The following is a 72,089-nucleotide window of genomic DNA, read 5'->3' on the forward strand; positions in this document are numbered from 1 at the left end:
TGCATGACATGAAAGAACTTTTTGATAATATAAACATCACTCGTATTATCGAGTTCTTCAAAGCCGTAAATATTTACTCTAAACTCTGACTTTTATGCTATCACCTTGTGCAGTTTTATGCAATATATATACCGTCCCATTTTAATACCTATTCATCTTTTTTACATCTCCCGTTGATCGGGAAGCTTTACTTTGCACCGTTACCATCTTACCGTTTTTAATTTCAACCATTTGTTCTTTTATATCGCTGGTCGATATAGAACCTTTTATAAGTTTTAAAAGATTATAAAAGTAACACTTTGTTTGGCGCTAAATAGCCTAAAAGCGCTGATGCGCCGTAAAAAAACAAACAATCAATCAATCAATCTCTCTCCAATCATTTTTCTATATTGGTGTTTGCTCTCCCGAATCATTTTTCTATATTGGTGTTTGCTACACTGTCGACATGTTGAAATACATGAAGCATTTGTATCATAAAGGGAGAGGAATAAACAACTTGTTAAAACTTGTGCTCAGTCCCACAGTATCGTAGAGGCATTCGTCACAATCACTGCCAACTTGTTGTTGTGAGAGGTTTAAGTGCCCCATTGTGTTTAAATATGTTTAAGCTGAACAAAGGTTAAACATAATTAATGTATCAAACATACATACGTCACTTTGCTTTTCTTTGGCTGGTGGAAATAACCAGTTTTCTCTTACCATTAAGTTTTGCAATCACTTATAATTAAACTTTCATGGCCACATCGCCAAGAACAGACTTCAAGACAGAAAAAGAAACAATTTCCCTAAATTGTTTCAACGTATCTAATTATAAATGTAGAACATTCCATGAAATTATATATATATATAATTTTATGTTATGTATATCGTTAGTTTGTACTTGACAATTGTTCAAAATCAAGGTAATATTGTGTACTTAGCCAGTGACCTGATCAGTGACATTTATTTTGTAGACAACACAATACATAGATAATATTTCTTAAAGATTATTGATTAAATATTCAAACTATTATTAATAGAGGTGAACATGTTTATTTCAATCTGAGTCTAGGAGATGAATTTTTCCATTTGGAAATTCATGCAGTTTTGATTGCTTTGAATGTTATTGTGAATAGACTAACATAATTCCTGACTATTATTTTGTCTTATATATATATAAATATATATATATATATATATATATATATATATATATATATATATATATATATATATATATATATATATAGAAAGAGAGAGAGAGAGAAAGAGAGAGATTCTACAAGGGTAAAAAAGAAAGGATAACTAGATGAATTTACAACTTTAACAATTATTTTGGTTTAAATTCGTAAATAAATTAATTTTTCAAGTAAACAAAGTCAAATCATCATGTGTAATTTCTGTGAAACGTATTCATCTGTTGTTTGATTTTAAATTGAAGATTACGAAAGCACTTGTCAGCTATGATCAATCAAAACTTCCTGTATGATATTTACGGGAATAAATTTTTACTTTCCTTTTTCTCTAAGTTACTAAAATTAGAACATTACAATAAACATTATGATAAATATGCAGCTTACGTAACTGTATTTCATATCACAACGTCTTCTTAGAATGTTTGCCTGCTTGAAACAGGCTTGCATGAATGGAAAATTAATTGTGTCGATTAGAAGTAAAAAATTAATAATTTAACTCAGCTATTGAATGATCTACGTGTAAAAGCTAAGAGAGTAGTTTCTGTATATTTTCTATACAGATTTGGTTGATGGCTACTGTTTAACAAGACTAAAATTGAATTCGACTGTTTTTGGGTATATTGAACAGATTTTGAACAGATTTGGTTGATGGCTACTGTTTAACAAGACTAAAATTGAATTCGACTGTTTTTGGGTATATTGAACAGATTTTCTTACCCGGTTACTGTAAGAACAATAAGTGTGATCAGCTCATTTGAAATGAGGAGGAGTTACGTCTCCGTGCTGTGTACGTTGTTCCTTACTGATATCGGCATTTGCACAAGACGCTTTTGCTCCTTAATTTATTTGTTACTCTCCTTAGGTATTCTTTAAGGGAACCCTATCAGCTTTAGGATAGGCAGTACTGACAATTTTTTGACACACGAATTACTGTTTAATGTTAAACTTCGCTTTGAAGTGAACGATTTTACTTGTTTATACCCTGTCTGAAAGGTTGTTGTACCTACAAAACAAGTCTCCATAACAATTGTTAAATTTACTTTTCACTGTATTGCTAAATATAATTCAGCAGATAGTAACGCGTCATGTGTAACAAAGCAAATTGATACAACAGTGACACTTGCGCGAACTCAGCATGCTCCTATAAAACTACAGTTTATTCAACAGAATAGAAATCGAAATATAAGTTAATGTTGTTTTTTTTATTGTATATCAAACAAAAAGATTGGTCATTCCAAGTTCTGAGACTGCTTTTATAAAATGTTTGTGCAACATTGCGTTGTAGGAGATCAGAACCAGCCTAACTGCATAAATTCTGCTTTCTTTCTTAACACATTTTCATTCGCGGTCGTCTCCGGCTTTTTTCCAACATTAAATTTAGTTTATATGACCGCATGATTCGCTCTTTCGGCTGACGAACATATTTCCAGTCAGGCCTAATCGGAAAATATGGATATCGATTCTAGTTATCCAAAGATATTTATTCTGAACTCACTGTAAAATAATTTGTTAAGATTCTGGCAAGGTATATCAATTCATAACGTTCACGAAACTTTAATTCCAGAGTTGCCTATTTTGTAATGAATCATCATGCTTCCAATGGCAAATGCATTTTTCCTTCATATTTGCAGCACGCTTTCGTAATATCGAACTTCTTTTAAATAGCAATACAGAATCTTTCTTTTTAAATGTGCATCAACTAATGGAAGCTGAAGCTCATTAATATATTGTATATTTCAATTATCAAATCAAATTTCTTAATAAATATATAGATAATTAATTTGCCTTATCTTGTACAATTTAAAATTCCCTAACACGTGTATAGGCACTTAATTTGTCTTCTCTTGTTCACATTCAAATTCTTTAACAAAAGTGTAGGTAATATTAATTTGCCTTCTCTTGTACACGTTCGAATTCCTTAACAAAAGTGTAGGTAATATTAATTTGTCTTCTCTTGTACACGTTCAAATTCTTTAACAAAAGTGTATGTAATATTAATTTGCCTTCTCTTGTAAACATTCAACAAAATAGTAAATTTCGACGGGGGACAACATAGGTTTAGTGAACATGACGAAATGTGGTGATACTTATTTTCAATCATAAATTTAAATCGTGATACAAAGGCGCACAGTTCAAGGAAAATGTCTACCTTTTTACGCCCTTTGATACGAATCAGGTTAATCTCATAGTATGCCACTAAACCACTCCATCTTTTTTTCTGTCTCTAACAAATATTTCTAGAATTGTGTTTCTTAAGCTTACAGTTTAATTTGCAATGGCGATTGCTTTAGAATTTCTACCAGAACAACATAAAGCACAACATTTCTTACAGAAAGGAGAAGAAGAAAATAACTTTCAAATAATTTGCTCTAACAATAAGCTATTCGTATGGTGACATTTGGGTATTTGATTCAATTTTAGAATCGGTTTTGATGCAAAAAGAAAATAAATCTATTTTAAAAGCATCTAAAGAACTTATTAACCTTTATTATCTATAATCATGAATGATAATGCGCATTGTACATGTATACATAATGCTATGAAGTTGAAAAAATATCACAGAAACACTTCGAATAGCTTACTTACATATGAAAACTGACTACAACAGTCCAGCTCTTTTCTTCGATTGGTTGAAAGGGTGATCTTGGAAACTTTTTCATCACATTATTTATATCTTTTTCTTTCTTGATAACGTTAATTGTTACTGGGAATGTGTTTCGCATGAGCAGAATAATTCTCGCAAGTACTTAACATGGTTTTACTATAAGATATAAGACAGATTCGCTATAAGATATATGACAGATTCACTATATGATATATAACAGATTCACCATAAGATATATGTTAGATTCACCATAAGATATATGGCAGATATTAATAAAATTGAGAGAGATAGAAAAGATTTTGTTTTTCATCCAAAGAACGTTTCGAGAAGTATTTCGACAGAGAAAGATTTCTTTCACTTTGATGTTTATATTTCATGCCGTATTTTGTTACCCAAACGAGAAGTATTTTTCCACATGCTGCACAAGGACCAAAATTTCCGTTGGGGGGGGGGGGAGAAATGTATACCGTGTATTGGAAAAGATGTAATATGTCGTCATTTTTAGTTATGTATAAAAACAGAGTTCATGAAATTAATGAATTCAGTATAGACAGAAAATACTTTATTGTTTTAAATGAGTGTTCTTTACCGTATCCATTCACCGATTGGCTATTTTGTTCCTGTACAGTTTACACTAACCAACTCGCTAGCGTATTCCTTAACCGTATGCATTCACCGATTGGATAACGTGTTCCTTAACTGTACGCATTCACCAATTGGCTAGCGTGTTCCTTTACCGTACGCATTCACCGATTTTCTGCTTCGAGCGTGTACCTTTAACGTAAGTATTGACCGATTCTTTACTTTTCCTTGGTGCTTCTTGGGACTCATATCAAGCACATCTGAAGGATTGCTGAAAACATTCATAAATTTAAAGTGTTCTATGCACGGGTGATTCCTCTCATTAAGGACTGATGATTTAATTATAAAGGTCTTAACGTTTATAATGTGATATTACTTACTTCTTGTTTAAAAATGTATACCTTAATCATAAGGTCATGAATTTAAACAAAACATATAGAAAGGAATTTTTTTCAAGAAAAGATATCTGTAATCTTAATATAAGTTTCATATGTTGTAATGAAACATCATAGAAAAGATTGGAATTATAAACATAACTATGTCTTGTGATTCATTTAAAAATGGAAGGCCCTATACGCCTCTAGATTTTTATGATCTCTCATGTGCTTCTTCGTCGTCTTCTTCAAGTTGATGCAGTTGTGTTGTAATTGTCGGTGTTTGTTGTTGTTGTTGGTGTTATGCCTATTAATTTGGTTGTCGACTCATTTATTTGCGATGTAGTAAATTCTCTAATGTATGTGTACATGTAAAGTTTTTAACGTCACTTCAATACAATTCTTACCATATCAGACAGTTTTAATGCTAAGTTCAAAAAATGAAAAGATAAAAATTACATGACCTCGAAAGATAAAGCGTTGCAAAGAAAAGCCAACATGACAAATAATTACACATAAAGATTTACAATGTGTTAAAAGTACAGAGGATAATGGTAAAACTATAAACTGTCTTAAAGGTACAAAAGATAATGGACAAAATTAAAATATACGAAATCTGTTGAAGGTACAAAAGGTAATGGACAAAGGTAAAATATATCAAATGTGTAAAAATTACAAGCGATAAAGGATAAAGATAAAATATATACAAACTGTAAAATGTATAAAATATGGACCAAGCTAAAAGACAAAATCTTAAAAAATATGTCAAAATTTGAGATGTAAACCACAAAAGTTTTAAAGATTTTTATATCATTCTGCACAGTCATCTTTACTAGATTTTGACAGAGTATATCGCTTTTGCCTTTGAAGAAATATTTGTATGAATTGTCTCGTTTTGCTCCTAACATGTTAATTTATTCTCGCTCAGAAGGTAATCAATTTAAATGTATCGTCCTACGCATGTATACATTTTCCTTACCGTCTAAAATAATACAAGAACTAAAAATAGGGCAAAGACCAAAAAAAAAACACATGCACACACAAATACATATATAGGCAGCCGAATAACTGGTGCAGAAATGTAATTAGAGAAAATAATTTAGAGTAAAATTAATAGGGAGAAACAAATATGCGAGCACGATATGAGTTAACATGCTTATCATGATACGGTCGTACTGTGTACACGCGTCATAATTATAAAATTTATCCTTAACTATTCGTGAAATGTAAGAAAGTGGTCATTTAATGCTACTCTTAGGTCAGTTCTTAGGGCTTAGTAAGACACTTTTGTGCCCTGTTAAGACAATGGTAGTATAATTCGACCGTTGGATCATTTTTTGTGCCCTGTTAAGACAATGGTAGTATAATTCGACTCTTGGATCATTTTTTGTGCCCTATTAAGACAATGGTAGTATAATTCGACCCTTGGATCAGTTTTTGTGCACTGTTAAGACAATGGTAGTATAATTCGACCCTTGGATCAGTTTTTGTGCACTGTTAAGACAATGGTAGTATAATTCGACCCTTGGATCAGTTTTTGTGCCCTGTTAAGACAATGGTAGTATAATTCGCCCCTTGAATCAGTTTTTGTGCCCTGTTAAGACAGTGGTAGTATAATGCAATCCTTATGTCAGTTTTAGACACAGCACCGTGGTGTGGTTCTTCCATAAACACATTTGTAGTTGAATATCACGCTTTCATTATAAGTGTTAAACGATTTAGCAGCATTGTTTAAGTTGATGTATAAACTCGAGAAAGATCGAGATTCCATGATATTAGTAACTGCTATTTTTATGGTTTTCTAAACAAACAGTCAAAATAGTATTTCCTCAAGTTTAAGCCTGTCTATTTACTTAGTACTTAAATGAAAATCATTTCTACCCCTCAATGTAGTTTATTGCGTTAAATGGCCAGACATGGAGCATACCATAGGGCTTTCTAAATCACGCAAGATTTGTGCACATTTGTCAATATGATGCACGGAAGGCAAAACCATAATGCCCATTACATATGATCTGACAATACCTTGACAGATATTCATTAATTTATAATTCTAAGATTTTGTGTAAAATATATTTGAGCATGTGCAAGAATAACAACAACGTAAAATACATGTTCTTATGTTACGTATCTAGGCTCGAATAAACAGTAACACAAGAATGAGTGAAAACTTCAAGCTTTGAAATTTTTTTAAAAATTATTTACTTATCTGGAAAATTACTGTAAAAATGGGGAAAATAAGAACTTACGGTCTTAAGAATTAAATCCAAAAATAATCCAAGAATAATCCACGAATAACATTTTAGAAGTCCTAATATTGAAATGTTCTAATGATTTCAAGTTCGAGTCCCGACGAAGAATCCAAGATGGAAGGCAATGACGTATGCTGTTTCCTGTTCAATGTTTTTGTCTACAGTTCCTTGTAGAAACACAATAAATAATCCTCCGGTTTTGGAAATCCAAATAAATATGAATTAAATCTGATATACGTAACACTGTAAACACATTGTCTTGGAAATTAATTTTTTTATTTACTGGAGCATTCTCTTCAAGTCAGTAAGATTCCCATATCATACACAACTTTAGCTGAATATTCCGTTTGATTTATATCAAGTCAACAATCATTGTATGTGATATATCAAGTCGAAAATCATTCTATGCTACATATCAACTCAATAATCTTCGAATGATATGTATCAAGTTAATAATCCTTGCATAATATACATCAAGCCAATAATCATTGCATGCAATATATCAAGCCAATAATCCATGTATGCGATATATCAAGTCACTAATCCTTGTCTGCTGTATATCAAGTCAACAATCTTTGTATGCTATATATAAAAATTGAACAATCTTTGTAGGATATATATCAAGTCAACAATCTTTACATGATATATATCAAGTCAATAATCCTTGTATGCGATATATCAAGTCAATAATCCTTACATGCCATATTTCAAGTCAATAATCCTTGTATGCTCTATATCAAGTAAACAATCATTGTATGCTATATATCAAGTCAATAATCCTTGTATGATATATATCAAGTCAATAATCCTTGTATGCTATATATCAAGTCAATAATCCTTGTATGCTATATATCAAGTCAATAATCCTTGTATGCTATATATCAAGTCAATAATCCTTGTATGCTATATATCAAGTCAATAATCATTGTATGCTATATATCAAGTCAATAATCCTTGTATGATATATATCAATTCAATAATCCTTGTATGATATATATCAAGTCAATAATCCTTGTATGCGATATATATCAATTCAACAATCTTTGTAGAATATATATCAAGTCAATAATCCTTGTATGCTATATATCAAGTCAATAATCCTTGTATGCTATATATCAAGTCAATAATCCTTGTATGCTATATATCAAGTCAATAATCATTGTATGCTATATATCAAGTCAATAATCCTTGTATGATATATATCAATTCAATAATCCTTGTATGATATATATCAAGTCAATAATCCTTGTATGCGATATATATCAATTCAACAATCTTTGTAGAATATATATCAAGTCAATAATCCTTGTATGCGATATATCAAGTCAATTATCATTGTATGCTCTATATCAAGTCAACAGTCTTTGTAGGATATATATCAAGTCAATGATCCTTGCGTGCGATATATCAAGTCAATAATCCTTGCATGTTATATATCAAGTCAATAATCCCTGCATCCTATGTACCAAGTCAATAATCCCTGCATGTTATATATCAAGTCTATAATCAACTATACATATATATTTTTTATATCACATACAAATACACATATTTGCCCTTCTAATGAATTACGATATTCTCCGGGCAACTGTGTATTGACCGAGTGAATGAACTCCTCGCATCCCTGCGAGTGTGTCCGCTAAATGTATTTCTACGCCTTTTATTGTTGTTGACAATCACATATGTACATTAATAAGATGATTGTTTTCTTTTTGAGTTTCTATTTTTAATCACATTTATTAAATCAATATATGAGACGGTCATGATTTAAACATGAAATATGGTTTTTATGAAGAAAGTAGTGCACTACAAACACGGTTAGCTTCTGGTGCTCTGAACCTGAACTGTCAGGTATTCCCGCACTGGCGTATGAAAATTATCGTGAATAGAAACTAAGCAAAACGAAGAACCAACAAGAGGTAATTAACTTTTTAAATATATTTACAGTTCATCTAAGTCATTATTCTGCATTAACATTTATAAAGACAATATAATTCTCTCCCCCCCCACCTTGGATAGTTTGACTAAACTTTACCATCATTCCTAGGTCCAGAGACATCCTTGTATGACACAAGCAAAAATCCCCAACGCCCATATGTTCTTGCATTTTCGCAGAGAGAGACAGAGACAGAGCGAGACAGAGAGACAAACAGAAAGAGAGCGACCATTTGAACATTTTTAAAAAAATATTTAATAATTATTAATCGACTTTAGAACATTATAATAGGTTTAAGAAACGACAACAACAAAGCATTACATATGCTACAGTATGTATGCCTCATAGCCCACAAATTTAACATATAGTATCGACTGGCTATTTCAACTATGTATCATTGATATTATGAACACTGTAGACATATCCCAAGGAAAGAGTAAACTTACAGTTACGAAGAACCAGATTACTCTAGGGCACTTGGTACAAGCGCAATATACTTTTCTCTCACTCCAGATTTTTGCTTATTTTGTCCCTTACGCACGAGAGGTGAGAGGGGAATAGAGAAAAGAAAGGATTCCGATGAAATTGTGTACCATTAACACTTTTATCGTTATTTTCATATGTCATTTATGATTAATGAATGAGTAGTAATTATCATTGATCTATAGACATGCAGTTGTAAGAATGTTTATATATTCATATTATTGCGCCATGGACGGATCACAATTTAATATACCAATAGTTGTTTTTAATATATATATATATATATATATATATATATATATATATATATATATATATATATATATATATATATATATATATATATGTGTGTGTGTGTGTGTGTGTGCATTTTACTAATGACAGGATACAAATATCTCTATTAAGAGTGTACACATATCTCTAATAACAGAGTACATATATCTCTAATGACAGAGTACAAATATCTCTAATGACAGAGTACAAATATCTCTACTAAGAGTGTACACATATCTCTAATAACAGAGTACATATATCTCTAATGACAGAGTACAAATATCTCTAATGAAGGAATTATGTGTAGAATTATTACTATTACTCTTCTTTGGGATTCAATTAATTCGCGAAAAACTATTATTCCCATCCAATTTGTATTGCCTTACAAGATAGTGTCATTATTGCTAAATATTTTAGTCTATCACTGCATCATCTTTACGTAACCACACTGCAATATTGATTCCTTGAACTTAAGCAAAGATGAGCATAAAATAATATTTCGGGAGCGTCGAGCGAATGATGGGACACTTTATGAAGCTTTCATGCAAAAATATAACCTGTTAAGCATGAATAAGTATTGTTATGAATATTGATTTAAAGGAAAATAAACTGTTATTTTCAGTTATGGACTGCTGATCTATTAACATTGCATCGATATTATATATGAATAGATTACTGATTTCCTGTTGAAAATAAAAATGAAAATGTTTTCTATATATGGACCGAGGCATGGATTTACGACAGAACAGATCTTAACTTATAGTTTTCGCAGAAAGATAGGGTAAATACAGTGGTACATGTAGCACGCTAATTATACGGAACTCACTGGTGTGAAAATCACGGATGTGAATAGCATCTGAACTCAACATACTTATCCACCATCAAGTGATACTTGAAAACTCAATTTCTTAAAATAGAAATGACGTAAACTTCTCAAAGGCGGATGGGAACATGAATGGCGTTCTCATTCAATTCATCAATTGACTTGTACGCATCATACGATTGGTAGGTCATATTTGGAGCGAGTTTTAAGCATGTCAGTTAAGGATCTGGTTAATATCTATAGTATTATGACGCTTTAAAAGTCAATTTTTTAATAGCTAACATTTCATGAAGAAAAGAGAACACAATATACAGGCTATTTTAAGATGACTGGTTTTGGTGTATCTTTTACAACAACTATTTCTTTTATGTTGTCAAGCGAAGACCAGTCCATACATTTTATAATTGATTTAATTGTACTAAACACAATTTCAAATATTATATATGTGATTTCATCCGCCACTATGATGTGTCTTTATACAATGTACTTTACTTCCCTGGACAGACATGGCGTAATCTTCAGCGCTAATGTGCCGTAAAACGCGCCAGACCAAAGGAAACTCACGTAAAGTTAAATTTCGATGAACTCATTTGTTTTGTTCTCCTTGCAAAACCAATCTCATTTCATACTTTTCGCAGTAAAAACGACCCTACAAATTAATATATGAATACGTTACTCATTACCCTGCAAATAAATATACTGTTGTATACGTTACTCATTACCATACAAATAAATAATGTTGTATACGTTACTCATTACCCTAGAAATTATTATACTGTTGTATACGTTACTAATTACCCTGCAAAAAAATATAATGTTATATACGTTACTCATTACCCTGCAAAAAAAATATAATGTTGTATACGTTACTCATTACCCTACAAATTAATATACTGTTGTATACGTTACTCATTACCATAGAAATAAAAACTGTTGTATACGTTACTCATTACCCTACAAATTATTATACTGTTGTATACGTTATTCATTACCCTACAAATAAATATACTTTTGTATACGTTACTCATTACCTGCAATTAAATATACTGTTGTATACGTTACTCATTACCCTACAAATTAATATAATGTTGTATACGTTACTCATTACCCTACAAATAAATGTAATGTTGTATACGTTACTCATTACCTGCAATTAAATATACTGTTGCATACGTTACTCATTACCCTACAAATTAATATGCTGTTGTATACGTTACTCATTACCCTACAAATAAATGTAATGTTGTATACGTTACTCATTACCATACAAATAAATACTGTTGTATACGTTACTCATTACCCTACAGTTATTATACTGTTGTATACGTTACTCATTACCCTACAAATTAATATACTGTTGTATACGTTACTCATTACCATACAAATAAATACTATTGTATACGTTACTCATTACCCTACAAATTAATATACTGTTGTATACGTTACTCATTACCCTACAAATAAATGTAATGTTGTATACGTTACTCATTACCCTACAAATAAATATACTGTTGTATACGTTACTCATTACCCTACAAATAAATATACTGTAGTATACGTTGCTCATTACCCTACAAGTTAATATACTGTTGTATATGTTACTCATTACCATACAACTAAATATAATGTTCTATACCTTACTCATTACCCTGCAAATAAATATACTGTTGTATATGTTACTCATTACCCTGAAAAAAATACAATTTTGTAAACGTTACTATTACCCTGCAAAAAATATAATATTGTATACGTTACTCATTACCCTGCAAATAAATATACTGTTGTATACGTTACTCATTACCCTACAAATAGATATAATGTTGTATACGTTACTATTACCCGACAAATAAATATACCGTGGAATACGTTACTCATTACCCTACAGATTAATATACACGGTCGTACACGTTACTCATTATCTAGTGGAGCTCTCAAAATGGACTTTTTCGATGTAATATATATATATATATATATATATATATATATATATATATATATATATATATATATATATATATATATATATATATATATATATATATATTGCTAAACATAATTTCAAATATTATATCTGTGATTTCATTTGCAAATATGATGTGTCTTTGGACAAAGTAGCATATATATATCAAAGTTATCATGTGAAGATGATTTCTCCTGAAGTGTCAATTGGATATGTCATTTTCATTATTGTCAAGATAAGTCATGATTTCGTTGAGAACCCATACCTCGTGACAATTTTATGTGAAAGGAATATGGCAATAAAATGTTGGGCCTGGAAAATGGTTTTAGGAAATCGAGGACACATAGATATATGGACACAGAGACTGATTTCTCACAGGCTGCGAAGCATTCCAAATCCAATGTAAAGTTCATGTACACGATTGCTGTTACATGTTCTTAGATCTACTTCTTACATTTCTCTAGTAATAACTTCCTTAAATATGAACAAGATTCTACATTAAAAATGCCTGTCCAAATCTTTGAACTTAATTTTAAATTTATTATTGTTGTGGTTGCCGTCCTTATTCCCACACTCTTAGGAATTCTGACTATAAAATCTAACTAAGCTGAAAGTTGCAAAAAGCGAGTGTTACTAAACGCTACTTGGTTACAACTATATTAATTGCATGATAGACCTGCCAAACTGCGACTTGTGTAGACCCTGTTCGGCCGTGACACTTATGACGAGAGGATTACATTTGATGATATTCGATTTAAATCATGGACTGCAATTTGTTTATTCCAATGGAGCAGGGATTGTTACTCTGTTAGACTAACTGCGATCTTAGGAAGTAGTATATACTGTTTTATGCGACAATTACTTTTGGGAATTTCCTTACTCGTGCGGCATCCGGGTCCAATGAATCAGACAATGTCATTTCACTCTAAGTATAGTCACTATTTAAACATAGAAATTCCATGCTTTCAACGAGGAGGCTGAACACTATATATACTCGACGATAGCTGCAGTAGTGGCAGACGTATATCTTTCCTTCTAGCGAGGTGTGAAGCATCTAACATACGGTAAGTGTAATATACAACAACATATACATCTAAGTATTGCGATGTGCCACTCGTTTATTCCCGTAATATTCGACAAATTACCCGCTAGTACTTCGATCTTATTTATTAATGTTGTAGAATTTTGAAAAGGCATGTACCACTATATTAGCATAAAATGCTGTGATTGTAGTCTCGGGAGATTTCTTTTCACATGCCTGCCTACCAGCAATTTATATCTAGTCAGAAAATGCATTTCATCCATAAAATGATTCTATCAACATTATAATACGCAGTTAACCCAATTATCTATCTGTGAAGCAGATGGGATATGAAGTTGAGAGTCGTCTCAAGTTATTAAACATGTTCATTTGTTATTAATTAAAAACCTAGATGAGTGTTTCCTAGCTTTAACCGAAAGGACTTTCCAGCAGGATAGGGAATCGTCTATTTAGTTTGGAACTAGTACTAATTAAGCAGGGGCGGGAACAGTCATATAGCGGACATGTGGAATATAATCCTTGGTAAGATCCCAGTGCTGAGAGCCCCAGATGGACCTGCATTTTAATCGTTTCTAACGTATAACTGTAACCATCAATCTGTTATGTAAATTTACTCTAGTAAACGTTCCGTTGTTTCAGGCTGTTTCCGACTGTATCTCGCCCTCCATCCCAACCATTTCCTTTTGCTAAGCACTTCAGTTAATAACAAAAATCATTTTACTTTCGTAAATTTGTATGTGATCTAGATAACTCAAGAATAATTTTCTAAGTATAGGCGTATTGCATGATAGTTATTTTCTCTTCTTTTGTTTTTTTAAGAATTCCAAAACAAGAAAATGGAAGTGAAACAAATGAGCATATTCTGTATCATGATGATAGTGATCGTCGTCGGTGCGAGATCAAGGGAAGACGTGAGGAAGCAATGTGTCTTTTCCCCAAAAGAAGGACGGTGTGTTCCTTTCCCAGTGCGCAATGAAAATAAACCCTACTGGGTTCATAGGATCAAGCTTTGCTCAGAAACAGAGTTGAATTGTGTGGCCGAAATATGTGACTGCCATAGTAGAATACATACATAGGAAACATTCTAAGAAAACAGTTTATGACAGAGTACAGAATTTTCCTGACATCGAATTCTAAAGATCAAGTTTCAAAGCCTAATCTTCCTCAAAGATACACGTTAATACAGCAAATGCAAACGACTTCATACCAGTATGATCCGACACAGAATGAACAGGATATGTGTTGTGGGGACAATATTCAGCAATATTCCAAAACTTACCAATGACAAAATTTGCCATGCCTACATACCCAAAATGAAGATGTCTATGAAAATCTAAGAGTTTGGAACTTTTATTAATAATTGTTATTGGCTATTATTTATTGTATGCATTGTAATTAAGCTCATTATATTTATGATATCCATTCCATGTGTGTTTGACGATGTTGAGACAGTCATTGTTTTTGTACATTATATCTTCAACGTTGTGAGAGAAAAAACATATCTATTTATGTTTAACTACTTCAGAGTCTAATATGTAATAAATGTTTTTATGTTTTTATTTTTGTATCTTTCATTTTCTATGCACGTATTCTATCGCTTAGCCATTTCCATACAATATTTCATCTAACAATGAAACAATCATTTAATTAATTTTCTCCATGACTTGTTTCTAAACTTATTCCTGCATAAGGCTTTATGGTATTCTGACATTACAGTCCCACCAACCAAACGCTACTCCATCATTGCAAATTTTCATGCAATGCCCTACCCTCTCACAAGCCACATACAACGTTTTATAGACAGTATCCAACCACTGAGCTCTACCTCCACCAAACTTTGTTTTTGCAGACATTACCATTCCTCAATACATTTTTCACCAGCCATTCCTTAGCCACAGAAAAACAGCTGCATGCTTTGTTCTAGGTAATAAATACAAGTTAAAAATTAGCTTTTGTGCTTTCTACAGTTCAACATCGACAAAGTGGTGATCCGATTATCTTTGTGTTTTAAATAAATGTTGATTAAGTGAACATCATACAAGGTATAACAAGTAATAGCGTACAAATCTGTTGAATTCAGAACTGTGAGATAGGGAGGGCTTGAAGCAGTTGTCATTTTTAGATGAGGGTAAGTTTGTATGTAGTTATTCAATGGATACTAAATTGTATTGCACCTTTCACATTTGTGGCTGCCTCAGCTGTATTTCTTGATTAAGTGAACTGCAAGTGAAGCGTAATCAATTTTAAATTTCCTTCTGCCCCAATAAAAGTGACTTTGTAGATAAGTTTCGTGAGTATTTCGTGTGCTTTTCAAGTTGTGAATGAATCTAAGATGAAAGATTGAAGCCAATTATATTGCCCACCTAAAATATTTTACTTAGAACTGAGGTTATGAGTGACTACAACTAGATTATCCAGAATTTAAAGAGACTTCCGTTATTTGCAAATGAACTTATGTTCTTTTATTCTAGTGTATATCATACACACTGCCATTTATGTACATCATTGACATTAAATCATACAATAGTATAGATGTACCTACTAAATTTTTATTCAACTCAGACGCACATACACACACATTTTCAACAGGATATCCATTATGCCCATCCTTTTTTGTTATAATTTAATGTCATTGATAATAGAAATATATTCTATTGTCAGTCGGTAAGACAAGAACACGACGTCCGTGTCTCTCTAGAAAGACATATTGCTTCTTCACCTCTTCTCCTGCTAAACAAATACAATCAGCGAATAATAAAAATGATACAAGGTTTTATAAAATTTTGAAATATTGTATAGTGATGATTCCGTCAAAGATACAACTTTTAAAAGATCGTATAGTGATGACTGTCAAAAGATACAACTTTTTAAAAAGTCTATATAGTGATGAAAATATACAGCTGTATAAAAGTGTCTCTAATTTGGACAAAACTATGTGACTTTGAATTCTGTTGATTCAAATATTAAAATTGACGAGTTGATATTTGCAGATGGTCTGCTATCATTGATGGATCTTGAAGAGGTTGTCCGTTAGGTCATGGACCAAATTGTTACAGTATTGACAGAGTAGCTTTACTTCGTATGTAAATGGCTCTAGAGAAGAGTGAAATGAGAGTACATCATCTCAGGATCTTCGTCAAGGTACAGAGAAAATAAAAATTATTTGCTCAAGGACATTGCACTCTAAACTATCAAGAGAGATAGTAGAAAATGATGTGCAAAACGTTTTGAAGTAACTAAATAATCAGGTTCATCTGATGTAGGTATGTAAATAGCTGGTAGTGTTGGGCTGGGCTAAATATTTCACTAACCTTTATACGATTTAATACATCAGTGTATATTTATTATTTGGTGCTTTGCGACGCAGCAACTAAAATAGGTCACGTTGTACCCGCGCATTTGGAGTAAGGTCTCACTGGACAGTTTATCTGGTGAATTTTCATCGGACAATGACCAATTACAGAAAAATGAGAATAATTTTGCACTGAAGATACAAATAAAAACAAACTAATGATTTTTGTAGAAAGCATACATGTGAGATTTTGACTGCAGTAATCAGGTTAATTCCTGGTGCAACTGGTGGTTTTTATACTGAACCAACACTGCCACCAACCCTAAATTTTACATTCATTTTTGACAAGAAATAGCTATGTTTAATATTTTTCTGTGACAAGGCAGCTAAAAGAATCAGCATGTGCCTTATGCATGAATAAAGTTCACTAGTACTATAACAAATTAGCTTACTTTTCATCACCCCTCGACCATCTAGATTTTTAGATATTTACCTCTGTAGCAGACACACATAAATACGTAAGCCAAGTCGACAGCTCATTTGCAGCCCAAGTTACGTATTTGATCTCCAATGCAAATCTACCTGCGACAGGCAGTCACCAACAAGCCAACCTATTTCCAAGCCTAACTCAAAGTAAATCTAAACCACATTATAGATTTAGCTTATGTGTGAATTTATAAATGCTAGGCTTGTGATAATTAGCTTCATGCCTTCTACCTTAAAAATTAGTGGGGTGTCAAAATACGAAACTATCCAGTGAGACCTAAAGAATTATGCTCGATGACATTAGACAATAACCGAACTAATCACATGGTAGGATTCCAACCAGTTTCCTTTCTCGACATGCAGAAGGCCGCATCCGGCTTATTCTCAATTTCTGCTCTTTTTTTCTGAGAAAATGTCCAAATATGGAAACATATTCTCTGACAAGCAAAGTAGTTTATATACTATTAATATAGACTTTTTCTTTAGGCAAATATAGTTCTAGTCGACAATGGTGCAAATTGGTGGGTTTTTCAAATTACAAATCACGTGTATAAATTGTACAGAATTTAGATATATATTAGAATATTCTTTTTTGAACGCGGATTTCCTGTTTTTGTATGCATGCATTTCGTCCGGTTAAAGTTACCATCAATTATCAACATCTTATTCATGAAGCATTATTAGATTAGGAATAAATTAAATATTTAAATTGATAGCTTTGACTGGATTAATTTACTAAATGTTTTCTGAATCAAATGGTTGGGTAATGAGGAAAAGATCATCAGTCATCTGTCGTGAGTATGGTGAATAAAAATACTTCATGCGAAAAAACATTATTATGAGGAAAAGTACATTCATGGTGCGTACCAGTAATATACATCAGTCATATACAACTGTAAATGGAAACACCCACTGAAGTGGACACTTCTGTTATGACCATATTTGCCATAAATATTTTCCATTTCATCACACAACGAGTCTTATCAAAATCACCAACCGTATCCATATTTATCAAAACACCAGTTATGTAGGCATAATTATTTCGTCAGGTCTGTACGAAAGCATAATTATTTCGTCAGGCCTGTAAGAATGCTTAATTATTTCGTCAGGCCTGTAAGAATGCATAATTATTTCGTCAGGCCTGTAAGAATGCATAATTATTTCGTCAGGCCTGTAAGAATGCATAATTATTTCGTCAGGCCTGTACGAAAGCATAATTATTTCGTCAGGCCTGTAAGAATGCATAATTATTTCGTCAGGCCTGTAAGAATGCATAATTATTTCGTCAGGCCTATAAGAAAATAGATTTCTCACTTTCATGTATGAGCATGATTGTGATTTGTAATGGCAGGACACCGACGGAAAATTTATATTGATCACTTGATTGCTTTGTTGTTGTTGTTGTTTTGGAGTTTAACGCCATTTTTCAGCACACGATAGGCTATACATGGCGGCCAGTATTAATGGTGGAGGAGGAAACAGAGGAAACCCCCCGGAAAGGACCACCAACCCACGAGAAGCTACTGGCATGCTTTCTCATATACCCACATTGGCTGAATCTGAGACTCGAACCGGCGCAGAAAGAGGTGAGACGGCAGTGATCCGTAACGTAGAGCGCTTTAGACCACTCGGCCACTCAGGGCCCCGGGTCACGTGATTGCTGTCTAGCTTCATACGATGTTAGATTAGCCTTTTGACTAGCCCATCGCCAGTTTTACTTGTTTGTTTGATGTAATTACACCTCTAAGTTTACAACTACTTGAATTTTCTATCAGCGATTTAACCACACTTGCAAATTTACACCAGTAGTTGAACGATCAATCAGCAATTTAACTACATGGATAAGTTTACACCCGCAGTTAAATGATCTGTCAACGATTTAACAACTCGTCAACCAGTTGTTCGGCGATTTAATTACACATCTAATTGGAAATCATCAACGACTGATAGGCACTGGGAATTCATAACTAGCTTTAACCTTAACTTCTGCAAGTTTAACTTGACCAAATCCAACAATATGTACTAACAATGTACACAAGCTCAGCTAAACCCACTTTTATTTAAATGAATTGTCAAATTTGGCTCACTCAGTCGGACAAAGGATTTCCGAATATTTTCCATGTGATCTTTCCAGGTGTCGCAGTATATAATGACATCATTGATGTACTACACGCTGTAAAGTTGAGGTAGAATTGTCATACCAGATGGTATCACTGTATATTGGTACAGTCCATACAGAGTTGAAAAAGCCGAAATTTCTTTTGCTCTATCCGTAAGTGGAATTCGCCAGAATCCATTCAACGGGTCAAACTTGGTGACACATTTTGTATATCCAATTTTGTAAATGCAGTCATCGATTCTTGATACTGGAAACGAATCCGTTTGGTAACAGTGTTCACTTTTATGTAGACAGTGCACATTCGGAAAACATTATCTGATTTCAGCACTAGAATACACGGAGAACTCCATTTAATGTTACCTGGTTCAATAAAATCATTCTCAAACAAACAGTTAATTTATTTTTTCAAGCATTCCTACTTGAGAGGATTGCAGTAATAACAAAAGCAGTCCATATGGGAAAATATTGCAAGAAAAAACAAATTCATTCTATGCATGGGAATATTTTAAGTAATAGCAAAAACAGCCCATACATGGAAATACTTAGAGTAATAAGAAAAGGTCTATACATTGGAACACAAAGAGTTATTACAAAAACGGTCCATACATGGGAATAATTATAATGGAACTAAAATACCGGCAATAAAAGAGATAATTATTGGTAATTTCCCGTGATATTTATTATTTCTTGATCACAATCTCTACTCACTTTAAAACTTATATTAAAATTTTACTTTTATTAAAGATACAAGACGTTCAGGATGTTTGAGTCTTTGTTTTCGCTGTTTAACTAATCTCATCATCTAATGAAATATTTTTAGTTCTAACAAAGCTGCTCACTATGCCGATCTCCTAGAAAATGCAGGAAGGTTAAATTTTATATTCTCAATAGCGGTCTCATCGAACAATCTTGAACAGGATTGCCAATGTATCATGACTTCAATTGCATGGAAAAAGAATTGCCAAACACCGAATCCAGTTAAATGAATAGTTTTAGTCATCGAACCATATATATATTGTCCATACTATAATGCGATACTTTGTAAGCACGTTAAAATCTTATCTTAACCGAATTCAATTTGGATGGGATAAAAATCACATAGCATTTCTTAATATTCTCTCCCAAACATAGTCGGCAACGAACACGGCTGATAACAAGATCACTCTCAGTGCCATATTTAACTGTTAGCTTGGATTTCCTGCTTTGGAAAGTGGGCAGTGCAAATGAAAGTATAGAACTCCACATCGTGTATACAAAAGATACAATATTTACCGGATCTTTTTAATAACGTATTCAAATCACGAGTGCAGCCAATGTGCCACCCACCCACCCACCCACCCACCCTCTCTCTCTCTCTCTCTCTCTCTCTCTCTCTCTCAGTCATTTATTCAATATTCGTGCTACACTGTTTGTTGCCGGGTAACAATATATTTAAGTACCTGTATCTTGTTGCGAAAGGGTTAAACTAGTTAAAACTTTTGTCCAAGCCCACTGTATCGTTGTGTGACAATAAAATATGTTTCAGCTAACTAGGCTTTTAAAACATGTACCAAGTATACGTAGCTTTAGTTTTCTATGTCTGATGGGAATGAACACTTTTATATTACCATTAATGTTTGCAATAACACATTCTACAAAGGCGGAAATCAGAAGAATACATTGCTAATTGCGACGATTAATAATAATTAGTTTGGTTTAAATTTGAAAATGTAATACTTTTACTACCTCAGATCGTCATCTATGATATTCGGAGAAAATTAATTCATCAATTATTTCGTTTCGATTTTAAGATTATGAAACACCAGGTCAAGTATGATTCATCAAAACTTCCTTTTTGAAATTAAATGGAAACATTCATTGAAACGCTACTTTCCTTTTTCAGTTTCCTAAAATTAGAACATTGAGTAAACATAACATATTACACTTGCGGATCTATGTGATTGAGATTTGTATCACAAAATCTACTTTGAACGTTTTGCGTATTTGAAAGAATTGTATAAGAATGGAAAAGACTTTCTGTCGATCAGAAGTAAACGTTAATAATCAAACTCATGTTTGAAACCATTATTTCACTTGTTTAATGATTTATATGTATTTTTATTCAATATATATCTTTGGTCCATAACTATTGTTTAACAAAACTAAACTTGAATTTGTTTGGGGTATGTTGAACAGATTTACTTTCTTTTCCATATCAAGGTAAGAACAATAGGTGTGATCAACGCATTGATCGTGCTGTTATCAGTATCCGTACGAGATGCAATTGCTCGGCGCCACGCATCACAATGTGTTTACAACTTTCTTTTAAAGGGAATATTATCAGTTTAAAAAAGGCAGAATCGGAAGATGTTTTGAGACTTCAATTACCGAATCAACTGAAAATTATATTAGAAGCTATGCAATTTCACATATCGCCTATAAGTTTACAGTTATCGAATTTCAAAGTTTGGCTAGAATTGAACAGTTATCGACTGTCAAAGTTTGGCTAGAACTGAACAGTTATCGAATTTCAAAGTTTGGCTAGAACTGAACAATTATCGAATTTCAAAGTTTGGCTAGAACTGAACAGTTATCGACTGTCAAAGTTAGGTAAGAAGTGAACAGTTAATCATTTCAAAGTTTAATTTACTGATATGATATTTTACTTCTTTAGAACTTACTTGCAAGGTTGCGATCTCCCAAAATAATCTCTATAATACATGTTTTAGTTTTTGTTCAATGTAGTGCTACAAAACAATTTAACAGATAGAATTTGTCATGTTAGCAAGACCGACAGCACACCAGCAGAAATATCGCACTGCGACACTTGCACTATCTCAACATGTTCATAGAAAACGACATTTTCTGGCACAGATTACATATTAATCGAATTTTAAGTTAACGTTGTTCATTTTATTGTATATAACATATGCTTTGGTTAATGCAAGTTCTGAGACTGGTTCCATAAAATGTGTAATGCAATATCGCATCCTATGAGAACAGAATCAGTTGAATTTTATAATTTTCGGCATTCTTTCGTGAGACATTTTTATTCGTGGTTGTCGAGGCTCACCTTCCTTCCCGACATTCGATTTTGTTCCGATTTCACCATGATGCTCACTTTCAGTTAACAAAACAGTGGCAAGCATTACTGGGGAAAACAAAACAGATTAATTCAAGTTATCCAAATATAATGCTTCTAAACTCACCATCATATAATACGTCCAAATTTTGGTTATGTTTCTCAATCCATAACGATACAGCGTCTCTTTGATCATTTCAATACACACCACATACTTACGGAAACAAAGGTCGAAGTATCATCTGATATTTCAATGAGTTGTTTTTGTCGAATGCGAAAGAATGTTACATCATGAAGAGTGCAACGGTGACCGCTTCTTTGACGTAGGAAGTTTATTAACCTGTTACATTGCACTCGTATATTTTCATGTTTTATCATTATAAAATGGGGACATGAAGTTACATAGCTGAAAATTATTCTTTTGAGTTTTATACAGTGGAATATTTGTTACAGATCTCATATGTATACATGATGGATCCGACTTTAACTTGTTGAAGTAAATTAACGCCAATATCTCGAATACCGGTGTAAGTGTTTGAGTCTTACTGCATGTGTATAAGAATCTGATACATTTACATTGAGTTCACACTGTTCCATCAAATGTATGTTTTCGCTTAAGAAGAAAAAAAAACACAAGCATGTTTAGAGTACTATATCCAATCATATCTAAAAGTTATGTTGGCTGGCTAATTTATCATCGAAATAAACAGTTTTAGCGCCACAGAAGCAATGAACCATGCAGGTCACGATTAGGATACATATTTAGGCAAAGTTCATAACAAAATTTAAACTAATAATAACTAGAAGACAAAATGTTTTATAAGAAGTTGCTTTCCAGAAAGTCTTTTATACGTTATCTTTTCTTTTTTTTTTTTTTGATAGCCCCAAAAGGTAACAAAATTGGAATTGATATTAATTGGTTCAATTGAAAGGAATGCTCCAGTTTTGCTGCTGTAATAGTCAGAATAAATTCAGGGAATACCATGCCAATATTGTGCCAGTCATTTTAGGCCTACAGGCAGGAGAAGTAATAACAAATATGTAATTGTATGATAAATATATACGCTGTGGCTCATATTCAGAAAATGAAACAGCGTAACAAAGTTTAACCGTCAAATCATATTCTTGGACACCCAAGGGAAAACATATTTCTAGTATCTTTTTGAAAAACTAAATTGCTTGTCAAGTTCTATCCAACAAATCAAGATCCAGGATATTTGATGGATACAAATATAAATAAAGTCTCATTTCCTTGGCCTATAATCATTGAAAAGTAGAACACTGCTTAAACGGAAAGCGTCACTTCTTGTAATATGTAAACATCTTATATAGTTGAAAAGATATCACTGAAATAATCTGAATAGCTTTATATACATGAGAAAATCTGACTAAAATAGTCGAGCCCTTTACATTGACTAAATTGAAGGGGATGTTGAAAATATTTTGATTATATTTGTAGGTTACTGCAATTGTATGGAAAAATAAGAACGAGTTTTCGAAAAATACTGCACGAGTTCAAATTACAGATACAGTAACCCTTTTATCATATGCTGATTTGTTCAACTACCTAAGACGTAATAATAAAAGACATTACAAGAAACAATTTAATTGAATTTAAGCTTTATTCCCAAATAAATTCACAGCCGTAGATTCATCAACAATTCATGCGTACATAGCTTGGAAAAGTGATAGAGAACCTTTCGACATGACTGGTTCATAATTATTCACAATAAAATCAGACATTTTTTCACCCAACAAATGTATTTCTTTTAAAAAATGACCATGACCTTAACTCCTGAGAAATATAAGCATCTCCTAAACTTTCTACCTTTTGTTTATCAAGATAGGTCTTGAGATTTGTTTGTTTGTTTTTTTTTTTAACGGCGCATCAGCACTTTTAGGCTATTTAGCGCCAAACAAAGTGTTACTTGTATAATCTTTTAAAACTTATAAAAGGTTCTATATCGACCAGCGATATAAAAGAACAAATGGTTGAAATTAAAAACTGTAAGATGGTAACGGTGCAAAATAAAGCTTCCCGATCAACGGGAGATGTAAAAAAGATGAATAGGTATTAAAATGGGACGGTATGTATATTGCATAAAACTGCACAAGGTGATAGCATAAAAGTCAGAGTTTAGAGTAAATATTTACGGCTTTCAAGAACTCGATAATACGAGTGATGTTTATATTATCAAAAAGTTCTTTCATGTCATGCACAACGTAATAACGATCGCGCGTAGGTTGTAGGTCAAAGCACTCTATCATAAAGTGCTTGACAGTGAATGGTTCATTGCAAGAAACGCACTCTGGTGGGTCTTCACCTTTTAGTATGTGGGTGTGGGTGATATAAGTATGACCAATTCGGATTCTTGCAATGACTACCTCCTCCCTACGAATGCTTCTGTAGGAAGGAGTCCATTCTCCTAGAGTTGGTTTGATTGCATGAAGTTTGTTATTTACAGCATCATTCCATGATGCCTGCCACTTCTGACGTAAGAGCTTTCTGATACAAGGTTTAAAATCAGTACATGGTATTTTAAAATCAGATGGTCCTTGAGAAAGGGCCATTTTAGCAGCGCGATCTGCTTTTTCGTTACCTTTAATACCAATGTGGCTAGGTAACCAACAGTATATTATATTGTGGGAGACACTCAGCTCGGTATTTTTGACGAGTATGTTTTTTAATAATGGGTTCTCCAGTTTTCTATTGTGTAGTGACTGGAGTACTGATAGCGAGTCGGAGAAGATGATACTGTTTAAAATACGGTTCTTTTCTATATGTTGCAGAGCAAGGTCAATTGCTCTGATTTCGGCTGTAAAAATTGATGCTCCATTTGGTAAGCGAACTTGCGTTGTGTGATTTCCACAAACAAAGGCTGCAGCAGCCTTTTCCTCATCCTTTGATCCATCAGTGTAAATTCTCGTGTAGTTTTTAAATTCGGTGAGGAGTTCATGGTAAGAGTTGTGGAAGATAGAAGGGTTTGTTTCGGATTTTTTTCCATCGTGTAGCGTAAAACGTACTTTTGGTTGTTTAATTAGCCAGGGTGGTGTTTCGGAGATGGATGTTTTCTGAATTTTTGAAAGATCTATATTTGTAGTGTCAAGGCTGGATGATATTCTAATGCCAAAGGAAGGTATGGCGTTTGGTTTATTTTCGTATAAAGTTTTGTATTTGGGTTGAAAAACAGCCGAAAAAGCAGGATTCAGAGGGTTTGATTTTAATTTGAGAGCATACTGTGCGGAAAGCATTTCTCTACGATGCGATAACGGTGGTTCATTCGCCTCAGCTAGAAGGCTTTCACACGGGGATGTTTTAAATGCTCCCAGAGCCAGTCTTATTCCCTGATGATGAATTGGATCAAGCATTTTAAGATACGATTTTCTGGCAGAACCATACACAACGCAACCATAGTCTAGTTTGGAGCGAATAAACGTTCTATATAAATTCAGGATGACTTTTCTATCAGCACCCCAGTCAGTGTGCGCTACTACTTTAAGTAGGTCAAGTGCTTTTAAGCATTTGGCTTTCAAGTTTTTTAGGTGTGGAATAAAAGTCAGTTTTCTATCAAAGATAATACCCAAAAATTTTGTTTCCTCAACAACTGGAATAGGTGTTCCGTCCAGCGTGAGTTTAGGTTCATCGTGGTGTCGTCGTAATTGACAGAAATGCATACATGCCGTTTTTGATTTCGAGAATTTGAAACCGTTCGTACTAGCCCAATTTTGAATCTTGTTGATATTTTGCTGTAGTTGTCTTTCAATTGTATGCATGTGCTTTGACCGATAACATATGAGAAAATCATCAACATATAGTGAGCAATCCACACCAGGAGTCAAACACTTGGTGATGTTATTAATTTTGATATTGAAAAGTGTCACAGATAAAATACTGCCCTGGGGCACAACCATCTCTTGCTCGTGCAAATCTGAGAGAGTAGAGCCCACTTGTACCTTGAATTCTCTGTCGGAGAGGAAGTTGGATATGAAAGAGGGCAGACGGCCTTTTAGACCTAGATCGTGCAGGTCTTTTAGTATCCCGTACTTCCATGTTGTGTCATAGGCCTTTTCTAAATCAAAGAAAACCGCTACTAAATGTTCTTTCTTGATAAATGCATCGCGAATGAATGTTTCTAGTCTAACCAGATGATCGTTGGTGCTCCGTCCATAACGAAAGCCACTTTGGAAAGGAGATATTAAATTGTTAGTTTCCAGGTACCATACAAGCCGAGAATTGATCATTCGTTCCATTGTTTTGCACATGCAGCTTGTGAGTGCAATAGGTCGATAGTTGGTAGGATCTTCACTATCTTTACCGGGTTTGGGAACTGGTATTGCTGTTGCTTCTTTCCATATTTTAGGTAGGTTACCAGTAATCCATAAATCATTGAAGAGTTTTAAAAGAGATGTTAAAGATGATTCTGGAAGATGTTTTAAAAACTGGTAATGTATTGTGTCAGGCCCAGCGGAAGTATCATGGGCCTTGTCTAAAGCCTCCATAAGTTCTGATAGTGAAAACAGCTGGTTGTAGCTTTCCGAGTTGTTGGATGTGAATTTTAAACGTGACTTTTCTTTTTGAGTTTTCAATTTTTGGAAGGCTTCGGAATAATTAGATGATGACGAAGTTTTAGAGAATGTATCAGCAAGAACATTTGCTATGTCACGTTTTGAGCTAAGATTGTTATTGTTCACTTTTAGATGTCGGAAAGAATTGTGTTTTCTCTTTCCGTTTATTTTTCGGATCGTGTCCCAAACTTTCTTAATTGAGGAACGAGAGTTTAAAGAGGAAACATATTTCATCCATGATGCTCGTTTACTTTCTTTGATTGTGCGGCGAGCTTTGGCCCGGAGAATACGATATTTACTTAAATTCTCGGGCGTCGGATGATTGTTAAATTTTTTCAAGGCTTCTCGGCGTTGCCGTATGGCTTCCTTACATTCCTTAGTGAGCCAAGGTTTTAGGGTTCTTTTACAGTTTGCTGAGGACTTGGGGATAGATTCTTCTGCAATGTCGGTTAAAATAGATGTAAAATGCTGAATGGGGTTGTTAACATTGAAAACTGTATCCTCATTCAGCCTGGTTTTACAGAGTGTTTCGAATTTGGCCCAGTCGGCCTTCTTTAAATTCCATTGTGGAATTATTTCATCAATTGTAGAGTTATGATTTACAAAGGAGATTGGGAAGTGATCGCTGCTGTGAAGGTCATCAGCGACCTTCCATTCATAGTCCAAAAGCAGCGAAGGAGAACAAATTGTCAAATCGATGCATGTGTATGTACCCGTGCCTGGGTGTAAATATGTAGGTGTTTTGGTATTATATAGACACAGATCGTGTCTAGAACTAAAGTCTTCAACTTTGTGACCTCTGTCACTTACATGATTCGATCCCCATAAAATGTTATGGGCATTAAAATCCCCGAGTAAAACAAAGGGTGCGGGAAGCTGTTGAACAAGATTATCGAGTTCGTTTGGTACTAGGTTAGTGTTTGGTGGTAAATAAATAGAGCAAAATGTAATCACTCGATGTAGAGTGACGCTTACAACAATGGCTTGTAAATTGGTGTTTAAAGGAATGAAACTATGAGGAGCTCTGTTGTTCACAATAACAGAAACTCCTCCTGATGCCCTATCAACATTTGGAGAGCAGGTGTTAAACAGGGAGTAGTTTTTAAATGTGATGTTGTCCGTATCTTTCAAGAAGGTTTCTTGAAGGCATAGTACCGCAGGATCATGTTCGTTTAAAAGCAGGAGAAGATCATTGTAATTTGCTTTAAGTCCTCGACAATTCCATTGTATGATAGTGTTTTTCATTATAAATTTAAATTAAAGATTGTGGAGCTAGGTTAGACCTTTCGCAGAGGGAATTTGTTTTGTTATTTCTCTGGAGGAAGTACGGGGTGAATTTTTTGTTTGTAGGTCTGGAGTTCCCTTGAGCGCATGGAGCAGATTCTTCTGCATCCATGCTCTCGATGTCTCCAAACCTGTTATAAAGTTTGATGGGGTCATCTGACCCCTTTTGTTGTCTGTTTCCGTGAGATTTTTTACTCTTTGGTGATTTAGGTTGTTGGGTATTATTAAATGTAGTCTGAGTAGATGCCGTGTTTTTCTGTGCTTGGTAATGGGGGGTGTTTGAATTTGGTGTTGAATCGGGTGCTTCTGTTTGTGTTTGAGCGTCCTTCGTTGTTTTAGGATTGCTCTTCACTACAGTGGAGAAGGATGGGCCAGGATGGGCTGTTTTTGCCTGTACAATTTTTCTGGCTTCTGGATAGGGAATATTATTTGTGTATTTTACCCTCTGAATTTCCTTCTCCTGTTTCCAGGTATCGCAATCCTTGGAATTTGCGTGGTGCTCTTTTCCGCAGTTGACACAATGCGGAGTTGCTCTACAATCAGATTCCTGATGAGCATTGTCTCCGCATCGGCCACATATTTGGCTCTTGGAGCAGCGGTCTTCGTGATGGCCGTATTTTTGACACTTATAACACCGAAGGGGGTTGGGAATGTAAATCTCTACCTTTACTTGCAAAAAGCCAACTTTTACCACTTTGGGTACAGTTGGCTTGTTGAAGGTGAGTACAATGGTGTTGGTGTCCTGCAGATTGTTATTACGTTTAATACGTATTCGTCGGACTGCAGTGACACCTTCATCTTTCATTCCTTCGATGATGTCAGCGTCGGTGACTCCAGCCAAGTCACGGCAGCGAATCACGCCATTGGACGTATTCAGTGTGGTGTGAGCGAATGAGGTTACTGGGATATCAAAGAACGTTTTCATTTTCCTGATATTGTCTGATTGATTGTCTGATTTGACCCTATCAACATGTTGACCCCATAATAACATCTCTATATTCAACCTATGGGTAATTTTAGCATATGATTTCCCGTTCGTGCCAACAATGTTATGATTTACGAGCTTGATACAACTTTGGAGAATTTTAACATAGGATTTTCCATTGAAGTCGAAGAATAATTTCTGTAAATATAACTGACTGAATTACTGATTTCCTGTTGAATGAAAATGTTGACTATATACGGACCTACACATGGATTTGTCATATTGCATGCTTAAAGGTGTGACTAAGAAGTTTAGGTGTCAAGTTTTGGAAAGTAAGAAGCATCTGTTGATTTATTATGACCGTCACTTTTATGTCAGATGGCGGATTTCTTCATCACTTTCTCACCCCCATCCCACCACTCACCCAGTATATTATCTTCTTACAGACATCTCTCTTCACTGACAAAGCATTGATACAATAGTTAAAATGGTCAGATCCCGGACACCGTTCATCACCGGAAAATAAACATTTGCTATTCGATTCTATTGTCAACTAATAATCTATTATAAAATGTTTCATTGTGCCAAGGCAGATCTTATATTTTTCGCAGGAAGAAAGGGCAAATACTACGCTGTATGTAGCACGCCCGTATACGGAACTGTTGTGAAAATCACGGATGTGAATTGCATCCGTAGTCGATCTATTATACACCATCAAGTGATGCTTGAAACCTCGATTACTTAAAATAGAAATGACGTAAATGTCTCAACGGCGGCTGGGCACATCAATGGCATTCTCATTTCATTTGATCATTTCACTTGCACGCATCATACGATCGGTAAGTCATATCTGGAACGAGTTTTAGGCATGTAAATTAAGGATCTAGTTAATATATTTTATATAAAGACGCTTTAAAAGTGAATGTATTAATAGGTTAAAAAGCACGAAGAAACGAGAAGACAGTATAATTATATAGTCTTTAAAGAGGGCTGTTTTTGCTATTTCATTTGCAGCAATTATTTCTCTTATACTGTCAGCTGAAGACCAGTCCATATATTTTCTGTGTCTTGATTGTCCTAAAAACAATTTCAAAGTTTATATTTGTGATAAAATGTCATGTGATTTCTCGATAGAGATGAAATCTTACATGTGTGTATAAGGGTGTAAAGTTGTATATCATCTCGCTATATTTTTTCATTTTGATGGAATTTCACACCACACAGATACATATATATATATATATATATATATATATATATATATATATATATATATATATATATATATATATATATATGCGGGTGAGTGAGGGTTGTATAATACCAGCGATTTTTGAACATATATATATATATATATATATATATATATATATATATATATATATATATATATATATATATATATATATATATATATATATATATATATACATATTTATTTATATTTATAAATATGATATGCTATTCACGAACGCACAACTTTGTTAGCATCTATATATATATATATATATATATATATATATATATATATATATATATATATATATATATATATACTGGTGGCGACTCATTTACAATAATTTCCCAACATTTCAAAACTGAGCAAACAATGAAGATCTTCAGAAGGACAAATACAGTATAAACACCAAACACAGAAGCCGAGAAGTAAACCTGAACATTTCACATGTTTATTCAAGAAGGAATCAACCACAAAACTAGTTTTGAAACGAAGCACGAATAAAAGAAACAAACAACAAAGAGAAAGATTAAAAACGACATTAAAGAGAGCAAATACCATTCATAGTTTGCATTATTGTCAAATCAGCTAAATGTCATAAAATCAGTGCCGGATTACGAAATGGGCAGAGTAGGCACGGGCCTAGGGGCCCCGCGACAACGGATCAATATAATATTGATAAAACGTATTGGGAGATAATTTGATGGGAGGGGGGCAAGATTTCAAATGCCTAAAGACCTCAAAGCCTCCACAAGGTTTAATCCAAAATTGCATACAATTAAGCAAAGACCATCCGTGGAACTGAGTGATGATCGCACGGAGAATCAAACTGTTTCCACCGAGTTCCAAGCTTTGGACAACGGAAGAAAACTGAACGTGTCGAGAATCAGCATCATATAAGACAATATACTGTACGTATATACGATTAGCTGGTACGTTGTATGGGGAAAAGGTATTAAATTAAATGTGTCATGAGAAGGTTCTAGCCTGCCGTAAGGAATTTTAGATGTTGGACTTCAGCATTTGCTGGAAAGAATAATGTGGTTCGCATGTTAGGTCAGTGTATGTGTTCCATTCCAGGAACGTAAAGGGGGTAATAAAAATTAAATTTAACTTCTTTAATTACTCGAAAGCAGACTTAATCATATGCTGAGAGTTATTGGGAAATTAAAATAAATATTTCTCAGTTGCTGGCGTAGTGGATCTGTTCGAGTATATATCTAACGGTTAATCTGTAATAGTCTACAGCCCCTTAGGGTGCCTCATTGGAGAGTTTTTGATCAAGAGTTCCTATGATATACAAATGTGTTATTTTAATGCTGATTACAATTCCGTTCATTCTTTAAAAGCATTGGCTGATTTTTGAATACGTAATAGTTCAACTTAAGGGCATGGGTCCATAGCGTGACCACATAGTCTTTAGGACGTAAACGGACATGTTAACCAGCCCTTGCCTTCTTGAAGGCTTGATTCCCCCTTCGTGTAAGGTGATGATTTTTAATGCACATATATCTTAAGTGAGGAGGATCTTGTGTGGGAGACAATACTATGTTGTGTTTTCTTTATTAGTTGAATATGTAGTTTGTTTTCAAGGTAAGAAGGTTGCTTACCCACAAGATAATATATATATATATATATATATATATATATATATATATATATATATATATATATATATATATATATATATATATATATATATATATTGTCTTTGTCCAGAACTGCAAGAGAAGAAAATGAAAGTCAGTCAAATGATCATTACAAAGAAATTCTTTGTGATTACTTGTATTCTGACTGTAATACTTACTGTCACCGCAAGGCCCAGTGGAGACGTGGCAACCCAATGTGTCTACTTGAGGAAATACGGTCGGTGTGTTCCATTTCCAGTGCGCGCGCCTAATAATATCATCTGGAGCCAGCTGATTAAACTTTGCTTAGAAACGGGTCTGATTTGTGTTGGTGAAATCTGTGACTGCATCAGCAAGAAAATACATTTATAGAAGCATATTTTGATATAGTAAGTTAATGCCTTTAAGAACTATTATACATCTGATGTACATAATAAATTGGTAAGAAGGATAGCATGCTTACATCGTACCTGACAGCGGAGCAAGTGAAAGCATTGCTGAATACCTTGCAAATGTTTCATCGGAATTCTACTGAATAAGTGACAAATAACAACATTAAGAATGACAATTAAACGACAATCAACTTGAGAAAGAATGCCACTAAATTTCACTTTATAGGAAAATATACATAGAAATATCAAGCAAATTGTATCCACAAACTGCAAGAAGATTATTTTGTATTTTTGATTGTACATAAACGAATATTCAAGAAACAAATGTCTCTGTGTAAATTACATAATGACTATGTCCTAATAATTATGTGGCCATTACTTAATTTATATCTTTGATGATGTATTATTCATTTTCATCATACTTTGCGTAAGTATGGTAGTAATATTTCTCGTTATCATCTTTCAGCAGGGTAGATGCAATAGCTCTAGTAGCTGAGCTTCGGACTCAAAATTCAATGATCGGAGATTCAATGCCCGGGTAGACTTCTTCAGTGTGTCCTTGGGATATGTATTTAGCTCCCATTTCTCTGGCAGGACATAGCCAAAATTAAGTGGTCAAAGTGCTTCAAAATAAAAGTCAACATAAATCCTTTTTGCGTGTTTACTCTTGCTATACCTATATTCCTGTAAGTTATATATTCTTTAACTAAATAAGACCTGGTTATAAGATAACTTTTATAATGATATTTTGAACATAAACAAACATAATTCTAACGGTCTTATTATTACATGATTTGTATTTCCTGTAAAGGTTTTATTCCAATATTGTCTCTGGAATTTGCGGCATTTTTCTTATTTTACATTGTCACACACCGAACTATCCTGATGACCTATGCCACGAACTTTAATAACCAAGACAGGTGTACCTTCCAATTTAATTTTATAACTATCCATTTGCTAGATCGTTCACAAAATTGTAAATAGTAAATAAAATAAAGATTTGGAAACCAGGGCTAGTTGCTTATGTACTTCCCTCCCCTACATAATGTGCGAGTTACATTAACGATACACTATATTAGCAAAGTAATCATATTGTGAAAATATGTATCATTATTTGCAAATGAATGAGCTTGTTGCAAATAGATTACACGTTCATCGTAAGTTCACTTAGAAACCAAAGGAAGCAAAGTTCAATATTAACTTGACCGCATGGGAAAATGAATATGACATCATCGCTATGCAAAACATTTATAATTAAACGGGCAAAGAAGCTCCGACGGAAGTACACGTGGAAGCTCCATCTTTTCATGCGTTTCCAGGACATCATTTTAACCATTTAATTTAACTGTCAAGTAAGCGTAGTCCTAGAAATGTTCACGTTGTCTCGAATTCATCGTTTTCTAGAGTTTGAGGATGATTTTGATTTATATTTGTAGACTGACATAGATAGATATAATTATGCAACAATAAATCATCAAGGGCAGGAAAGACAACTCGTGATTTCTTTGTAAAGTGTTCTGGATTGTTATCTGGACGTAAGTTAATATTGGTACTTATGATAAACGCGGAGGAAAAGCAATCGAATTATGCAGGCTACAATTTAATTGTTTTGTTGTTACATGATAAATTATATATCTGAATATGCTTCAATTATTGAAAATATATCCAATTCTCAGTTTGAGATTGTTTTATTATTTATCAAAGATTGTTCACGACTATCCATTTAGAAATTAGAAGATAAAATATTTTCATATTCGTCATATGAGAAGAGACAACAATATTGGTTGGTAAAGCAGCTATTTTAAAAAAAGATCTGGAAAAGCAAATCAAGTTGAAAACAAAGAGGAGCAGATGATGGAAGGCGTTTAGGTAAGGTCATGTACAGCATTGATAGAAGAGGGAGATAAATACACAAAATAGTTGTGAACTTAGATAAAAGTCATTTTATCAGTCATGTGATTCAGTAAAATATTATAGAAAGCAAAAATGGAAGCAAAAATATATCCCTAAATTTGATAATACACGAAGAGGCTCCATTTTCCTTTTCAGAAACAATCAAACATTAAACATATGTCAAATATGAGAAGTCCAGATCGAATGTATCTACTGCTGGTAGTGTTGTCTTAAATTTTGACAAATATTGGTCTTTTCTTTTTAAAGGTATATTTCTCTTACGCATAGGAGGAGTTATCTTCTATTCGAATGGAAGGATTCGTTACTTGTAGACATAGAGGCGATATCAAATTGGCAGTCAATCCCCGTTTTAATGTCTAGCTTGATGTTCAACGCAGATGTGATAAATACAAAAAATATACATTTGGAAATTAACAAATTGAACATTTTCCAAGAATATTTTTTCTCCAAAAATCATTAGAAATGGAAAGTTTGAAAGAATGCCACCAACATATAAATGAGTACAAACTTATAAAGTAATAAATTTTACATCGTGACCCATTTATGTAGAGCTCCATGGTTCCAGTGCAACGTGTTAATTGATTCCATTTCGCTGAAAAGAAACGTACAACTTTTATGATTTAGATTTCTAATAACTGAAAAATCGTTGAATTTGAACTGTTGGTTATTTGCTTCTACTGCATTCGTCTATGAAAGCAAATTAATTTTCTTCTTATGACCGGAATTTTTTTTATTATATAACACGATACTAAGAATGAATGAACTCTTATATGACAAGTTAAATATGAAACTAAAGCTAAAAATGACTTGACAATTGCATCAACATGCGATACACAGTGGTCAGTTGACAATTGCATCAACATCCGATACACAGTGGTCACTTGACAATTGCATCAACATGCGATACACAGTGGTCACTTGACAATTGCATCAACATCCGATACACAGTGGTCACTTGACAATTGCATCAGCATCCGATACACAGTGGTCACTTGACAATTGCATCAACGTCCGATACACAGTGGTCACTTGACAATTGCATCAACATCCGATACACAGTGGTCACTTGACAATTGCATCAACATCCGATACACAGTGGTCACTTGACAAGTGAATCAACTTCAATAAAAAGTGGTCGTGAGAGACAACCTGATACACTGAATATATAACAAATACTTTATAAGTTCCGGTGTTTTTCAAAATCAATCACTTTTATCTAGGCACTATGGGATTGCGGACTGTATGCAAGATTTACTGACCTCCAAAACTGGACAGGTCGGCATAACCTTCTCACCTCCAAAACTGACGATTTGATAACGGAAGTGTTAGAATGTGGATGGGCAACATTACGTTTTCCAAACACATTCTTAAAAAGAAATTTACTTAGTTCAAATTACAATTAATACCTATGTTAGAAAATGACCTTAGCAAGCTATCATCACAAAATACGTAATGGGGCCAATTGTTTAGAATTATTGTGTTACACTCGTAATTTACCTACCTGGGCGTCAAGCTGGGATACTATTCAAAATTGGACAGTACACCGCCAGATAGCAGTGCCCTTATCTATCGGCGATGGTACATAGTGAATGAATATAGTCTGAAAATAGATAGTTGCAAAACAAACTAGCAATTATTGAAGACACACAATCATACAGTTCATCCATCTTACACCAAAATGTGGTGATAAAATGCATATAATATCGAAGTTTCTGAATAACGAAGAATAGAATAATTACATACCTCATTCAAAAATCAATTTTTCGTTTCTTTTTTAAATTGGTTTAATTTCTGCTAAGCTTTCTTCAAACTGTCAACTCTTCTGTTTCGAGAACAAAAGTGAGCACGGGAAACTCTGTATTGAACATGGCATTATAGCATAAACGGTTTGTCTACTGATGTTACCATGTACAAGAAATATTATATGTACACTCAAACACAAACACGTACAACATTCTCGAGCGTGTACATAACTCGCTATACATATACATGAAGTTATAAGGTGAAATAATAAAATTACTAATTTGGAATTTAGGTCAAATAAAAGTTTTGTAAACGATCTCAACTCCACAAGAAACTTTTTCTCCTTGATGTCTAACATTTTACGATGAATTTACACATAGGAATGGCTTTTTTCCCCTTTCCTTGTATATTTATCTTTCATAATATCATTTATCTTTTTCTTGGATTAATAACTTATTTTCTATAAATGCATCCATACACTTGCTTCAATTTAAGAACGAGCTTAGAAATGAGAATATACAAGTCTGTACGTTACTCATTGTTTACGATAGCTCCCGGATATAATAGCATCTGACCGTTATGACATGTGAATTCATTTCATATTAAATATAATAAGGATTACTCGGCATGTAATGGCATTGCCATTTACGGCTATGAATTATCGTAAAATGTTTCATGCGAAAAGGATTTATAAATAAGTATTTTTTCAGCAGGCCCTGATTACTAATCCCACTTTTCATGGAGATTGTTAACAGTTCATGTGCCATTTGTATCCGAGCGTGGTTGTGTGTGCAGTGTCTTTCCATGTTATGAGTCGCCACATCCATAGTAGTCGCCCACCCACCCAGCCAAATAGCTAATAGTTTGAATTTCAGTTTCAAGATCACAATACAATTTCCTGCAAGCAAATTTTCTCACAGGGTAACGAATCGTGATGATTTGAGGTCTAACCTCTGTTATTTCACGACAATGCAATAATTACGAGTAGATCGTCCAAAATACATACCGATTGCTTTTAAATAAATGTATCAATATATATATTCTGCCATTGTTTACAGCATTGATCTGTATATATCATTTTAGCTGCAATTTTAGGAGTTGCCACATGATAGGCTTATTTAGCTATCTCAACTAAACATTCATAAATTCTTTAATACATACATTAGCTCTATATTAATTTAAACTCGTCTTACATATACACCTTTATAGCTGCATCAGATTGTCTGAGATGAGAATAATGTGGAAAATTCCTTTATTCCAGTTTTGAAAGATATCTTCAGACACAATTAAGATATTAGCAGGAAATACCCTTTATCAGTTATTAACCCTGACAGATCTTATCATTTTGTCTGTGATTTCATACAGATTTGCAGATAAAGGTAATTTGACACTTGAAGTTGTCTACATCATCAAATTGTATTGGACATGTGTCCAGAAGTATGTTGTATGCTTGCAATTTCATCGGATATCTGTCCCAAAATGTTTATTCTTGTTTAAGTGGTATTGCGATGGTCTGTGACAGTTATGGAAAATTAGTAACTGATTCCACGGCATAAACGCAAACATGTGTATTGCTTTTGAAATGTTAAATATATCAATACGGAATGCTTAACTTTTGTCCATGGTTGAAGATTGTACTTTAAGGTAACTGACATTTGTAAACAACACGTGTACATAGCTTCCATTTTTCCATGATTGCAACTTGTAAGTTACATGTTAATATAACTATTGTTGTTCAGAACATTATAGAAACAGACATGTTTACAATTTGACGGGAATTTTCAAATGACGCACATCTAGGTCAAGTGAATACTTTGTATAAATAGATACTTGATAAACAAATAAGACATTCCTATCTTAGATCAGTCTGTGGAGTCAATTTGTTATCAGAGTTTACAGTTGTGTTCTGAAAAAAATCGAGATATAGATTGAAAGAATTAGATCTGGTAGGCGGCGCACTCTTCCTACCTTTACGCACAAATTCAGGATTAGATGTTACCATATACATTTGGTTAGTGGCACCCTTTCAGTTTAAATGTAGAAAATTAGCTTCTTTACTTTGCGAAAATTGCTCAAAAACCTGTAACGGTAAAGAGACCATTGTACCTTTTTATCAAAAAGAATACTTCTTGACAAAGTTCGTGATGTTTAAGCTTAACTGTTGTACAAAAGAGTGTTGATCATAATGTGTTTGATGAATATATCTTGCAGAGTTATGAGTTGGTTCACGAGGCATATTAAAAAGGGTTTTAAGAGTTGTACAAAATAAAATGGACAAACCCAGGTAAAATTTGAAAGGGAAAAATAACAAGTTTGTTACGTAGGGCTCAGTCAAGAAGGTTGATAAAGATCACGATAACGAAGCGAAGAATGGCAGATAAAGGGAAGCAAATCTGATAGTTAATTTAGATTAAGTGAGTTTTGCCGTGCTTATGTCAAATTTTAGGATATATTGTTGGACAAGGTCAAGTTAAATCTATCGAAGTTAATGTCAACGCTATGTCTGAATTTCCAGTGATTAATCAAAGGGCAACTAATGTGAATTTTTGGTATGGCTAGATACTATCTTAAATTTTGTTAAAATATCTTCATAATTTGCTCGGTTGTGACAAATTGTTGAGTTAAAGGTCCCATGTTTCACTGTTCTGACAAATGTCAGTATCTTTTGACAAATTAAAGGCCATACGTAAAGGTGCATCAATTCTTCCAGCTCCAAATTTCAGTCAATCATTTATTATATATGTTGATGCAAGTGATGTGGAAGTTGGTGGAGTATTGATTCAAGGAGACAGATATGGTGTGGATCATGCAGTGTGCCATTTTTTAACACAAATCAACATTGCAACACTTTGACGTGTACGTTAGTTCTTCTCTATCCCCAATTATCATATTCTGTGATCACAACCCTTTACGTTCATTATCAAAATGAAGAAAGTGATAGTTGAGATGACGTTAATTGCTGCAAGAATATAAATTACTGACACTAGAAACATCCGAGGAAAAGATAATGTAATTGCAGATGCACTTTCACGTGTTTAGAAGTTACTATATTGCTTTATTTTGTGTATATTTTGTGCAATTAAGTCACTCCAATATCAGTAGAATCCGATTATATTCCTTCACTTAAGTCTTCACTGAGTGGGACAGGTACAACTAAATGAATTACATTTTTAACCTGGCTATCTCTTTCAAAATATTAGTACCCCTATAACTTATTCAGATCTCAGAGGCACTAACATTATTTAACTCATTCATTTTCTTCTTAAGCTTGTAAGGTCCGTAATATAATTTGGAAGACTGAGAGAGACAGAACCCCATTATTACCAGACTCAAATGTTCTCTCCATTTTAGGTCTATCAAACCATAAAAATTTCACTTTTGACTTGAATTTCTCAATTGTTAATTCAAGCATAATAGGCTGGAAAGTTCGAGACCTAAACTTTGACCCTTGACCCGATGGGATAGATTTGGGAAGGTCAAATTGAGTTTTAAAAACCTTTATCAAAGCTTTAATATTCCTCAAAGGAATTGCCTCTGGAAACCTTGTTGACGCACACATAACGGTCAACAGGCATTGGTTACCCGACTTGATTTTAGGTAAGGACCAACACAATCTACCATAATTCTACTAAATGGTTTGTCAAAGGCAGGAATAGGTTCTAGAATAGCCATATGTATTTTCTGATTTGGGTTTTCCTACCATTTGACAGGTATGACAAGATCTACAGTATTTACTAACATCACTTTTGATTTTTGGCCAATAGAAGTGAGTCAGGATCTTGTGATAAGTTTTATTGATCCCTAAATGTCCAACCAAAGGAGTTTCATGGGCCAGACTAAGTATTTCCTGCCTGTAAAGTTGTGGAACTACAAGTTCAGAGTTCACTGACCATCCAATATCCGCAGGTACCTCGGGAGGCCTCTATTTTCTCATAAAAATTCCATTTTTAATAAAATAACAGACATGGACTTTAGTAGCTTCAGTTTCACTAATGGCACATTGAAACAAACAGATGATCTCAGGATCTTTTTCCTGTTCGACGACAAGTCATTGTCGTTTATCACCCTGATTAGAATAAAGAGAATGAGTCGTTAGAGGACGATCACTTTGATCAGTTCATTCTGATTGATCAAAACAATTGGTGAAAGTGACCTCAACAAAAGGCTGACCAATACATGTTTCAGCTAAATGAATACTTTCCTTATCAACATCATTCTCAAGAGCTTTCTTTGCCATAGCCCTGGTAACTGCACAATCTGCGAAGAAATCGGGGAATTCTTTGCAATTGGACCGAATTTCTGATCCAAACAAGGCTTGTCAGTTACAAGTGGATTAGCCACAACCTTGTCTCCAGCTAGGTCGTTGCCTAGTAATAAATGAATGCCCTCAACGGGTAAAACAGGCACTGTGGCGACTGTTACGGGTCCTGATATTAAGTCTGATGACAAATGTACACAATGGAGATGTGAAAATCGCGGATGTGAATAGCATCCGTAGTCAATATATTATGCACCATCAAGTGATGCTTGAAAACACAATTTCTTAAAATAGAAATGGCATAGACTTCGCAAAGGCGGAGCGGTACATGAATGACATTCTCATCAATTGACGTTTACGCTTCATACGATTTGTAGGTCACATTTGGAGCGAGTTTTAAGCATATCAATTAAGGATCTGGTTAATATCTATAATAATAAGAGGCTTTAATATTCAATTAATGAATAGCTAACACTGTATGAAGAAAATACATTTATTTTATATTGTCAAGCGAAGACCAGTCCATACATTTTATAGTTGATTTGATTGTACTACACACAATTTCAAATATTATCTATGTGATTTCATCCGCTACTATATTGTATATTTATACAATGTGCTTCACTTCCCAGGACAGACATGACGTAATATTCAGTGCTTATGTACCGTAAATCCCGCCAGACAAAAGGAAACACATTTAAAGTTAAATTTCGATGAACTCAATTGTTTTGTTCTCCTTGAAAAACCAATATCTCGGTCCATATTTTTTGCAGTAAAAACGACCCAACAAATTAATATATGAATACGTTCCTCATTACCCTGCACACAAATGTACTGCTGTATATGTTACCCATTACCCTGTAAAAAAACAACAACAATATATTGTTGTATGAATTACTCATTAAACTACAAATTAATATACTCTTATCTACCTTACTCATTACCCTACAAATAAATATCCTGTTCAATACATTACTCTTTACCCTATAAAAAAAAATATTGTTGTATACATGACTCATTAGCCTACAAATAAATATAATGGTGTATACATTACTCATTAGCCTACAAATAAATATACTGTTGTATACATTGCTCATTATCCTGCAACAAAATATACTGTTGTATACGTTTCTCATTACATTGCACAGAAATACACTTTTGTATACGTTACCATTACCCTGAAAATATATAATATGGTACAAGTTACTCATTACCCTACAAATAAATAAAATGTTGTATAGTTTATTCATTACCCTGCAAAAAATATACTGTTGTATACGTTAATATTACCCTACGAAAAGTATACCGTTGAATACGTTATTCATTACCCTACAAATAATTGTACTGTTGTATACGTTATTCATTACCCTGCAAAAATATACTATTGTATACGTTATTCATTAGCCTGCAAATAAATATAGACGGTCTTACACGTTACTCATTATCTAGTGGAGCACTCAAAATGTACTTTTCGATGCACACATTCACGCCCCCCATATAAACACAGATATATATATATATATATATATATATATATATATATATATATATATATATATATATATATATATATATGTACAAAGTTATCATGTGAAGATGATTTGTCTTGAAGTGTCAATTGGACATGTCATTTTCATTATTGTCAAGATAAGTCATAAGTTTGTTGAGAACCCATACCTCGCGACAATTTCATGTGAAAGGAATATGACAGTAAAAGTTTGGGCTTGGTAAATGGTTTTAGAAAATTGAGGACATATATATATAGATTGACACAGAGACTGATTTCCACAAGCATTTCAAATCCAATGTAAAGTTCATGTACACGATTGCTGTTACATGATCTAAAATCTACTTCCGACATTTCTCTACGAATAACTTCCTTAAATATGAACAAGATTCTACATTAACAATGCCTGTACAAATCTTTGTACATACCTTTAAATTTTGTTATTATTATTGTGATTGCTGTCATTATTCTCACACTCGTAGGAACTCTGACTATGAAATGTAACTAAGTTCAAGATTGTATATAGCGAGCGTTGCTTAACGCTATTTGATTTTAACTATTGTAATTACATGATAGACCTGCCAACCTGCGACTTGTGTAGACCTTGTTCGGCCGTGACACTTATGACGAGAAGATTACATTCGATGATATTTGATTTAAATCATGGACTGCACTTTATTTATTCCAATGGAGCAAGGATTGTTACTCGTTTAGACTAACTGCGATATCAGGAAGTAGTATATACTGTTTGATGAGACAATTACTTTTGGGGATTTTCTTACTCGTACAGCATCCGGGTCCAATGTCATTTCACTCTAAATATAGTCATTATTTAAAAATAGAATTCCATACTTTCAACGAGGAGGTTGAACACTATATATACTCGACGACTGCTGCGGTAGTGACAGACGTACATCTTCTTTCATTCTAGCGTGTGTGACGCATCTAACATACGGTAAGTGTAATATACAACATTATATACATGTAAGTATTATGATATACTACAAGCGCTAACAGTGAAATTTACGCATCTTAATATTTAAACTCGTTTATTCCCGTAATATTCGACAAATTACCCGAAGGTATTTCGATCTTTTTTATTAGTGTTGTCGAATTTTGAAAAGGCATGTACCACTATATTAGCATAAAATGCTGTGATTGTAGTCTCGGGTGATTTCTTTTCACATGCCGGCCTACGAGCAATTTCTATCCAGTCAGAAAATTCATTTCATCCATAAAATGATTCTATCAACGTTATAATATGCAGTTAACCTAATTATTTATCTGTGAAGGATATGAAGTTCAGAGTCGTCTCAAATTATTAAATATTATATAAAATGTTCATTTGTTATTAATTAAATATCTAAATGAATGTTTCCTAACGTTAACCAAAAGGACTGTCCAGCAGGATAAGGAATCGTCTATTTAGTTTGGAACTAGTACTAACTAAGCAGGGGCGGGAACAGTCATATAGCGGACATGTGGAATATAATCCATGGTAAGATCCCAGTGCTGAAAGCCCCAGATAGACCTGCATTTTAAGCGTTTCTAACGTATAAATGTAACCATCAATCTGTTATGAAAACTTACCCTAGTAAACGTTCCGGTTGTTTCAGGCTGTTTCCGCCTGTCTCTCGCCTTCCACCCCAACGATTTCCTTCTCCTAAGCTCTTCATTTAATAACAAAAATCATTTTACTTTCGTAAATTTGTATGTGATCTAGATAACTCAAGAATAATTTTCTAACTATAGGCGTATTGCATGATAGTTATTTTCTCCTTTTTTTATTAAGAATTCCAAAACAAGAAAATGGAAGTGAAACAAATGACCATATTCTGTATCATGATGATAGTGATCGTAATCGGTGCGAGACCAAGTGAAGACGTGAGGAAGCGATGTGTCTTTTTCCAGAAACAAGGACGGTGTGTTCCTTTCCCAGTGCCCAATGAAAATAATCCCTACTGGGTTGAAAGGATCAAACTTTGCTCAGAAACACATTTGAATTGTGTGGCCGGAATATGTGACTGCCATGAGAGAATAATACTTTGATAAGAAACATTTTGAGAAAACAGTTTATGACAGAGTACAGAATTTTCCTGACCATCGAATTCTAAAGATCAAGTTTCACAACCTAATATTCCTCAGTGATACACGTTAACACAGCAAGTGCAAACGATTTCATACCAATATGATCCGACGCAGAATGAACAGGATATGTGTTGTGGGGACAATATTCATCGATATTACAAAACGTACCAATGACAAAATTCGCCATGCCTACATACCCAAAATGAATGTGTCTATGAAAATCTAAGAGTTTGGAACTTTTATCAATAATTGTTATTGGCTATTATTTATTGTATGCATTGTAATTAAGCTCATTATATTTATGATATCCATTCCATGTGTGTTTGACGATGTTGAGACAGTCATTGTTTTTGTACATTATATCTTCAACGTTGTGAGAGAAAAAACATATCTATTTATGCTTAACTACTTCAGAGTCTAATATGTAATAAATGTTTTATTTTTTATTTTTGTATCTTTAATATTTTTATGCAAGTATTATATCGCTTATCACTTTCCATACAATATTTGATCTAACAATGAAACATTCATTTAATTAATTGTCATGGTGACTTTTTTGCGAACTTCCTAATGTTAAAGATTTTATAGTATCAAAATTGTACATTGAGAAAACAATCCAAGCAACCAGACCCTACTCAATCATTAACACATTCAGGCAATGCCCTACCCACCCACAATCCACATGCAATATTTATTGACAGTATCCAACCATTGAGCCCTACCTCCACCAAACTTTGTTTTTCCATACATTAGCATTCTGCAATAAGTTTTTCATCAGCCATTCCTTAGCCACAGAAAAAACAGCTGCATGCCTTGTTCTAGGTAATAAATACAAGTTAAAAAATAGCTTTTGTGCTTTCTACAGTTCAACATCGACAAAGTGGTGATCCGATTATCTTTGTGTTTTAAATAAATATTGATTAAGTGAACATCATACATGGTATAACAAGTAATAGCGCACACATATGTTGAATTGAGAACTGTGAGATATGGGCGCTTGAAGCAGTTGTCTTTTTTACATGAGGGTAAGTTTGTATGTAGTTCTTCAATGGATACTAAATTTTATTGCATCTTTCACATTTGTGGCTGCCTCAGCTGTATTTCTTGATTAAGTGAACTGCAAATGAAGCATAATCAATTTTAAATGTCTTCTGCCCCAATAACTGTGACCTTGTAGATAAGTCTCGTGAGTATTTCGTGTGCTTTTCAAGTTGTTAATAAATCTAAGATGAAACATTGAAGCCAAGTATTATGCCCACTTAGAATTTTTTAGGTAGAGCTGAGGTTATGACTGACTGCAACTACATTATCCAGAATTTAAAGAGAGACTTTCATTATTTGCAAATGAATTTATATTCTAGTGTATATCATACACACTGCCATTTATGTACATCATTGACATTAAAACATACAATTGATAATAGAAATCTATTCTAATGTCAATCGGTAAGAAAGGAAAACGACGTCCGGGTCTCTCCAGAAAGACATGTTGCTTCTTCAACTCTTCTCCTGCTAAACAAATATAATCATGATAATAATAATGATAAAAAGGTTTTATAAAATTTCATTTTTTTATGGAATCTTGAAGTTTGTAACTATAATAAATAAATTGTACCGAAATTAATATCCTGTTGAATTTTTAAAAAATCTATACACGAATAGATGACTGGACATCATAACGGCTAAAGACATTTTGATTCGTACTCTACAGAGACTTGAACACAGATGCAATCTATTAAATATGTCTGATATATACAAATTTTGAAATATTGTATAGTGATGATTCTGTCAAAGATACAACTTTTAAAAGATCATATAGTGATGAAAAAATAAAGGTGTATAAAATTGTCTCCAATATGGACAAAGCTATGTGACTTAGACTTCCATTGATTCAAATATTAAAACTGACGAGTTGAAATTTGCAGATGGTCTGCTATCATTGATGGATCTTTAAGGGGTTGTCCGTTAGGTCATGGACCAAATCGTTACAGTATTGACAGATTAGCTTTTCTTCTTTTATAAATGGTTGAAGAGACGAGTGAAATGAGAGTACATCATCTCAGGATCTTCGTCAAGGTACAGCGAAAATAAAGATTATTTGCTCAAGGACATTGAACTCTAAAAGATCAAGAGAGAAAATACAAATGATGTGCAGAATGTTTTGAAGTAAGTATATAAGAAGGTTCTTCTGATGAAGGTATGTAAATAATGGTAGTGTTGGGCTGGGCTAAATATTTCACTAACCTTGATACAATTTAATACATCAGTGTATATTTATTATTTGAGGCTTTGCGACGCAGCAACTAAAATAGGTCACGTAGTACCAGCGCATTTGGAGTAAAGAATCATGCTCGATGAGATTAGGTAATAACCGAACTAATCACATGGTAGGATTCCAACCAGTTCCCTTTTTCGACATGCAGAAGGCCGCATCCGGCTTATTCTCAATTCCTGCTCTTTTTTCCTGAGAAAATGTCCAAATATGGAAACATATTATCTGTCAAGCAAAGCAGTTTATTTGCTATTAATATAGACTTTTTCTGAAGGTAAATCTAGTTCTAGTCGACAATGGTACAAGTTGGTGTTTTTAAAAATTACCTATCAGGTGTATAAATACAGAGTTTAGACATATATTAGAATATTCTCTTTTGAACCCGGATTTCCTGTTTTTGTATACATGCATTTTGTCCTGTTAAAGTTGCCATCAATTATGAACATCTTATTCAAGAAGCCTTATTAGATTAGGAATAAATAAAATATTTAAATTGATAGCTTTGACTGGATTAATTTACTAAAAAAATGATTTCTGAATGAAATGGTTGGGTAATGAGAAAAAGATCATCAGTTATCTGTCGTGAGTATGATGAATAAAAATACCTCATGCGAAAAAAAAATTATTATGAGGACAAGTACATTCATTTGTACATTGATGTGTACAAGTAATATACATAATTCACATTAGAACTGAAAATGGAAACACCCACTGAAGTGGACACTTCTGGTATGACCATCTTTGCTATAAATATATTTCCAATTCATCACACAACGAGTCTTAAAATCACGAACCGTATCCATATTTATCAAAAAAACCTGTTATGTAAGCATAATTATTTCGTCAGGCCTGTAAGAAAGCATAATTATTTCGTCAGGCCTGTAAGAAAGCATAAATATTTCGTCAGGCCTGTTCGAAAATAGATTTCTCAATTTCAAGTATGATCATGATCGTGATTTGTAACGGCAGGACACCGACGGAAAATTTATATTCATCACTTGATTGCTTTGTTGTTATTGTTGTTCTTGTGGAGTTTAACGCCATTTTTCAGCACACGATAGGTTATACATGGCGGCCAGTATTAATGGTGGAAGAAGAAACAGGGGAAACCCCCCGGAAAGAACCAAAGAACCACGAGAAGCTACTGGCAAGCTTTCTCACATACCCATATTGGCTGAATCTGAGACTCGAACCGGCGCAGACAGAGGTGAGACGGCAGTGATCCGTAACGGAGAGTGCTTTAGACCACTCGGCCACTCGGGGCCCCGGCTCACGTGATTGCTATCTAGCTTCATACGCTGTTAGATTAGCCTTTTGACTAGCCCATCGCCAGTTTTACTTGTTTGTTTGATGTAATTACACCTCCAAGTTTACATCTACTTGAATTTTCTATCAGCGATTTAACCACACTTGCAAATTTACACTAGTAGGTGAACGATCAATCAACAATTTAACTATATGGATAAGTTTACACCCGTATTTCAATGATCTGTCAAAGATTTAACATCACGTCAACTAGTTGTTCGGCGATTTAATTACACGTCTAATTTGAAATCATCAACGACTGATAGGCACTGGGAATTCATAACTAGCTTTAACCTTAACTTGTACAAGTTTAACTTGACCATATCCAACAATATGTACTAAAAATGTACACAAGCTCGTCTGAACCCACTTGTACTTAAATGAATTGTCAAATTTAACCAACTCAGTCGGACAAAGAATTTCCGAATAGTTTCAATGTGATCTTTCCAGGTGTCGCAGTATATAATGACATTATGGATGTATACATCACGGCTATTTATTCCATATCCTGTCATCTTCATTAAACGTTGTAAAGTTGGGGTAGAATTGTCATACCAGATGGCATAAGAAAATTGGTAGAGTCCATACAGAGTTGAAAAAGCCGAAATTTCTTTTGCTCTATCCGTAAGTGGAATTCGCCAGAATACATTCAACGGGTCCCACTTGGTGACATATTTTGTATATCCAATTTTGTCAATACAGTCATTGATTCTTGATACTGGAAACGATTCCGTTTGGTAACAGTGTTCACTTTTATGTAGCCAGTGCACATTCGGAAAACATTATCTGGTTTCAGTACTAGAATACATTTGAACTGCATTTAATGTGACCTGGTTCAATAAAATCATTCTCAACAAGCAATGAATTTCCATTTTCCTACTTGAGAGGATTGGAGTAATAACAAAATCAGTACATACGGGAGAATATTGCAAGTAATAATAAAATCATTCTATGCATGGAATATTTTAAGTAATAGCAAAACAGCCTATTCATGTGAATACTTAGAGTAACCACAAAACAGTCCATACACTGGAAAACTTGGAGTAATTACAAAAACGGCCCATACATGGGAATAATTAGAATGGAACTAAAATACCAGCACTAAAATTAGATAATTATTGGTAATTTCCATTGATATTTATTGTATCTTGATCACAATCACTACTCACTCTAAAACTTATATACCAATTTCACTTTTGTTGAAGATACAAGACGTCCAGGATGTTTGAGTCTTTGTTTTAGCTGTTTAACTAATGTGATCATCTAATGACATATTTTTGTTTCTGACAAAGCTGCTCACTACGCCGATCTCCTAGAAAATGCAGGAAGGTTAAATTTTTGTATCCTCAATAGCTGTCTCATCAAACAATCTTGAACATGATTTTCATGATTTCATTTGCATGGAAAAAGAATTGCCAAATACCGAATCCAGTTAAATGAATAGTTTTAGTCATCGGACCATATATACATTGTCCATACTATAATGCGATACACTGTAGGCACGTTAAAATCTTGTCTTGGTCGAATTCAATTTGGATGGGATAGAAATCGCATTACATTTCTTCATATTCTTTCCCAAACATAGTCGGCAACGAACAGGGTTGATGAGAAAATCACTCTCAGTGCCATATTTAACTATTAGCTTGGATTTGCTGCTTTGGAAAGTGGGCAGTGCAAATGAAAGTATAGAACACCACATCATGTGTATAGAATATACAATATTTACCGGATCTTTCAATAATGTATTCAAATCACGAGTGCAGTCAATTTGCCACCACCCACCCACCCATCCTTCCCCCCCTCTCTCCTTCAGTAATTCATTCAATATGTCTGCTACACTGTTTGTTGCCTCGTAGCGATATATCTAAGTACATGTATCATGTTGCGAAAGGGTTGAACTAATTAAACATTTGCCCAATTCCACTGTATTGTAGTGTGACAATAAAATATGTTACAGCTAACTAGGCTTTTAAAAAATGTGCCATGTATACGTAGCTTTAGTTTTCTCTGTTTGATGGGAATGAACAATTTTATATTACCATTAATGTTTGCAATAACACATTCTACAAAGGCGAAAATCAAAAGAATAAATTGTTGATTGCGACGATTAATAATTAGTTTGGTTTAAATTTGGAAATGAAATAATTTTTCCAGTATACTACGTCAGATCGTCATCTATGTTATTCGGAGAAAATTAATTCATCAATTATTTCGTTTTGATTTTAAGATTATGAAACACCACATTAAGTATGATCCATCAAAATTTCCTTTTTGATATTAAATGGAAACATTCAATAAAACGCTACTTTCCTTTATCACAGTTTCCTAAAATTAAAATATTTGCTTTATGTATCATAGATCTATTTTGAACGTTTTGCGTATTTGAAAGAATTTTATGCGCTATTTCAGTTCACAGAACAGTGGCAAGCATTACTGGGGAAAACAAAAAAGATTAATTCAAGTTATCCAAATATATTGCTTCTAAACTTACTATCATATAATGCGTCCAAAATTTGGTTATATTTCTCATTCCATGACTATACAGCGTTTGTTTGATCATTTCAATACACACCACATACTTACGGAAACAAAGGTCGAAGTATCATCTGATATTTCAATGAGTTGTTTCTGTCTAATGCGAAAGAGTTTTACATCATGGAGAGTGCAACGGTGGCCGCGTCTTTGACGTAGGATGTTTATTAACCTGTTACATTGCACTCGTATATTTTCATGTTTTATCATTATAAAATGGGGAATTGAAGTTACATAGCTGAAACTTATTCCTTTGAGTTTTATACAGTGGAATATTTGTTACAAAGGTATGTATTGTTTCATTATTTAATATCTGAATGCAAACGAATCAGCGACATCCAACGAGAGAAAAGATCCAACTTAAAAACAACAAGATTATAGTGATGTCCTACTGTATTACGTTAGGCGTGAAGAGGATAAATTGGACAATCGCGTTACTTCCAGCGACATAAGCCAACTTTTGACACACAAAAAAAAATGGACCACAGATTAATGGTAAAATTAATCTGGGAGCCCACAAAAGACCGACTAACTGGTTGAAAAGATATTCAAAACAGTTAAAGTGCAGATGGTGGACCTCACAAGAACATTATACGGGACGAGTTACTTTTATGTGATCACGCGATTTTCGAACTTTAAAAATATAAAATGTTCATGGACCTCGAACACAGAAAAAGAAAAAGAGCTACTCTTCAGCAAGGTTTTCAGTGCAAGCACATCAAGTGTTTCAGGACTAACATCTTCGGATTAAAAATATACTGTCCAAGAGGACCCAAAGCAAGTCAAGAAGCCAAATCGAAGGTCACGATGCAGGTCTGCAAAGACATGAAGCGAGCGAATTCATCCAGCCCGTGTGAACAGTGAACGCAAAGAGCGCGATATTTGTGCGGTTAGGCCTATTAGTTTCAATGCTGCCATGTGACTTACTTGTAAAATATTGTAAATAGAGTTTCTTAACAAAATCGTAATAAATAAAAGACGTATATGTACATACATTGACTTCGGTATACATTAAATTCGTTATATTTATAATTTTAAAAACAAAATTGTTTCAGTCAAACAAATGTTGTCAGTCACGGCAGATACTTAATATATCTTGCTATGTAATTAGGATATGAAACTTTTTCCAAAGTAGAAATTTTTAGAAACACTTTGAATACAATTTAAAATATTCATTTACTATTTCAGTTTTGGCAATACTAATGGCAACTGCGCCATCATCGGGTCCCATGTACCGAGTTCAAAAGCAGGATGGCTGTTTATCTTTTTCAGAGAATTTAGGTCAATCTGTATGAAAGGCTATAGAATTAGGACTATTGTAGTACAGTTCTTATTTTATTATAATGTATCAACATTATATATATATATATATATATATATATATATATATATATATATATATATATATATATATATATATATATATATATATATATATATATATATATATATATATATATATTATCTGTGTGTGTGTGTGTGTGTGTGTGTGTGTGTTTCAAAATATGTAAACTGGATTACTGTAAATATATCAGTATTGTTTCTCACATGTTGCGCCGTTCATTTGCATAGGAAAACACAGCAAAGCCAAGAAGTGTGACCTTGTCGCTGCATGCGGCAGAGGTATTTCTTAATAGGACATAAATAAAAGCTGTAGCTTTAAAAGTTATCTTCTTTACATATCGCTTTCCTATAAGATTTTCTGTGTCCCTTTTTAGTTGTTCTGCATTAATATTTTATTATTGTTTTATTTATTTATTTATTTATTTATTTATTTATTTATTTATTTATTTATTTTAACAGTCAATATTTTATCTCTTTAATATTGCGCTCGAAAGATGATAATGCCACTTGGTTGCGCCTTAGAAAGATTTCATCATTTTCGTCGAACATGCGTACAACTTTACCTAGGGTGCATATTTTTTTTTGTAGTTAAGAGACTGGACTTGCATGTATCTCGTCGTAGATCGCTTGCGGTGAGAGACACAAAATACACGGCATATAAGGTTATTTTACCCTTACTAATGCTTATTTTCCTGTAGATTTAAGGCAAGTTTCTTCTCTAATTGACACACTGGTATTTTTGGATCCTGTCAAGGAGTGTACGTTCTCCATCTTCGTTCAACAACCTTTGGGGTAGGTGTTACATTTTTATTTTATTTTGTATGCAGTGCATATTTAGGTTTTAATGTCGTAGAGTGAAATGCTACCTTTACCACTACGTGGATAAGAAAAGTTGTGAACATCTGAACTGTTACAAGTTGCTATTAAGACTTTAATTTAGTTGTATGTGTCTATAGATTTTGATTCCGTACCTGTTATTATGACAAGTTGGATTTTATTGTAACTGTCTGTGCGTATGTGTGTGCGGGGTATATCAGGCTGTCGGTCTGGCCGTATGTATATATGTATGGGGATGGAAGCAGGTGTGATTATCAAGGCGATACAAGCACAGAACTGCTGATTTGTAAACTTGTGCGCATGGAGGATCCATGAAGGGTGTGATAGTTTGTGTGTGTGGGCTAAACCAATAATTGATTTCAAACTGTTTGATTTGACAATGGACACTTGAACCAGGTCAAAACGTTTCGTTTGCAAGTTTTCACAAGTATTTATGAGCCATACGTGGTTGTGAATCATACGGGATGTACACATGACTGAGTCGCGAGTCATACGTTTGGTACAATTGTTACGCTGATTACAGTTGAACATGTTTGTTTCAAATGAGTACAATTGAGTTACTTTCATTACATGAGATTATTTGAATCTCGCTTTCATTACATGAGATTATTTGAATCTCGCTTTCATTACATGAGATTTTGAATCTCGCTTTCATTACATGAAATTTTATGAGTCTCGGTTTCATTACATGAGATTGCATGAATCTCACTTTCATTACATGAGAATGAATAAATGTTACCTTCATATTTGAATATCTGAATCACATTTTTGTTTGCCCATTTGTGAATGTTTGTGTAAAGTTATTGAATGAGTTTGTCTTTAGAACATGAAAGAATCACTGTATTTGTAAAGTATATACATATTTTTATTGATTCATTTCATAAACGTCCATCTTCCATCACATTGTGTTGTGTTGTCATTTAATCGAAGCATCCATTCAGGTCAATCCTGTTGCAATCAAAATAAATTCTTCGTAGTTTTTGCTGATATTCTGTCATCGATATTTGATGATGGCACATGTTTCTGTTTCGTCATGGTTTTAAACCTTTTACTGAATTATCTTATCAGTCAATGTTTTGAAACAATTCCTATAACTGCGAAATCCGGTGAAACAACTGTACCTCTTGCTATTTCCGATAAACACAATCGCTGCTAAAATATCTTCACGATATTAAACTGTTTTGATATTCCCATGTAACTCATTCATGACTGTTTTGAGCTCCTTATGATACCACAAAAGCATCATATATTATTCGAGTCCGTTGATCAAATGATGTTTAATCCATTTATTTGCTCGAATTTGTTGTAGAAGTATGAAGCAGAAAATAAAAAACGTTAACGTCATTATTGTCTTGGATTGATGTCCCTCAACAATCGTTGTCTATTTTTAACCACCCTATTAGCTGCAAACTTGATTATTTTCACTCATTTGTCCAAAACTGAAGGCAGAGTTATTGTACTATACATCCTCTCAGGTAAAATTGCAAATGCTCTCAAGTAGTTGATTCGAATCAGTATCTTTTTACGTACTGTCTGAATACCTTATTAAGGTATTACATGCATACTGTAGACAATAATAACAGCAGAGTTAAATGATGCGTGATAATCTCCACTAATAATTCTTTCATTTGATTTGTCTGCTGTTTTCTCCCAAAGGTTACCCGACTGGAAAACATACTTAAATACTTAGAATGCCTTTGACAGCTCTATAGTCTGGTGCGCTAAAGAAGTTTTCATATTCGGTTGTTTGATACTTGTATCGTTTTAATTTTTGTTACTGATATTTTGTTGATTACGTATTAAATAATAGAATGTTGTTCTGTTTTCATTTCTTTTACGTTTAATGTGAATCACAGTGGGCTGTTTGCAATGTTATTTAGGGTGGTGAACATTGATTTGAAATATGAAGGCCATATGCAATGTTATTTAGGGTGGTGAACATTAATTTGAAATATGAATTCAGGATTGCAATCCATGGTCAAACTGTCTTGAAGAGAAAGAGTTCAATAAATAGTCATTGTAAATCTTTCATAAACATACAACAAAGGACGGAAAGCAGGTTATAGAAAACACTAATGGGTACCATAGAATTGCCCTACAATGACTGTTTCAATCAAACAATGATACAAATACAGGACAACACGATTGACTAGAAGTATAATAGTATCAGAATTAGGAAACAATATTAAATATTAGATACGACATTACAAATAATCGATATTCCATGAACTGAGGACCAAACAAAACCCTTTAATATGAATAGTCGATGGAAACGTACTTTTAATTTTGAAGAAAGAGAACAAGAAATATATGCTATTAGGCATCACTTCAGTGTCTAAAACTTACACGATCTTATTAATCGAACTAGGTTGGACGAGATAAGCTGACGCATAGGGACTCTGTGTTAATGATATGCAACAATGATACAATTTAAGGCAATACATACAAGTCCCCAACGACAATAGAGATGGAAGTAATGTATAAACATGAGACATTTAATGAATATGTAAGAGAACCAGAGATTATAATTGGCGATTACCATAGATTAGAAATGACGATTACCACTGCAGAATTCAAGGCGAGGAGCTTTCAACCACCGCGAAAAGATTCATTACAGCAAATGAAAGAGTCAATGGGCCATGTAAATGATGGACTGGTTGTCAAATTAAAAATAGAATTTAATCTTGAAATGTATGAACTGATACAAAAGTTACAAAAGACGATAAGGGAATGAGATCCAAATGAACAAAAACTGTACAGCAAGCTCTGCCTGAAATATTGAATGTAAACTATCACAAACTGATTGACATCTAACAAAGATGGAGAGCAATTTAAAAGTAAATTTAGGAGTGAATTAAAGTTTTATAGAGTGTGATAAAATGGCTTTTCAAAACAGATCGAAAGAATGTTCGTTTCTTTTCACTTTACTTCTTTTCATTAGTTGGTTTCTTATTTGCAGTTTTGAGCAAATATGTAACCAGGGCACCTCCAAGAGGTTCAAAGCTCTTTCGAAACGTAAACAGCACCTCCTGCAAACATCAGATTTCATTTTTAATTCTTTGCTGTGTCCAAAACAGGTGCGATATAGGAAATTGCTCTTTTTTAGAAAAGGTTCCGAGTTGACTGTTCTTTATTACTTATATTTACCGTAAGTATTCTGTTTTATTGGTTTATTTTAATAAAAAATCCTACCAAATGGTATACTATTCATCTTATCATACCTTTTCCATTTCACTAGTGCATACCTTTTATCTTTCTTTCATACAGTCATTGAAATATCCTCAACTTTGTAAATGACATCCTGTTTGTCGTAGGCCGTTCTTTTATCAGCTTTGTAAATGAGATCTTCTTTGTCGTAGAGAGATCTTTTTCGTAAAAGATGACCTTTATTTCCTATTCATTTAGGACTCCAAAATGGTGAATGCCCTTGTCACACAGATGATTAGCCTGATTTTTTTTGTTCCACCTCGGTTAAGTTAGGAAGGTAGAACTTTGCAAAGATTGCTCAATATTTTGAATTTCTGAATGTTTCACACTTTCAACTTAAAAGTTTAAAGTTGTCAACCAAATAGATTTATCTCCTTTCTTTCTTCCTTGCTAGAACCACAGTCTAGTGTATCGAGATAAGATGAGTGTTGCTTTTATTTTACGCACAAATTAGCTATGGTAAATATCGTGTGTAAATAGTCTTTTAACAATTCTTGTATATTTTTCTTTCCTTTGTCCCATTAAATTGTTCCCACAACAGATTTAAATTTGGGCAAACAGCAAGACCTTAAGGAAAATGGATACGATGCAATAAAATCTGTGTTTGCTTTCCCCTAAAGTCTGTCCCCGTTTTCCACTAAAGTCTATCCCGGTTTTTCCATAACGTCTCGCAGCGTTTTCCCATAAAATATGTACCTGTTTTTTTATAAAATCTGTCTTTGTGTTTCCATAAAGTCCGTCCGTCTTTTCCCATAAAATCTGTCCATGTTCTGCCAATAACATCTGTCTTTGTTGTCACACAAAATCTAAACCTTTTTTCCCATGAAGTTGTTCTCCGTTTTCCCAAAAAGTCTGTCCCTGTCTTTCGCGTAAAGTCTGCCATATTTTTCCATCACGTCTTCATATAAAGTTTATCCTGTTTTCCTAATAAAATCTGTTTTTGCTTTCCAATAAATGTCTGTCCCTGTCTTTCACATTAGTACTATATGTGTTTTCCACAATCTGCCTTAGTAACACTTTAAAACATAAAATCTGTCCGTTTCCCAAAAGACAAGCGACTTTCGATATTCATTTATTTATAGACGTCGAGTCGAAAACACTCTATCCATGTCATCTTGACCTCTTATTGGGCAATATATATATATATATATATATATATATATATATATATATATATATATATATATATATATATATATATATATATATATATATACACACATATATATATATATATATATATATATATATATATATATATATATATATATATATATATACACACATATATATATATATATATATATATATATATATATATATATATATATATATATATATATATATATATATATATATATATATATATATGTGTGTGTGTGTGTGTGTGTGTGTGTGTGTGTGTGTGTGTTATTTAGTGACTTTGTTTTGTTTTTTGTGAGGCCCATTTCTCAAATATCTCACCATTTAAAACACACCGGATATCGGAAATTTCGCTTATATATATAAGATAGATAGATAGATAGAGAGATAGATAGATAGAGACATATATACATACATACACACACACACACACACACACACACACACATATATATATATATATATATATATATATATATATATATATATATATATATATATATATATATATATATATATATATATATATATATATATATATATATATCTATATATATATATATATATATATATATATATATATATATATATTCGTTTATTTTAATGAAATTTCGCTTTTATATATATATATATATATATATATATATATATATATATATATATATATATATATATATATAGATAGATAGATAGATAGATAGATAGATAGATAGATAGATAGATAGATTGGTAGATAATATATACACAGCAGGATGTTGGCCAAATATGGATATATATTAATAATTAATTGCAGTAAGTAGTGGATAAAATCTCAGTCAATCTCTACAGTCGGTAGGATACCTAAATTATAATTTCTCTTCCGTTCCCGTATTTTAATCTTTGATCATTGTATGGCGGAAGGCAGCATTAGGCCGATTTGTAGATCAAGATGAATGGATAGTGTAGGATCACGTCAACACCTCTTGCTTTATCTTTGGAAAGGAAACCGAAAATATGAATAACTGTGCTGAGACAGCCATGCTGACTTGAAACGATAGAAGTTATATTGTTGCATGTATATGTCCTTTATTTTTTTAAAATTAATATTTAGAAGTACACCCCATTAAAATGCTCACATTATATATGGCCATATTTATCAATTCTTTATTTACAATTTTCATAAAGGTGTTAATGCGTAATACACGTATTATTAGTGTCACATCACAAGACATCCATATACGCTGACCGTTTTATTAATTGGAAAATAGATTTATATTATATTTATATTTTTCTGTCAGTGGAAAAAGTTTGATTTTCGATTTATATGTAACATATCTGTTCGTGTCTATAACTCTTTACCAGTAATAATCTATATTTAAAAGTTATGAGATAAATATGCCTTCTATCTTCCATGCAATGCTCGCTTTAAAGAAAAAGCAGGATTGTCTTTCGGCCCTGTTCGAAGTTTGAATCACTAGAATTTTCAAGTAGATTCTCGTTCCACAGTGTTCTTAGTGATTTGGTCAACAAAGAACTATTCTAAAATGGTGTTTACTTCTAAACACGAATCCCCTCGACAACAGTATTGACAATATAGAGACTTATAATAAGTAAAATACAAGAAATCTTAAAATTATGTCACAGTGACTTCATTTTTGAATGGATGAATAACTCTTCAAGTACATTTTAATTCTATTTTATGATTGTGTGTCAAATACGGTCAAACGCATTCAGGAGGAAAGGAACATATACCTAAAATATTTTTCGCTAAAAACTTCCGACCCTTTGTTCCTATGAAACGTTTCACCTACAAACATACTTGACCCAATAAACATTTTAACCCTATCAACATATTTACCCCATAATAACATCCCTATATTCAACCTATGGACAATTATAGCATTTGATTTCCCCTTCGTGCCAACAATGTTATGATTTACGAGCATGATACAACTTTGGAGAATTTTAACATAGGATTTTCCATTGATGTCGAAAAATAATTTCTGCATATATAACTGAATGGATTACTGATTTCCTGTTGAATGAAAATGTTGACTATATAAGGACCTACACATGGATTTGTCATATTGCATGCTTAAAGGTGTGACTAAGAAGTTTAGGCGTGTCAAGTTTTGGAAAGTAAGATGCATATGTTGATTTATTATGACAGCTCACTTTTATGTCAGATGGCGGATGTCTTCATCACATACTTCCCTCCACCCCTCACCCCAGTATATTATCTTCTTACAGACATCTCTCTTCACTGACAAAACATTGATACAATAGTTAAAATGGTCAGATCCCGGACACCGTTCATCACCGGAAAATAAACAGTTGCTATTCGATTATATTGTCAAATAAATATCTATTATAAAATGTTTCATTGTGCCAAGGCAGATCTTATATTTTTCGCAGGAAGAAAGGGCAAATACTACGGTGTATGTAGCACGCCCGTATACGGAACTGTTGTGAAAATAACGGATGTGAATTGCATCCGTAGTCGATATATTATGCACCATCAAGTGATGCTTGAAACCTCGATTTCTTAAAATAGAAATGACGTAAATGTCTCAACGGCGGTTGGACACATGAATGGCATTCTCATTTCATTTGATCACTTGACTTGTACGCATCATACGATTGGTAAGTCATATTTGGAACGAGTTTTAGGCACGTAAATTAAGGATCTAGTTAATATATTTTATATAAAGACACTTTAAAAGTGAATGTATTAATAGGTTAAAAAGCACGAAGAAACGAGAAGACAGTATAATTATATAGTCTTTGAAGAGGGATGTTTTACTATTTCATTTCCAGCAATTATTTCTCTTATATTGTCAGCTGAAGATCAGTCCATATATTTTATGTGTCTTGGTTGTCCTAAAAACAATTTCAAAGTTATATTTGTGATAAATTATCATGTGATTTCTCCATAGAGATTGAATCTTACATGTTTGTATGAGAGTGTGAAATTGTATATCATTTCGCTATATTTTTTCATTTCGATCTAATTTCACACACACTCAGAGACAGATATATATATATATATATATATATATATATATATATATATATATATATATATATATATAATTTTTCTTTGTCCAGAACTGCAAGAAAAGAAAACGAAAGTCAGACAAATGATCATTACAAGGAAATTCTTTACGATTACTTGTATTCTGACTGTAATACTTACTGTCACCGCAAGGCTCAGTGAAGACGTGGGAAGCTAATGTGTCTTCTTGAGGAAATACGGACGGTGTGTTCCTTTTCCAGTGCGCGCAACTAATAATGTGATCTGGATCCATCTGATTAAACTTTGCTTAGAAAGAGATCTAAATTGTGTTGGTGAAAACTGTGATGGCATCAGCAAGAGAATACATTTATAGAAGCATATTTTGATATAGCAAGTTATCGATTTTAAGAACTTTATACATCGGATGTAGATAATAAATTGGTAAGAAGGATAACATGCTTTTATCGTACCTAACCGCCGAGCACGTGCAAGCATTGCTGAATACCTTACAAATGTTTCATCGGAATTCTATTTAATATATGACAAATAACAAAATTAAGAATGGCAATTAACCGATAATCAACTTGAGAAAGAATGCCACTAAATTTCACTTTATAGGAAAATATACAGTACATAGAGATATAAAGTGGTTTGTATACACAAATTGCAAGAAGATTATTTTGAACTTTTGATTGTACCTAAACGGATATTCAAGAAACAAATGCCTTATTTATTTTCATCATATTTTATATAAGTATGGTAGTAATATGTCTTGTTATCTTAATTCAGCAGGGTAGATGCAATAGTTCTAGTAGCTGAGCTTCGGACTACAAATTGAATGGTCCCAGATTCAATACCCGGCTAGACTTCTTCAATGTGTCCTTGGCATATCTATTTAGCTCCCGTTTCTGTGGCATGACAGCCAAAATTAGTGGTCAAGGTGCGTCAAAAAAAAGGCAACATAAATCCTTTTAGCGTGTTTACTCTTGATATACCTATCTTTCTGTTATAGCATTCATCTCTTTAACTAAATAAGACCTGATTATAAAGTATCTTTTATAACGATATTTTGTAAAAAAATAAACAAACATAATTTTAACGGTCTTATTGTTATATGATTTGTATTTCCTGCATAGGTTTTTTCCCAATATTATCTCTGTAATTGGCGGTAATTTTCTTATTTTACATTGTCACACACCGAACTATCACGATGAATTATGCCACAAACATTAATAATCAAGACACGTGTACCTTCCAATTTAATTTTAAAACTATCCATTTGCTAGCTCGTTCACAAAATTGTAAATAATAAATAAATTAAAAGTTAGGATACCAGGGCTTTTTGCTTATCTACTTCCCTCCCCCAGTATAACGTGCGAGTTACATTAACGATACACTACATTAACAACGTAATCAAATTGTAAAAATATGTATAATTATTAGCAAATGAATCAAATTGTGGCATATAGAGTACACGTTCATCGTACGTTCACTTACAAAACAAAAGAAGCAAAGTTCAATATTAGCTTGACCGCATGGGAAAATGAATATGACATCATCACTATGCAAAACATTTATCATTTAACGGGCAAGGAAGCCCCGACGGAGGTCCACGTAGAAGCTCCATCTTTTTAAGCGTTTCCAGGACATCATTTAAACCATTTAATTTGACTATGAAGTAAGCTTGTCTCGAATTCATCGTTTTCTAGAGTTTGAGGATGATTTTGATTTAGATTTATAGACCGACATAGACACATATAATTATGCAACAATAAATTTTCAAGGGCAAGAAAGACAACTCGTGATTTCTTTGTAAAGTGTACTTCATTGTTATCTGGACGTAAGTTAATATTGATACTTATGATAAACACGGAGAAAAGCCAATCGAATTATGCAGGCTACAATTTAATTGTTTTGTTCTTATATGATAAATTATATATCTGAATATGCTTCAATTATTGAAAATATATCCAATTCTCAGTTTGAGATTGTATTATTATTGATCAAAGATTGTTCACGTCTATCCATTTAGAAATTAGAAGATAAAGATAAAATATTTTCATATTCGTCATATGAGAAGAGACAACAATATTGGTTGGTAAAGCAGCTATTTTAAAAAAGATCTGGAAAAGCAAATCAAGTTGAAAACAAAGAGGAGCAGATGATGGAAGGCGTTTAGGTAAGGTCACGTGCAACATTGATAGAAGAGGGAGAGAAATCCACAAAATAGTTGCGAACTTAGATAATAGTCATTGTATCAGTCATGTGATTTAGTAACAGATTACAGGGAGCAAAAATGGAAGTAAAGATATATCGCCAAATTTGATAATACACGAAGAGGCTCCATTTTCTTTTTCAGAAACAATCGAACATTAAACATATGTCAAATATGAGAAGTCCAGATCGAATGTATCTACTGCTGGTATTTTGTTTTAAATTTTGACAAATACTGGTATTTTTTTCTTAAAGGCATATTTCTCTTACGCATAAGGGGAGTTATCTTCTATTCAAATAGAAGGATTCTTTACTTGTAGACATAGAGGCGATATCAAATTGGCAGTCAATCCCCGTTTTAATGTCTAGCTTGATGTTCAACGCAGCTGTGATAAATAGAAAAAATATACATTGGAAACTAATAAATTGAAAATTTTCGAAGAATATTTTCCCCCCAAATATCAGTAGAAATGGAAAGTTTGAAAGAATGCCACCAGCTCATAAATAAGTACAAAATTATTAATTAATAAATTTTACATCGTGACCCATTTATGTAAAGCTTCATGGTTCCAGTGCAACATGTTAATCGAATCCCATTTCGCTGAAAAGAAACGTACAACTTATATGATTTAGATTTCTAATAACTGAAAAATCGTTGAATTTGAACTGTTGGTTATTTGCTTCTACTGCATTCGACTGTGAAAGCAAATTAATTTTCTTCTTATGAGAGGACTTTTTTATGTACGAGTTATATTACACGATACTAAGAATGAATGAACTCTTATATGACAAGTTAAATATGAAGCAAAAACTAGAAATGACTTGACAATTGCATCAACATGTAATACACAGTGGTCACTTGACAATTGCATCAACATCCGATACACAGTGGTCACTTGACAATTGCATCAACGTCCGATACACAGTGGTCACTTGACAATTGCATCAACGTCCGATACACAGTCGTCACCTGACAAGTGAATCAACTGCAATAAAAAGTGGTCGTGAGAATTAACCTGATACACTGAATATATAACAAATACTTTATAAGTTCCGGTGTTTTTCAAAATCAATCACTTTTATCTAGGCACTATGGGATTGCGGACTGTATGCAAGATTTACTGACCTAAAAAACTGGACAGTTCGGCATAACCTACTCACCTCCAAAACTGACGATTTGACAACGGAAGTGTTAGAATGTGTATGGGCAACATTACGTTTTGCAAACACATTCTTACAAAGAAATTTGCTTATTTCAAATTACAATTAATACTTATGTCAGAAAATGACCTTAGCAAGCTATCATCGCAAAATACGTAATGGGGCCAATTGTTTAGAATTATTGTGTTGCACTCGTAATGTAAGTACCTGGGCGCCAAGGTGGGATACTATTCAAAATTGGACAGTAAACCGCCAAATAGCACTGCCCCTATCTATCGGCGATGGTACATAGTGAATGAATACAGTCTGAAAATAGATAGTTGTAAAACAAACTAGCATTTATTGAAGGCACACAATCATACAGTTCATCCATCTTACACCAAAACGTGGTGGTAACATACATATAATATCGAAGTTTCTGAATAATGAAGAACAGAATAATTACATACCTCATTTAAAAGTCATATTTACTTTTATTTTTTAAATTGGTATAATTTCTGCTAAACTGTCAAATCTTCTGTTTCGAGAACAAAAGTGAGCACAGAAATCTCTGTATTGAACAAGGCATTATAACACAAAGGGTTGGTCTACTGATGTTACCATGTACAAGAAATACTATATGTAGACTCAAACACAAACACGTACAACATTCTCGCGCGTGTGCATCACTCGCTATACATATACATGGAGTTATAAGGTGATATAATGAAATTACTAATTTGGAATTTTGGAAAAACTGAAAGTATTGTAAACGATTTCAACACCACAAGAAAGTTATGTATTTGATGTCTAACATTTTCCGATGAATTTACACAGAGGAACGTCTTTTTTACCTCTTTCCTTGTATATTTATCTTTCATAATATCATTTATCTTTTTCTTGAATTAATAATTTATTTTTTTATAAATGCATCGATATCCTTGCTTCAATTTAAGAACGAGCTTAGAAGTGAGAATAGACAAGCCTGGACTTTACTCATTGTTTACGATAGCTCCCGGATATAACAGCATCTGTACCGTTATGACATGTGAATTCATTTGATATTAAATATAATAACGTTTACTGGGCATTTAATGGCATTGCCATTTACGGCTATGAATTACCGTAAAATGTTTCATGCGAAAAGGATTTATAAATAAATATTTTTTTCAGCAAGCCCTGATTACTAATCCCACTTTTCATGGAGATTGTTTACAGTTCATATGCCATCTGTATCCGAGCGTGGTTGTGTGTGCAGTGTCGTTCCATGTTATGAGTCGCCACATCCATAGTAGTCGCTCACCCACCCAACCAAATATCGATAGTTTGAATTTAAGATAACAATACAATTTCCTGGAAGCAAATTTTCTCACAGGGTAATGACTCGTGATGGTTTAGGGTCTAACCTCTGTTATTTCACGACAATTCAATAATTACGAGCAGATCGTCCAAAATACATATCGATTGCTTTTTATCAAATGTATCAATATATATTTTTTGCCCTTGTGTACAGCATTGATCTGAATATATCATTTTAGCTGCAATTTTAGGAGTTGCCACATGGTAGGCTAATCTAGCTATCTCACCTAAACATTCATAAATTCTTTAATACATATAGTAGCTCTATATTAATTTAAACACGTCTTACATGTATACTTTTATAGTTGCATCAGATTATCTGAGATGAGAATAACGTGGAAAAATCCTTTATTCCAGTTTTGAAAGATATCTTCAGACACAATTAAGATATTAGCAGGATATACTTTTTATCAGTTATTAACCATGACAGATCTTATCATTTTGTCCGTGATTTCATATAGATTCGCAGATAAAGGTAATTTGACACTTGAAGTTGTCTACATCATCAAATTGTGTTGGACATATGTCCAGAAGTATGTTGTATAATTACAATTTCAAAACGGTAATTCTTGTTAAAATTGTATTGCAATGGTCTGTGACAGTTATAAAGAATTAATATTGATACAACGGCATAAACGCAAACCTGTGTTGCGCTTTCGAAATGTTAAGTAAATAAATACTGAATGCTTAGCTTCTGTCCATGATTGAATAGTATACTTTAAGATAATGAACATTTGTAAGCAGCATGTGAACATAGCATCCATTTGTCAATGGTTGGAACTTGTAAATTACATGTTAATATGACTGGTTTTGTTCAGAACATTATAGAAACAGACATGTTTACAATTTGATGGGATTTTTTAAATGAAGCACATCTAGGTCAAGTGAATAATTTGTATAAATAGGGACTTGATAAACAAATAAGACATTCCTATCTTAGATCAGTCATTGGAATCAATTTGTTATCAGAGTTTACAGTTGTGTTCTGAAAGAAATCGAGAGATTATATGCATTTAAATTATTCATTGGAATTAATAAGTGGTGATTCACTTTTTGGATTAAAACATTGTTTTGGAATTATTGTCAACTCACGCAAAGACATTGTGGTATAGCATGACACTCAAGACTATTGTGATGCAATAGGAACGTTCTATATATTTAGACTTGTGATAAGAATATAAGATTATTTGGGGTTTATTTCACAATATTATCAATACCTCATGACTTCTTACTTGTGGAGTAAAAATAACTTCTTTATTTAACTAAAAATGCTGGATTCATTACTCATTACATTTTGTCACCTATATAAAGACCTAGAATAGTAACAAAACAAGGGTTGTTGTCCGGGACCTGGATTTCTTTAAAAACGTTTCGACGATATTACAAATTGCTTTTAAATGTTAAATTCACTATTTTAGAATTGAAATTGTCCCTAGTAAAGATTTGCTTTCATCCTTTTGACATATCTTTAGTGAACAAGCAAGCATTCACAATGTCATTTAACGTTTTATATAACTTTGATTTTGCAAATCTTACACAGGATATGTTAGAGTCTTGAGCTTGCTAGTCGCCCATATTTTTCTGAAGCTAAAGGATCATTAACAAACCAACCAATAAAAGTATTTTGGTCTAATATTTGGTAGGAATGGAAGTGGTATAACATAGTGTTTTGAGTTTGATTGGTATATCTGTCTCTGATTTTGATATGAAATGAAAGGAAATACGGCACACACCAAAACACAGACTGAATTGGAATTAAGAAAACACCAGCTTCAGAAGGAAATGATGAAAAATCCAAATGCAGAGAGAGAGAGAGAGACTAGAAACAATTGCAAAATCAGAGAAAGAAAATGGAAAAGCAGAGTGAGTGAGAGAGGATATTTAAAAATTGCACTTTCAGAGAATGAGGAAGCAAATGCAGATACAGAGAGAAACAGCCAGACAGAGACAGAGAGACTGAGAGAGATGTGGAAAGCAAACGAAGATGCAGCGTGAGAGAGAGAGAGAGAGAGAGAGAGAGAGAGAGAGAGAGAGAGAGAGAGAGAAGAAAGACATATACAAAAGCAGATTCAGGGAGAAGAAAGGGAAGTGCCATATAGATTAAAAGAATTAGATCTGGTAGGCGGAGCACTCTTCCCACCTTTACACACAAATTCAGGTTAGATCTTACCATAAATATTTGGTTAGTGGCTCCTTTTTAGTAGAAATGTAGAAACAATATCTTCTTTACTTTGCGAAAATTGCTCAAAAACCTGAAACGGTAAAGAGACCATTGAACCTTTTTTATCAAAAAGAATACTTCTTGACAAAGTTCGTGATGTCTAAGCTTAACTGTTGTACAAAAGAGTGTTGATCATATTGTGTTTGATGAATATATCTTGCAGAGTTATGAGTTGGTTCACGAGGCATATTTAAAAGGGTTTTAAGAGTTGTAGAAAATAAAATGGACAAGCCCAGGTCAAGCCTAAAAGGGAGAAATAACAACAGTTTGTTACGTAGGGCTCTGTCAAGAATGTTGATAAAGATCACGATAACCTCAGAAAGTTCATAAATTGAAGAATTCAAGAATTGCAGTTATAGTGATGTTAATGTCACGATCTTGTATAGAAATCAATACATTCTTTGGGTCAAATAAAACCCAAGAATGGTTCTATTTTGTAGACTAATTAACCATTCTAGTCAGAAGGTTCTATCATTTATTGTTAATTCTGCCATCTGTCCCTAATAAAGTATTAAAGGACACAAACGCTTCTCAGATCTAATTTGGCATCGGACGTAGTGCCAAGACCCGTAACTCTCAAAGCAGTGATTCTTTCAATATAGATCGTATAGAGATGTGTGTATCGTTAATCCACTGGTAACTGACAAGCCTTGCTTAGTGTCCTACTTTTGAAGCTAGAGAAACTACTGCAAAATGATCTCTTGAGAATGATGGTAATCATTAAATTACGCCTCTAGCCGAGGCAGTGGTCAATTTTTTGATGAAGTCTTATTTGATAATTTCACGATATATTATTGGACAAGGTCAAGTTAAATCTATCGAAGTTAATGTTAAGGCTATGTCTGAATTTGTAGCGATTAGTCAAAGGGCAACTTATGCGAATTTTTGGTATGGCTGGATATTATCTGAAATTTTGTTAAAATATCTTCATAATTTGCTCGGTTGTGATAAATTTGTTGAGTAAAACGTCCCATGTTTTGCTGTTCTGACACGTGTCAGTATCTTTTGACAAATTAAAGGCCGTACGTAAAAGTTCATCAGTTCTTACAGCTCCAAATTTCGGTCAATCATTTATTATGTCTGTTGATGCAAGTGATGTGGGAGTTGGTGGAGTATTCATTCAAGAAGACAAATATGGTGTGGATCATGCAGTGTGCCATTTTCTAACAAAAATCAACATTGCAACACTGTGACGTGTACTTTAGTTCTTCTATATCCCCAATTATCATATTCTGTGATCACAACACCTTACTTTCATTATCAAAATGAAAAAAAAAATAGTTGAGATAAAGTTATTTGCTGCAAGAATATAAATTACTGACACTAGAAACATTCGAGGAAAAGATACATTCAAGAGTTTAGAAGTGACTATATTGTATTATTTTGTGTATATTTTGTGCAATAAAGTCACACCAATATCAGTAAAATCTGATTATATTCCTTCACTTAAGTCTTCACTGAGTGGGACAGGTACAACTAAATGAATTGCATTTTTAACCTGGCTATCTCTTTCAGTATACTAGTAATCCTATAACCTATTCAGATCTCAGGAGCACTAATATTATTTAACTCATTCATTTTCTTCTTAAGTTTGTAAGGGCCGTAATATAATTTTGAAGAATGAGAAAGAAAGACAGAACCCCATTATTACCATACTCAAATGTTCTCTCCATTTTAGTTCTGTCAAACCATAATTTCACTTTTGACTTGAATTTCTCAATGCCTAATTCAAGCATAATGGGCTGGAAAGTTCGAGACCTAAACTTTGACCCTTGACCCGATGGGATAGATTTGGGAAGGTCAAATTAAATTTTAAAAAACTTTATCAAAACTTTAATATTCCTCAAAGGAATTGCCTCTGGAAATCTTGTTGACGCACACAAAACGGTCAACAGGTATTGGTTACCTGACTTGGTCTTATGTAAGGGCCAACACAATCTACCATAATTCTACTAAATGGTTGGTCAAAGGCAGGAATAGGTTGTAGAATAGCATATGTATTTTCTGATTCGGGCTTTCCTACCATTTGACAAGTATGACAAGATCTACAGTACTCACTAACATCACTTTTGATTTTTGGCCAATAGAAGTGAGTCAAGATATTGTGATAAGTTGTATTGATCCCTAAATTACCAGCCAAAGGAATTTCATAGGCCAGGCTAAGTATATCCTGTCTGTAAAGTTTTGGAACTACAATTTGAGAGTTCACTGACCATTCGTCATCAGCAGGTACCTCGGGAGGCCTCTATTTTCTCATAAGAATTCCATTTTTAATACAATAACAGACATGCACTTTAGTAGCTTCAGTCTCACTAATGGTCCATTAAAACAAATAGAAGATCTCAGGATCTTTTTCCTGTTCGACGACAAGTCATTGTCGTTTATCACCTGATTAGAATAAAGAGAATGAGTCTTTCAAAGACGATCACTGTGATCAATTCATTCTGATTGAACATAACAAGGGGTGAAAGTGACCTCAACAAAAGGCTGACCAATACATGTTTCAGCTAAATGAATACTTTCCTTATCAACATCATTCTCAAGAGCTTTCTTTGCCTTACCCCTGGTAACTGCACAAGATACGAATAAATCAGGGAATTCTTTTCAATTGGACCGAATATCTGATCCAAACAAGGCTTGTCAGTTACAAGTGGATTAACCACAAACTTGTCTCCAGCTAGTTCGTTGCCTAGTAATAAATGAATGCCCTCAATGGGTAAAATAGACACTGTGCCGACCGTCACGGGTGCTGAGATTAAGTCTGATGACAAATTTACACAATGAAGAGGAACATTAACAAAGCCGCCATATACGGAACTCAATGATGTGAAAATCGCGGATGTGAATAGCATCCGTAGTCGATATATTATGCACCATCAAGTGATGCTTGAAAACTCAATTTCTTAAAATGGAAACGACATAGACTTCGCAAAGGCGGATGGTCACATGAATGGCATTCTCATCAATAGACCTTTATGCATCATACGATTGGTAAGTCACATTTGGAGCGAGTTTTAAGTATGTCAATTAAGGATCTGGTTCATATCTGTAATATTAAGAGGCTTTTAAAGTAAATTTATGAATAGCTAGCACTGTATGAAGAAAAGAGAATACATTATACATATTTTAAGATGACTGGTTTTGGTGTACCTTTTACAACAACTATTTCTTTTATATTGTCAAGCAAAGACCAGTCCATATATTTTATAATTGATTTGAATGTACTAAACACAATTTCAACTATTATATATGTGATTTCATCTGCTACTATGGTGTATCTTTATACAAGGTACTTTACTTCCCAGGACAGACATGACGTAATTTTCAGTGCTAATGTGTCGTAAAACCCGCCAGACAAAAGGAAACTCATTTAAAGTTAAATTTCGATGAAATCAATTATTCTGTTCTCCTCGAGAAACCAACATTTCAGTCCATACTTTTTGCAGTAATAACGACCCTACAAATTAATATATGAATACGTTAGCCATTACCCTGCAAAAAAAACCCCACAATATATTGTTGTATGAATTACCCATTACCATACAAATTAATATACTCTTATATATATTACTCATTACCCTACAAATAAATATCCTGTTCAATACATCACTCTTTACCCTACAAATAAATATACTGTTTATATATTACTCATTATCCTACAAAACTATACTGTTGTATACATTACTCATTACCCTACAAATAAATATACTGTTGTATATTTTACTCATTATCCTGCAAAATAAATATACTGTTGTATACGTTACTCATTACATTGCACAAAAATACATTTTTCTATACGTTAATATTACCCTAAAAATATATAATATTGTAAATGTTAACCATTACCCTAGAAATAAATATAATGTTGTATACTTTATTCATTACCCTGCAAAAATGTACTTTTGTATACGTTAATATTACCCTATAAAAATATGCCGTTGAATACTCTACTCATTACCCTACAATTAAATGTACCTTTGTACACGTTATTCATTATATTAAATATCATTATCTAATGGAGCACTCAAAATGTACTTTTCTACGCACACATTCACCCCATATATATATATAGTACTAAATATAATTTCAAATATTATATCTTGTATATATTATGTATCTTTGGACAAAGTAGCATATATATATATATATATATATATATATATATATATATATATATATATATATATATATATATATATATATATATATATATATATATATATTTGTTCAAATAGTGTCAGTTGGACATGTCATTTTCAGTATTCTCAAGATAAGTGATGATTTTGTTGAGAACACACAAGATCTCTACAAGCATTCCAAATCCAATGTAAAGTTCATGTACACGATTGCTCCTACGTGATCTAAAATCTACTTCCGACATTTCTCTACCAAAAACTTAATTAAATATGTACAAGATTCTACATTAAAAATCCTGTACAAATCTTTGTACCTAACTTCAAATTTTTATTAGTATTGTGGTTGCTGTCATTATTCCCACACTCTTAGGGACTCTGACTATGAAATGTAATAAATTTCAAAGTTGTCAAACGAGAGTGTTGCTTAACTTTATTTATTCCAATGGAGCAAGGATTATTACTCTTTTAGACTGACGGCGATCTTAGGAAGTAGTATATACTGTTTGATGCGACAATACTTTTGGGAATTTTCTTACTCGTACAGCATCCGGGTCCAATGTCATTTCACTATAAATAAAGTCAATATTTAAAAATAGAATTCCATACTTTCAACGAGGAGGTTGAACACTATATATACTCGACGATTGCTACAGTAGTGACAGACATACATCTTCTTTCATTCTAGCGTGTGTGACGCATCTAACATACGGTAAGTGTAATATACAACATTATATACATCTAAGTATTATGATATACTACAAACGCTAACAGTGAAATTTACGCATCTCAACATTTAAACTCGTTTATTCCCGTAACATTCGACAAATTACCCGAAGGTATTTCGATCTTATTTATTAGTGTTGTCGAATTTTGAAGTCATGTAGCACTATATTAGCATAAAATGCTGTGATTGTAGTCTCGGTAGATTTCTTTTCACATGCCTGCCTACGAGCAATTTCTATCTAGTCAGAAAATGTATTTCATCCATAAAATCATTCTATCAACGTTATAATACGCAGTTAACCCAATTATCTCTCTGTGAAGGATATGGGATATGAAGTTCAGAGTCGTCTCAAATTATTAAATATTATATAAAATGTTCATTTGCTATTAATTAAAAACCTAGATGAGTGTTTCCTAACGTTAACCGAAAGGACTGTCCAGCAGGATAGGTAATCGTCTATTTAGTTTGGAACTAGTACTAACTAAGCAGTTATAGTTATTTTCTTCTGACTTGTTTTTTTAAGAATTCCTAAACAAGAAAATGGAACTGAAACAAATGACCATATTCTGTATAATGATGATAGCGATCGTAGTTGGTGCGAGATCAAGTGAAGACGTGAGGAAGCAATGTGTCTTTTTCCACAAACAAGGACGGT

At 33.2% G+C, this 72,089-nt stretch overlaps 4 long non-coding RNA genes across 4 annotated transcripts in view; all 4 read left to right on the forward strand.

Moving 5' to 3' along the window:
- Positions 1–13,409: 13,409 nt before the first annotated feature.
- LOC149794855 (uncharacterized) lies at positions 13,410–15,064 on the forward strand. Its single transcript, XR_016422065.1, has 2 exons — positions 13,410–13,527; positions 14,325–15,064. It is a non-coding gene; the product is annotated as an uncharacterized LOC149794855 (long non-coding RNA).
- Positions 15,065–30,011: 14,947 nt separating this feature from the next.
- On the forward strand, positions 30,012–33,159 carry LOC149794856 (uncharacterized). Its single transcript, XR_016422066.1, has 3 exons — positions 30,012–30,077; positions 32,195–32,492; positions 32,962–33,159. It is a non-coding gene; the product is annotated as an uncharacterized LOC149794856 (long non-coding RNA).
- Positions 33,160–42,211: 9,052 nt separating this feature from the next.
- LOC149794857 (uncharacterized) lies at positions 42,212–44,451 on the forward strand. Its single transcript, XR_016422207.1, has 2 exons — positions 42,212–42,872; positions 43,710–44,451. It is a non-coding gene; the product is annotated as an uncharacterized LOC149794857 (long non-coding RNA).
- A 26,880-nt stretch (positions 44,452–71,331) lies between these two features.
- LOC149794858 (uncharacterized) overlaps positions 71,332–72,089 on the forward strand; it is a 1,365-nt gene continuing 607 nt past the window's right edge. Inside the window, exons 1-2 of the long non-coding RNA XR_016422067.1 lie at positions 71,332–71,419; positions 71,958–72,089. The exon at positions 71,958–72,089 is cut by the window's right edge and continues 607 nt beyond it. This is a non-coding gene — a long non-coding RNA (uncharacterized LOC149794858). The remainder of the gene's footprint in view (positions 71,420–71,957) is intronic.

Source organism: Sinohyriopsis cumingii, chromosome 7 (genome assembly GCF_028554795.1).
Source record: "Sinohyriopsis cumingii isolate HCF-2022 chromosome 7, ASM2855479v2, whole genome shotgun sequence".
In the NCBI taxonomy this organism is placed as follows: Eukaryota; Metazoa; Mollusca; class Bivalvia; order Unionida; family Unionidae; genus Sinohyriopsis; species Sinohyriopsis cumingii.